The sequence below is a fragment of the Zea mays genome, chromosome 4 (assembly GCF_902167145.1).
Source record: "Zea mays cultivar B73 chromosome 4, Zm-B73-REFERENCE-NAM-5.0, whole genome shotgun sequence".
In the NCBI taxonomy this organism is placed as follows: domain Eukaryota; kingdom Viridiplantae; phylum Streptophyta; class Magnoliopsida; order Poales; family Poaceae; genus Zea; species Zea mays.
Genome location: NC_050099.1, coordinates 165236999 through 165307628, shown reverse-complemented (window position 1 = coordinate 165307628; position 70630 = coordinate 165236999). Strand labels below are relative to the sequence as shown.

General features: G+C 51.3%; 3 protein-coding genes across 4 annotated transcripts; 1 reads left to right on the top strand and 2 right to left on the bottom strand.

Moving 5' to 3' along the window:
- The first annotated feature begins 20023 nt into the window (after positions 1-20023).
- LOC100281453 (zinc finger homeodomain protein 1) lies at positions 20024-21942 on the top strand. Its single transcript, NM_001154371.2, has one exon. It carries the CDS (start codon positions 20426-20428, stop codon positions 21764-21766), a length of 1341 nt encoding a protein of 446 aa, NP_001147843.2. The 5' UTR covers positions 20024-20425; the 3' UTR covers positions 21767-21942.
- Positions 21943-25328: 3386 nt separating this feature from the next.
- On the bottom strand, positions 25329-30267 carry LOC103653966 (ATPase family AAA domain-containing protein 3C). The gene is made up of 8 exons (XM_008680794.4): positions 29962-30267; positions 29786-29881; positions 29148-29258; positions 28734-29043; positions 28119-28209; positions 27669-27978; positions 27213-27361; positions 25329-26197 (listed from the first exon to the last, which is right to left on the bottom strand). The coding sequence occupies exons 1-8, from the start codon at positions 30205-30207 to the stop codon at positions 25693-25695; spliced, it is 1818 nt and encodes a 605-aa protein (XP_008679016.1). The 5' UTR covers positions 30208-30267; the 3' UTR covers positions 25329-25692.
- A 3374-nt stretch (positions 30268-33641) lies between these two features.
- On the bottom strand, positions 33642-37163 carry LOC100274188 (chromatin modification MEAF6-like protein). Of its 2 annotated transcripts, none has more exons than XM_008680792.3 (6): positions 36857-37163; positions 35014-35114; positions 34444-34513; positions 34290-34317; positions 34138-34195; positions 33642-33996 (listed from the first exon to the last, which is right to left on the bottom strand). In XM_008680792.3, the coding sequence occupies exons 1-6, from the start codon at positions 37004-37006 to the stop codon at positions 33900-33902; spliced, it is 504 nt and encodes a 167-aa protein (XP_008679014.1). In that variant the 5' UTR covers positions 37007-37163; the 3' UTR covers positions 33642-33899. The 2 variants fall into 2 exon arrangements, with proteins under 2 accessions (XP_008679014.1, XP_008679015.1); XM_008680793.4 differs by having other exon boundaries at positions 34444-34488; positions 36857-37146.
- Positions 37164-70630: the final 33467 nt, after the last annotated feature.

The window sequence follows — 70630 nt, the reverse complement described above, 5'->3', positions numbered from 1 at the left end:
GGGGACACGTCGGGCATCGACCTCGCGTCTGAGACGAAGACGAGTGCCGTTTCCCCGCAACACGCCAACTCCAAGCGAACGGACGACACCAGCATGCTCGCGAGAGACTTGCTGGGCGTCACCCTCGTACCTGAGACGACGGTGCAGTCTACCCCTGACGTGACTTCGTCACCGCCCGTCGACCAAGAGGTACCGACCGACTCCCATCTCGTGCCTTTCGGATTCAGCCTCGACCCACCAAGCGACTTTGCTTCGGTGGTCGCTCTCATAGAGGCGAGTCCAAACCCTCCGGGGTATCGTATGCGGACACCCTGGGACCGGCTGACAGCCGTCTCGACCTACGAGCCCTCGGGCTCCAAGGAAGATGACGAGCCCGACTTCAGTTGGGATTTCTCCGGGCTTGGCAACCCCAGTGCCATGCGGGACTTCATGACCGCATGCGACTACTGCCTTTCCGACTGTTCCGACGGTAGCCCCAGCCTCGGCGACGAGGACTGCGGCCCAAGTCGTGAATGTTTCCATGTCGATCTAGGGGGTCCCGGTGAAGGCAACCATCTTGGTATACCGGAGAACGGTGATCCCCCTAGGCCTGCGCCTCGCGTTGACATCCTTCGGGAGCTAGCTGTGGTCCCCGTCCCGGCGGGGGGTCATGACCCACAGCTCGAGCAAATCCGCGAGATGCAGGCCAGGCTCGACGAGGGAGCAGGAACGCTTGAGCCGTTCCGCCGGGACATCGTGCAGGAATGGGCAGGCCAACCGCCGGCCGGAGAAGCACGTCATCTACCCCAGGGCCTCCAGCACCGCATCGCAGACGATGTCAGGGCAAGGCTGCCACCGACTTCCAGTGGGGTCGGCCAGAACCTGGCTGCAGCGGCAATACTTCTCCGCGTGATGCCGGAGCCATCAACCACCGAGGGGCGGCGTATCCAGGGAGAGCTCAAGAATCTCCTGGAGGATGCCGCAGTCCGACGGGCCGAAAGCTCTGCCTCCCGAAGGCAGGGCTACCCCTCGGAGCATCGCGCCGCGACTTCCCGATTCATGCGGGAAGCCTCGGTCCATACCGGGCGCACGCGCAACACAGCGCCTGCGGCCCCGGGTCGCCTCGGCAACGAACACCCCTACCGCAACCGTCGAACCCACCTCGACGAGAGGGTGCGCCGAGGCTACCACCCCAGGCGTGGGGGACGCTACAACAGCGGGGAGGATCGGAGTCCCTCGCCCGAACCACCCGGTCCGCAGGCTTTCAGCCGTGCCATACAACGGGCGCCGTTCCCGACCCGGTTCCGAACCCCGACTACTATCACAAAGTACTCGGGGGAGACGAGACCGGAACTGTGGCTCGCGGACTACCGGCTGGCCTGCCACCTGGGTGGAACGGACGATGACAACCTCATCATCCGCAACCTCCCCCTGTTCCTCTCCGACACCGCTCGAGCCTGGCTGGAGCACCTGCCTCCGGGGCAGATCTCCAACTGGGACGACCTGGTCCAAGCCTTCGCCGGCAACTTCTAGGGCACGTACGTGCGCCCTGGGAACTCCTGGGATCTCTGAAGCTGCCGCCAGCAGCCGGGAGAGTCTCTCCGGGACTACATCCAGCGATTCTCGAAGCAGCGCACGGAGCTGCCCAACGTCACCGACTCGGATGTCATCGGCGCGTTCCTCGCCGGCACCACCTGTCGCGACCTGGTGAGCAAGCTGGGTCGCAAGACCCCCACCAGAGCGAGCGAGCTGATGGACATCGCCCCCAAGTTCGCCTCTGGCCAGGAGGCGGTTGAGGCCATCTTCCGGAAGGACAAGCAGCCCAGGGCCGCCAGCCGGAGTATGTCCCCGAGGCGTCCACTCAGCGCGGCACCAAGAAGAAAGGCAAGAAGAAGTCGCAAGCGAAACGCGACGCCGCCGACGCGGACCTTGTCGCCGCTGCTGAGTACAAGAACCCTCGGAAACCTCCCAGGGGCGCCAATCTCTTCGACAAGATGCTCAAGGAGCCGTGCCCCTATCATCAGGGGTCCGTCAAGCACACCCTTAAGGAGTGCGCCATGCTTCGGCGCCACTTTCACAAGGTCGGGCCACCTGCGGAGGGTGGCAGGGACCGCGACGATGATAAGAAGGAGGATCACAAGGCAGGAGAATTCCCCGAGGTCCACGACTGCTTCATGATCTACGGTGGGCAAGTGGCAAACGCCTCGGCTCGGCACCGCAAGCAAGAGCGTCGGGAGGTCTGCTCAGTAAAGGTGGCGGCGCCAGTCTACCTAGACTGGTCCGACAAGCCCATCACCTTCGACAAGGGCGACCATCCCGACCGCGTGCCGAGCTCGGGGAAATACCCGCTCGTTGTCGACCCCGTCATCGGCAACGTCAGGCTCACCAAGGTCCTCATGGACGAAGGCAGCAGCCTCAACATCATCTACGCCGAGACCCTCGGGCTCCTGCGGATCGATCTGTCCTCGGTCCGGGCAGGCGCTGCGCCTTTTCACGGGATCATCCCCGGGAAACGCGTCCAGCCCCTCGGACAACTCGATCTACCCGTCTGTTTTGGGACGCCCTCCAACTTCCGAAGGGAGACCCTCACGTTCGAGGTGGTCGGGTTTCGAGGAACCTACCACGCAGTACTGGGGAGGCCATGCTACGCCAAGTTCATGGCCGTCCCCAACTACACCTACCTCAAGCTCAAGATGCCAGGCCCCAACGGGGTCATCACCGTCGGCCCCACGTACCGACACGCGTACGAATGCGACGTGGAGTGCGTGGAGTACGCCGAGGCCCTCGCCGAATCCGAGGCCCTCATCGCCGACCTGGAGAGCCTCTCCAAGGAGGCGCCAGACGTGAAGCGCCACGCCGGCAACTTCGAGCCAGCGGAGACGGTTAAATCCGTCCCTCTCGACCCCAGCAACGACGCCTCCAAGCAGATCCGGATCGGTTCTGAGCTCGATCCCAAATAGGAAGTAGTGCTCGTCGACTTCCTCGGCGCAAACGCCGACGTTTTCGCGTGGAGTCCCTCGGACATGCCCGGCATACCGAGGGATGTCGCCGAGCACTCGCTGGAAATCCGAGCTGGGGCCCGACCCATGAAGCAGCCTCTGCCCGATTCGACGAGGAAAAGCGCAGAGCCATAGGCGAGGAGATCCACAAGCTAATGGCGGCAGGGTTCATCAAAGAGGTATTCCATCCCGAATGGCTTGCCAACCCTATGCTTGTGAGAAAGAAAGGAGGGAAATGGCGGATGTGTGTAGACTACACTGGTCTAAACAAAGCATGTCCGAAAGTTCCCTACCCTCTGCCTCGCATCGATCAAATCGTGGATTCCACTGCTGGGTGCGAAACCCTGTCTTTCCTCGATGCCTACTCAGGGTATCACCAAATCAGGATGAAAGAGTCCGACTAGCTCGCGACTTCTTTCATCACACCTTTCGGCATGTACGGCTATGTTACCATGCCGTTCGGTTTGAGGAATGCGGGTGTGACATACCAAAGGTGCATGAACCACGTGTTCGGCGAACACATTGGCCGAACGGTCGAGGCCTACGTCGATGACATCGTAGTCAAGACGAGGAAAGCCTCCGACCTCCTTTCCGACCTTGGAGCGACATTCCGATGTCTCAAGGCGAAAGGTGTAAAACTCAATCCCGAGAAGTGTGTCTTCGGGGTCCCCCGAGGCATGCTCTTGGGGTTCATCGTCTCCGAGCGGGGCATCGAGGCCAACCCGGAGAAGATCGCGGCCATCACCAGCATGGGGCCCATCAAGGACTTGAAAGGCGTACAGAGGGTCACGGGATGCCTTGCGGCTCTGAGCCGTTTCATCTCGCGCCTCGACGAAAGAGGCCTGCCTCTGTATCGCCTCTTAAGGAAGGCCGAGTGCTTCACTTGGCCCCCTGAGGCCGAGGAAGCCCCCGGGAACCTGAAGGCGCTCCTCACGAACGCGCCCATCTTGGTGCCCCCGCTGCCGGAGAAGCCCTCTTGATCTACGTCGCCGCTACCACTCAGGTGGTTAGCGCCGCGATTGTGGTTGAGAGACGAAAAGAGGGGCATGCATTGCCCGTCCAGAGGCCAGTCTACTTCATCAGTGAGGTACTGTCCAAGACCAAGATCCGTTACCCATAAATTCAGAAGCTGCTGTACGCGGTGATCCTGACGCGGCGGAAGTTGCGACACTACTTCGAGTCTCATCCGGTAACTGTGGTGTCATCCTTCCCCCTGGGGGAGATCATCCAGTGCCGAGAGGCCTTGGGTAGAATTGCAAAGTGGGTGGTGGAAATCATGGGCGAAACGATCTCGTTCGCCCCTCGGAAGGCCATCAAGTCCCAGGTCTTGGCGGACTTTGTGGCTGAATGGGTCGACACCCAGCTCCCAACAGCTCTGATCCAACCGGAACTCTGGACCATGTTTTTCGACGGGTCGCTGATGAAGACAGGAGTAGGCGCAGGCCTGCTCTTCATCTCGCCCCTCGGGAAGCACCTACGCTACGTGCTACGCCTCCATTTCCCAGTGTCCAACAATGTGGCCGAGTACGAGGCTCTGGTCAACGGGTTGCGCATCGCCATCGAGCTAGGGGTCCGACGCCTCGACGCTCGCGGTGACTCGCAGCTCGTCATCGACCAAGTCATGAAGAACTCCCACTGCCGCGACCCGAAGATGGAAGCCTACTGCGATGAGGTTCGGCACCTGGAAGACAAGTTCTACGGGCTCGAGCTCAACCACATCGCCTGACGCTACAATGAGACTGCGGACGAGCTGGCTAAAATAGCCTCGGGGCGAACAACGGTTCCCCGGACGTCTTCTCCCGAGACCTGCATCAACCCTCCGTCAAGACCGACGACACACCCGAGCCCGAGAAGGCCTCGGCCCAGCCCGAGGCACCCTCGGCCCCCGAGGGTGAGGCACTGCGCGTCGAGGAGGAGCGGAGCGGGGCCACGCCTAATCGAAACTGGCAGACCCCGTACCTGCAATATCTCCACCGAGGAGAGCTACCCCTCGACCGAGCCGAAGCTCGGCGGTTGGCGCGGCGCGCCAAGTCGTTCGTCTTGCTGGGGGACGGGAAGGAGCTCTACCACCGCAGCCCCTCAGGCATCCTCCAACGGTGCATATCCATCGCAGAAGGCCAGGAGCTCTTGCAAGAAATACACTCGGGGGCTTGCGGTCATCACGCGGCGCCTCGAGCCCTTGTTGAAAACGCTTTCCAACAAGGTTTCTACTGGCCGACAGCGGTGGCCAGCGCCACTAGAATTGTCCGCACCTGTGAAGGGTGTCAGTTCTATGCGAAGCAGACACACCTGCCCGCTCAGGCTCTGCAGACGATACCCATCACCTGGGCGTTTGCTGTGTGGGGTCTGGACCTCGTCGGTCCCTTGCAGAAGGCGCCCGGGGGCTACACGCACCTGCTGGTCTCCATCGACAAATTCTCCAAGTGGATCGAGGTTCGACCTCTAAACAGCATCAGGTCCGAACAAGCGGTGGCGTTCTTCACCAACATCATCCATCGTTTTGGGGTCCCAAACTCTATCATCACCGACAACGACACCTAGTTCACCGGCAGAAAGTTCCTAGACTTCTGCGAGGATCACCACATCCGGGTGGACTAGGCCGCCGTGGCTCACCCCATGACGAATGGGCAAGTAGAGCGTGCCAACGGCATGATCCTGCAAGGACTCAAGCCACGGATCCACAACGACCTCAACAAGTTCGGCAAGCGATGGATGAAGGAGCTCCCCTCTGTGGTTTGGAGTCTGAGGACAACGCCGAGCCGAGCCACGGGCTTCACACCGTTCTTTCTAGTCTATGGGGCCGAGGCCATCTTGCCCACAGACTTAGAATACGGTTCCCCGAGGACGAGGGCCTACGCCGACCAAAGCAATCGAGCTAATCGAGAAGACTCACTGGACCAGCTGGAAGAGGCTTGGGACATGGCCTTACTACACTCGGCGCGGTACCAGCAGTCCCTGCGACGCTACCACGCCCGAGGGGTTCGGTCCCGAGACCTCCAGGTGGGCGACCTGGTGCTTCGGCTGCGACAAGACGCCTGAGGGTGGCACAAGCTCACGCCTCCCTGGGAAGGGCCGTTTGTCATCGCCAAAGTTCTGAAGCCCGGGACATACAAGCTGGCCAACAGTCAAGGCGAGGTCTACAGCAACGCTTGGAACATCCGACAGCTACGTCGCTTCTACCCTTAAGATGCTTTCAAGTCGTTCATACACCTCGCTCACGCACAAAGTTTAGTCATCAAGGAAGGGTCAGCCTTGCCTCGGCAAAGCCCGACCTTCCCTCGGGGGCTAAAAGGGGGAACCCCCTCTGCGTCAAAATTTTCCTCGGAAAAAGATCTTTTCTGCCAGAATGTCTTTCGTGCTTTTCGACTACTTCGAAAGTGGATCCTGAAAATGACGGAGTACGCGTAAGTAGCCAAGGCTGACCGAGCCGAGGGACTCCTACGCCTCCGGGATACGGATACCTCACTCATCACCTTCTGCGATAAGTAACTCACGCTCGGATAAGTGATTCCGCGGACCGAACAAGTCTTCACGCTCGAAACCTCTTCTGCCGAAACGATTTTTCGGGCCTTCTCGACTACATCGATAGCAGAATCCTACGGACGAGTAAGAGTACACGTAAGCGGCAAGGCCGACCGAGCCGAGGGATTCCTACACCTCCGGGATACGGATACCTCACTCATCACCTTCCGTGAAAAGTAACTCTCGCTCGGACAAACAATTCTGTTACCGACAAACAAGTCCAGACACTCGAAACAAGAGGAAAAGAAACACAACTTTACAACATGACGACAGTATGTCTGGGCCTCGGTGGCCGCAGAAAACATATGCACACTACAAGATAACCCGACCCTGCAGGCTCGGACCTTGACAGTTGAAGGGAGCAGCAGCACCCTCGGCGTCATCTACACCTTCGGCGAGGTCCGACCTAGCTTCGGACGGCGACGCGGTCGAAGGGTCCCCACTCCGAAGGACGACATTAGCACCACGCCCGGGCCATCGCCGCCAGGGCCTTCTCCAGGAATCCGGCTCGAGCAGACGGCTCGGCCGGCCACCCCGAAGCCTCAGCCAGTTGTCCCCCGAGGACATCAGCCCGGCTCATGGCCTCGGCAACTCGACTCCAGCGTCGGTCCCGCCAGCGGACGACCCGGCCAGGCTCCGGCCGACCAAATCTTCTTTTCGAGCCAACTCTGCCCCTGTCCATGCTGACACCGCTACCCTCGGCTTCGGCTCATCGAAGGGCGGCCGAGGGGTTCCTTTAACTAAGCAAGAGAAGCCTCGGGTGGCAAGGTCGACCGAGCCGAGGGATTCCTACGCCTCCGGGATACGGATACCTCACTCGTCACCTTCGCACGAGGCAACTCACACTTGGTGAAGCGGTTCAGATAGCCGACAGGCGAGTCTTAGTGCTCGAAATGAGGAAAAAACACGGCTCCGTGCCAAAAATACATACATGTTCAGGCCTCGACAGCCACAATGAACAGACACCGACACTCAAGGTGCCATTACAAACGGAACTCCGGCTCCACCTCCGCGGATACGAACAACCCCCCACATTGGGGGGGCCTACGGAGCAACAGAAGGCCGATGGATGGCTCGCCGCCGCCCACTCCAACAGCGACGACGACGACTTCTACTCCGAGGGGCCGAACAGCAGCAGCGATGACCTCAGGGCGAATGCTGCTGCCATAAAGCCCTCGCCCACGTCCTCACTCGAGAGGCGAGGACGAGCAGAAGGCCGTAGAGTTGGAGGTCAGTCCGCGGGCGGCACCGACTATCTCGTCGGCGGAGAAACCTCTTCCGGCTGCCGCGGCGGAAGGTGGCACCGGAAGCGGCGCCGAAGCCGCTCGGGCCGGAGAGTCGGACACGCGGCAGCTGCCAGCGCCACGGACGGCGAACGCCCTTCCCCCCCATCGCTGAGGGAAGGAGCGGGCCGCTGCTTGCGCGGAGACCGACCCCAACTCAGCGCACTCTCCTCCCCAGCACTGATGATGAACATCCTTGAAGCTAAGGGAGGGGCAGAGATCGCAGCCCGGCTTGCTTATCCCCACCCAGGGGCTGGTGGTCACCGTCTTGGGTGACCACCGGCGAGGGGATGCGGTCGGGCTGCCTGATGAAAATCCTTGAAGCCGAACGATGGTTGAAAGATACCAACTTCCGCGAAGTTGCGTTCCTCCAACAACAAGGTGGAAGGATCGCGAGTGTTCCCCATCTGGGGGCTCAGAAGGTGGAAAGACGTGATGCATAAGGGAGCGCGAAGACATGGTTGCCTTTCAAGGGGGTCACCCTCCTTTTAAAGACAACTCTCCCCACTTGCGTCCTCAGCCATCGCAGGCTGAGTCTTCTCCAACACGCTCCAAGGTCCTCCCCCTACGACCCGGGGGCTGGGTCCCACGCGTCATGCAAGCTGGCCCAGGGCAGAAGAAGCCAAACCGCCGCACGCGGTGCGCGCAACTGCCCAGCGGTTACAAGCATTCCTCCACTTTCGCCCAGACCAGCGGGTGAAAGGGCGGACAGCCATGCAGGCGGCATGCAACCGCGCCAAGTGGGCGCACCCCTTCGACTCCAACGCGCCCAGCATGGAGGCCCAGGCCCACACGTCATGCAACCGGCGCGCCGGTTGCTACGTGCGAGCAACTGCACCGCCACTCGCGCCACTACCGCGCCTCCTCGACTGCGGAACCAGTACCGCGACTCGAGGCAACCCTGCGTATGACCCAACAGTGCCAGTCAGGCATGTCGGTCACGGGTCAGTCAGCTGTGGGAGAAGGCGCGACGGTCAATACGGCCAAAAATGGGCCGGCAGTAATGGCGGTGGCAGGCAGGCGGAAGGAGCGGTCACGTCGTCAGCCAAGCTCACGTCCCATCCAGGGACAGCAAGGGAACCCTCTCTCGCGGCGTGAAGACGGCGCGCCCGTGTTCCGTTCCTCGAACGGCTCGCACGCGCGCAACAGCTGCCCCGTGAACCACTCGTCCCGTCGCATTAACTCTGCGGCAGGACAGGCGGCACCTTTGGCAGGAGAAGCGGGCGACGCTTCGCCTTCGCCATAATGACCGCGTCAAAAAAGGTGCGCCACGTCATTTCGATTTCGTATCCTTTTCCTCTTCCTCTTTCTCTCTCTTACAACAGGGACCGGGAAAGGGGATACCCCGAAAGGGACCCTTCTCCGCGAAGAAAACGGGCCCCGAGCCCCCTACTGATCAGAGGTTCGAAGGCTGGCCCCTCGGAAGGGTTCAACAGCCGCCTCAGAGCGCTCGGGCTCCGCGCCCACTACTGGTCAGAGGTTCGAAGGACGACCCGTCGGAAGGGTTCAACGGTCGCCTCAGGCCACTCGGGCTCTGCGCCCACTACTGATCAGGGGTTCGTAGGCTGACCTCGAAGGGTTCACAGCCGCCTCAGACGCAGAGCGAGGGATGACCCTGGGTACGTTCGATACATAACCAAGGCTCGGGCTAAGCTCCCGAGGTACCCTAGGACATTTCCGAGACCAGCGGGAACGATCTTGTAACGGAATCCCATCAGAGGGAGGCATCGAGCCCTCGGACCCCGTCAAAAGGGGACCGGGTCCGGCAGATCACCCGCAGGTACTTTTGGAGCGCGCCTCCGGGCCTCTAGCCGACCCCTAACAAATGGGGCACGGGCGTCCACTCGGATTACCCGTCAGCAGCTCACTGGAGACACCATGTTCGGTGCCCTCCAAGGGCAACATGGCGCTTCCCCCCCCCTCCTCCTCCTTGCGGAAAGGCGACGCAGGGGCGTATGTAAAAAAGTCGAGTCTGTCCTTGACCGTCCTCTCGCTCTGTGCGGAGGCTCGGGGGCTGCTCTCGCAAACCCGGCTCCGGCCAAACCGTTGACAGCGTCAACACACCAGCCCGAGAACTTGGGACCCGACCGTGCACCCGGGCTACGGCCAGCTCGCATGAGGGGACAACCAGACCGACCGAAGCATCGCGAAACGCATTAAGACCTCAAAGAAGTCAAACCACTCCTCCGAGGCCTCGGGGGCTACACCCGGCGGGTGCGCTCGCGCGCACCCGCCGGAACAAAATGCAACCGAGAAAGGCCGGTCCCCTTGCAAAAAAGTGCGACAAAAGCCTCCAAGCGAGTATTAACACTCCCTTCGAGGCTCGGGGGCTACTGTCGGGGACCATAATTAGGGGTACCCCCAAGACTCCTAATCTCAGCTGGTAACCCCCATCAGCACAAAGCTGCAAAGGCCTGATGGGCGCGATTAAGTCAAGGCTCGGTCCACTCAAGGGACACGATCTCGCCTCGCCCGAGACCAGCCTCGGGCAAGGGCAACCGACCCCGGAGGATTCACGTCTCGCCCGAGGGCCCCCTCAAGCAACGGACACACCTTCGGCTCGCCCGAGGCCCAGTCTTCGCCAAGAAGCAACCTTGGCCAAATCGCCACAACGACCGACCGTATCGCAGGAGCGTTTAATGCAAAGGTGACCTGACACCTTATCCTGACGCGCGCCTTTCAGTCGACTGAGCCGAAGTGACCATCGTCACTTCGCCGCTCCACTGACCAGCCTAACAAGAGGACAGCGCCGCCCGCGCCGCTCCGACTGCTGTGCCACTCGACAGAGTGAGGCTGACAACAGCCAAGTCCGGTCTCAGGCGCCATAGGAAGCTCCGCCTCGCCCGACCCAGGGCTCGGACTCGGGCTCAGCCCCGGAAGACGACGAACTCCGCCTTGCCCGACCCAGGGCTCGGACTCGGGCTCAGCCCCGAAAGACGACGAACTCCGCCTCGCCCGACCCAGGGCTCGGACTCGGGCTCAGCCCCGGAAGACGACGAACTCCGCCTCGCCCGACCCAGGGCTCGGACTCGGGCTCAGCCCCGGAAGACGACGAACTCCGCCTCGCCCGACCCCAGGGCTCGGACTCAGCCCTGGCCTCAGCCGACGGTCTCCGCCTCGCCCGACCCAGGGGCTCGGACTCGACCTCGGCCTCGGAAGACAGACTCGACCTCGACCTCGGAGGAGCCTCCGCCTCGCCTAACCCAGGGCTCGGACCGACCACGTCATAGGAGGGGCCATCATTACCCTACCCCTAGCTAGCTCTGGCTACGGGGAACAAGACCGGCGTCCCATCTGGCTCGCCCCGGTAAACAAGTAATGATGGCGCCCCGCATGCTCCATGACGACGGCGGCTCTCAGCCCCCTTACGGAAGCAAGGAGACGTCAGCAAGGACTCGACAGCCCCGACAGCTGTCCTTCCACCAGGCCCCAGCGCTCCTCCGACGGCCACGACATCACACGAACAGGGTGCCAAAACCTCTCCGGCTGCCACGATGGCATGTACTTAGGGCACTAGCTCTCCTCCGCTAGACACGTTAGCACACTGCTACACCCCCCATTGTACACCTGGATCCTTTCCTTACGCCTATAAAAGGAAGGTCCAGGGCCTTCTTACAAAAGGTTGGCCGCGCGGGGAAGGACGGGACGGCGCTCGCGTAAGCCTCTCGCTCCCCCCCCCCCCCCCCCCCGCGTGGACGCTTGTAACCCCATACTGCAAGCGCACCCGACCTGGGCGCGGGACAAACACGAAGGCCGCGGGTTTCCCCTTTTACGTTTGTCTCCCTCCGGCTTCTTTCCCCCCTTCGCGCTCCGTCTCGCGCCGACCCATCTAGGCTGGAGCACGCGGCGACAATTTACTCGTCGGTCCAGGGACCCCCCGGGTTCGAAACGCCGAAAATAATTATGCAGAAAAAACCCTAAAAGGGCCAAATTGCAAAAAAGTTGGGACGGGTGAGGCTTGAGCCCCATACCTTTCTCAAGTTAATAGAGTTCTCTTAAAGCCTCTCCTAAAATAAAAAATGTGAATAACATAATTTTACTATATACTTTATGTGTTTTATCATTTATCAATGTTTCTATATAATACTACTTTAAACTATTATATATGTCTATTTTAAGTGATTTAGTGAGATTATATATAGTCGTAACTGTTTAATTCAATCTCTCTTAATTTTTAGGGCTCTGTCCTTGCCGTTTACCGAAGGTAACTCAAGGACGGAAGCATGGGCATATATAGCAACTGGAACTGGTGAACTGCGACCTATTGCTTCCTCGATCGGGTCGATGGGAGGGAAAAAACCAAATAGGGTCAGTCATCAACGACGTAAGCTGATCACCAAAGTCATCTAGTCTTGTTTGTTTATGTTGGATTGGTGGGTCGGAACGATTCCTAATTAACTAGATTGTTTCTCTAATTTATATAAATTTTGATTAGATAGAACGATTTCGGATGTAATTCGACACAAACAAACAAGGCCTAAGCAAGTCGTCAATTCGACCCAAACACGTAAACTGAAGAAGAGACTGGCTGCGTTTGGTTTACATGGGTGTCTAGTATTCATTCCTATGATGTAACAGTTCGCATTAAACGTTGAAGATAGATGCATGGCACTACCGCCTATCCAAAGTGAGCTAAGCAATGGACTTGAAGAGCTGGATTGAATATCGCACCCTAACAAGACAAGAACCTCCACAACCACCTGCATGATAGCAAATTTGGCTTCTATATGTTCGTCCATGCATGCACTCTAGTGACGCCACCTTAACAAATGCTGGAGATAGATATGATGCACCCATGCGTTAGTTCTTGGGATTCAGACAAGCCCACACCACCAGCCCACCAAACTCAAGCCATTTTTAATTAGGCGGTTTCATGTACGTAGTTGATTGGGAGATATTTCAACAAATTCTGTATATATATTCTCTCTGTCTCAAAAACACATATACATCTTATATACTCAGAAGTCAAACAATCTCGAATCTGATAAAATATATGAGAAAACACCAATGTTTATGGTTATATTAAGTTTCATAAGATCAATCATAAAATATATTTTTACAATATATATATATGCAATCGGTACTGTATGTTTCTTGTGAGTCTAGAATTTTTTTTTATTTTTCTTGGAACAGATGTTATGTAGTATGTCTGTTTAATCTAGATATGGGGTTTGGTTTATATATATCTGTATACAAAGCTATATATATACACACAGACGGCGGCACTAAAATGCACTCATGTGTATTTTAGTTTATGGATGCACAGACCCCCAAGACTCTCTGTCCGACCAGAGCATCTAACACCCCGAGCACGCCTCCCTATAAGAGCACGCCCTCGGCTCTCCTGTACGCGCGCCTCCCTGCCACCCGCCGCCGAGCGCCTCCCTGTCCCCGCGCCGCCGCGCGCCTCCATGTCCCCCACAGTCCCTGATAAAAATCTAAAGGAGAAGTTGCAGTCCCTAATAAACTATCCTCTGGGGCCCACATAGTTTGAGGTGGAGTGAAATAAGCTGGCGGATGAATGTGGCATAAGAGAACATCCTGCAATTGTTGCATTGTGGTAGAAAAGGAAGAGATGGATAGCAACATATTTCAAAGGCATGTACTGTGGGCGAATGACTTCCACCCAGAGATCTGAGAGCCAAAACAGGGTTTTGAAAGATGGTTATGTTAACAATGTGACAAGCCTGCATATATTTGCAAAGAGGGTGCTTGACTTGATTCAGCACACAGACCACATGGATGCTGGAGAGTCACACTACTCACAGGTATTTGCCCACCCCCTGCATTTTTTGGTCTGATTGTAAAAAACCTGTTAAACAAAAATGATTCCAACTGCTGGTGTGGTGTGATTGCAACTACTGCATAATTCTACATAAATATCTATTAAAAAATGTAAACATAATGATTGCAATTGCTGATGTGTTGTAATTGCAACTGCTGAGTTGCTCTGATGTGATTGCACGTACTGAATAACTCTGGAAAATTTTGTTAAAAAATATGATTGCAACTACTGGTCTGGTGTAATTGCAACTGCTGGTCTGGTGTGATTGCAACTTCTATATAACTATGTCCAAAAATCTGTTAAACAAACAATGATTGCAACTGCTGTCTGGTGTAATTGCAACTGTTGGTTTGGTGTGATTGCAACTTCTATATAACTATGTCAAAAATTTGTTAAATAAAACAATGATCGCAACTGCTGGTCTTGGTGCAGACTGAAGTTGTCAGGGCATGCGCGGCGGTTCGGCCTGGGTGGGGCGATTGGCTTGGACCAGGTGCTCCTGGCGCGTAGGTTCGGCTTGTGTGCATTCTCTATATTGAATATAACAGGTGTAATATATAAATACAATATATATATATATATATATAATGTTTCCTAAATATTCAGGTTGTATCTTGGGTTGCATAAAGTGCGTGGGTACAGAAAATAAAGGTGATAGCTATTGGGATTGGTTTTCTAGGTCAGTGGCTAGACACATGTTTAGGCTATAGATCGAGCGGGGGTGCTAGCCTCAGCCTGAGCCCATTCGGTTTCGTACGAGGCCAGGGTTGTCTTGTCCTTACCTTGGCTAGCTAGAGATCAGGAATCGGATGAGATCAGCCGTTTGGTTGCTGGTTATTAAGACTTTTTTAGGGTTTGTTTAGATGCATATCTATGCATCTATCTAAACAAGCCGGCAAGGTGAGGTTCGCGTGTGGAAACTAGGCAGCGGCGAAAAAAAAATCGATTGCTCCATGGTCTGTGGCTTGGTCAGCTCGAGATGCAACGGCGGCTTGTGGTGCCCTGCAGGTTTTCATAAGGCTAGCTCTAGCAAGAGACCCTAAAGGGTTCTGTACCTTAAATATAGAAGATCAAAATGGTACTCTATGCTCTCCAGCAGCGTCCTCTAAATGGTCCTCTAAATTTAGAGGACGCTGCTGGATTCTCTATATATAGAGTTTCTCTAAACGGCCATCTATCCATTTAGATACTTTAAAGCAAAATTACAATATGTAAAATACATTTGAGAGTATGACAAATACGTATGTACAAAAAATAAAAATAAAAAATGTCTCTAATATAGATATTTAAGTATAGAGGGCGTTGTTGCAGAGAAATAAGATATAGATGATAGAATCTTTTAGAGGAAATTGTAAAAGACGAATATAGAGGATAGATATAGACAGTGGCGGATCTGCGACCGGGGCTGTAGCCCCGGTCGCGGCCCAGCAAATACAGTGACAGGGAAAAGGCTCAGCCCAGTCTCTCACCCTACTCGCCCAGCCGGCAGTCGCTCGCCCTCGCCCAGTCGCCCTACTTGCTGCCCCGCCGCTGCGTCCAAGTTGTCAAGCCACCGTCCAGCCGCTCGTCCAAGTGACCAAGTGTCATGCGCGCAGATCTGATCAGGCGAGTAGCCAAGTAGCGACCACACCGTTGTCTGAGTGAAGGTGAGATGTATGCTATTGTTTGCTTTATTTTGAAGTTTTGATTTGATTATTTATTTAGTAGAGTCCCATGTTTATAGGAATAAGATGGACAAATTTAGTCATACATTTTTTGGCTACATATTTCTTAAATGTTTAAATTATATCTTACTTCTTGTGTCATATTAAACATCAATTATATTTTTTTGTTTGGTTAAAAAAATTTAGCCTTAATTTAATAGCCTTCCTCTTAGATCAATCCTGAATCCGCCATTAGATATAGAGGACGTTGCTGGAGACAACCTAATGGCCTGGCTTCGTGCCAGTGAAACTAGGGCCAGGCAAATCTAGCCAACGAAACCACCAAACAATAAGTTGGGGCATGCAGGATTTGGCTGAATAGTAAGATATATCTCTACTACTTATTAAGTAAGCAATAGTAGTCTGTCGTTCTGCCGTTCTGCCCTCCCCCGTTCCGCGCGCAGAAAAAAAAATTAAACTGTGGCTGCTCAAGAATCGAACCATGGATCTATTGAGCAGAATACCTAGCCTTCCACCCTCTAGCCAACATGACTCATGTTGAATTGTGTATAACTTCAACTAAAACGTCTTTTGTGTTTAACCCGCCGTCCACTCTGTATGCTCACTGAGTCTAGAAAAACATTTATAGCTTAGCCCCTGATCTTTCTGGAGTTTGGGACGCAGTCCAGGAAATAAAGAAAATAGGGAAAAGGAGTTTAGAAATTGATTTATAGTTTAAAAATAATTGCAGAAACCCATTTAATTCATGGAAATTTCATATTAAATCCAAATGAGTTCATTTCAATTTCTATAATTCTATAATATTATTTTTATCACATAATACCTCTGTTTTGTCATGAAAACAACAATAAAATTGATTTCCTAATTAATCATATATCAAATACATAGAAACTTTGGAAATTCGTAACTTCCCCATTTTAATTCCAAATTGAACCGTTCCAGTTGTGTTAGTCTCGTATGAATATTTACTACGCAGTAACAACATTGATTATATCATGTTTCATACTTTTATAATTAGATATTTATTTATCTTATGTTAATTGGGTTAATCTATGTCTATTGGATTAATTTATTTAATATATTAATATAGTATTCTAACTTTATGGTTATACGATGTTTGACCATTAGTCTTGCAAACACACACTTACCTTTTTGTTTAAGCAAAAGCGTATGGTGGTACGTGTCCGATGACTAACGATGTACGAGGGAATTTCTTCCGGTATGTGTGAAACGTGCTCTCTAATAATGAGACCATGCAAATCGTGACATATATCGAAGTCTGTATGATACTGATGGTTGCAATGTAGTGGTGAAACAAATAGATTATAAATAACAAAATTTATGTATGGCTAGAATCACAAATTGATTATGAAACATTTTCTCATAACGGTATAACACATATTTTGTATATAAGTTATCGTAGTATACTGGTATTATATATTCTCGTTGCAACGCACGGGCATTCAGCTATCATGTATAGAAGTCTGCACGGTACTGTTGGTTGCAATGTAGTGATAAAATAGTTAGATTGAAATAACAAAATTTATGTATGGCTAGGATCACAAATTAATTACGAAACATTTTCACATAACAGTATAACACACATTTGTTCATAAGTTATCATGATATTAAATGTTTCTGTTGCAACGCACGGGCACCCACCTATATGTGTTTATGTCTACATCTATGACAGGAAACACATCTACTACATCTCTCTCCAAGCTCACTTGCTACCATTGCACAATGCGTAGTAGTAGATAAGTATCACCGAGATTTTTGAATTATATTTTTGGATGGAGGTAATATTATTTAAAGAAGAGCTTTGCATGCTATTTCTTTTGTTTGAATAATGCATTATACTTAAATTCCCTTTTTTGCATGTGTGACATTTTTTCTTCGTAATATTTTTTCCATGGATCAGACTTGTGAGTCATTTTCATAAACCAACGCCAAGCATGAATCCATGTTTCCTACTTCAAACTCCGAACAAACTCCATGAGCAGGAGGCACTCACGTTGTCGTCGCTTATCGATGATGAGAAGAAGCTTGGCGACTGTCAGTTCGACCTCTAAAAGCAGTCTTACGTGGTCGCATGCGCTGCTGTGTACGACAAGCTCCCGCGAAGCCGCCGCTTGGACGCGGTCCAGAGCAGCTGCACCGCGTTGTCCATCGTTAAGCAGGGGGGCCTCATGGTTGTCGCCAACGTCGACGACTCTCGGGTTGTTCTGGACACCGCATCCGACGACGACGCCATCACGCCGTCCAGCTCATCGTCCACCTGAAGCCCAACCTGCCACATAAGTCGCTACTGACCGGACATGAATTCTTGTGCGCTGGGATGATGGACGTTGCTGACGTTGTGTGAGTGTCCTCGAACATGATGTATGTAGTGGAATAGCGCATCCGGTGGTGCAACGGCCAAGGGTACTACCTCGTTGATGAGCACGGGGTGCACTTCGTTTGGCAGCCCAACCAAGAGTCATCGGTACTCGTCATGTCGCGTGCGTTCGATGACTACTATATCGAGGATTGTGGCATCATCTTGGCGCCGGAGGTGACACAGAGGAGGATCGACAACAGTGACCAGTTTGTCATCCTCGTCACCGTCAGGGTAGCTTTTGTGTCGGCCTGCCTTTAATTCTCTTCGCAAACACATACACACTTACCTTTTTGTTTAAGCAAGAGCATATGGTGGTGCGTGTCTGATGACTAATGATGTACGAGGAAATTTTTCCGGCATGTGTGGAACGTGCTCTCCAATGATGAGATCATACAAATCATGACATATATCGAAGTCTGCATGATACTGATTATTGCAATGTAGTGGTGAAATAATTAGATTAAAATAACAAAATTTATGTATGGTTAGGATCACAAATTGATTATGAAACATTTTCTCATAACAATATAACACACATTTTGTATATAAGTTATCGTAGTATACTGGTATTATATATTCCCGTTGCAACGCACGGGCATTCAGCTAATATATATATATATATATATATATATATATATATATATATATATATATATATATATATATATATATATATATATATATATATATATATATATATATATATATATACTATATTTGCATTCTTTTAGAAATAGTCTTAGACACCACGTATGTAAACCAAACACGTTTGGCCGTATCTGTACATGTAACAATCCTTGGCTGTGACTGTGAGTGACACAGCTGACAGCCCCCCTCTAGCAAAGGCCGGCGGCCGGGACGCAGAGGCAGAGTGTCATACTGTCATCATGCATGCATGCATGCATGTATGTGTGAGCACTTGTTGGCAGCGGGGAAGACAGCTGTGTGGTGCACTGCTTGCATGCATGCCAAATTGCAGTAGTAGTATGTGTGTGTGTGTGTGTGTGTGTGTGAAACACTGACTGACACCAGTACACACGCCGGCTCGATCGCCAACCGCGCGCCTTTCCCCCCTTGCTGGCGACGACTAGGCATCTGAAGCGAAACAAACGGACAGTAAATTAGAGGAAGAAAATAAAGACAAGCTAGTAGAAAGAGAGATGGAAACTGCAACGCCGCCCAGGCACTCAGGCAGTGAGGGCTGAGGAGACGAGGTGTGGAAGTGGAACTTGAAAGCGAAGCCGTGGAAGGAAGAAGAGGGCCGGGGATGGAAGCATGACAGAGGGCATCGATGGTATGTATGGTAGTGGCAGACCGTGGCACACCCAAATGACGACGGTGTTCGCCAAAGGGACCCCAGCGTCCTCAATTCCCAAAGCTGTGTCCGGCATCCGATGACCGTTCTGCCCCTAGCTAGCTAGGCGTTGTTGTTGGTGCGTGAAACCCCCCATGTACGACAGGTAGGCTATAGACCCCCCTAGCTAGCTACTGGTGGCTTCGTGCTTTGGGAATATGGTAGGAGATACTATAGCTTGGATTTTAGGGTGCCCTGGCGGCCTGCTCGTACGGCAGGTCGTCGTCGATGGTTCAAGAAAATTTAAATGGGGAGATCTTTACTGCTACACCCCTGAAAGAACGAACCCACATGTCAAGCAACTGCAGTAATGCGAGCTTACCTATCCTTTATCTCGTCACATTTCTTATTTCAGACTTCACTGCAGTAAGGTCTGCTAGCAATGCAAGTGTGGATTTTGAGGTCAGTTGCTTGATCAGGTGAAGGTTTTGAAAAAAAAAAACAGGGACACTGTCATATTTTTACCATACGTACAGTACAGGGCGCCGGTACTGGTACTAGCAGCTGATGAGTTCAGAGGGGAGCGCGTAAATGCAGCAGGAGGTGCGAGGCAGTACGTAGGAGACACGCATGGATGTACTTGGAGTAAATACCACACAGCTGCACTTATTGCGGGTGTGGTGAGTAGGTCACTGCCACCCGGCACAACTTGTAAACAGGAGCCCGGCCAGTTGAGTGCAATTAAGCAAAACTACTGTACTGTTCGCTGCTTCGGATCATAGTCAGTTTTTCGAACTATTACTACTACAGATACAATCTATATAGATACAATCTATAGAGAAAACGGTACGGTTCAAAGCCAAACCTAGAACAGAGAGTGACAATGAGGAGGAGAGGTGGTGGTAGCAGGCCGGCCGGTAGGCCATAGTGCAGGTGTGGGAGGGGGTGAAACATGGCCCTGTCGGTCGGTGGGCATGGCCTTCTCCTCCGTCACTCTCACCATTGGCCTTGGCCTTGTGGGGGAGTGGTAGACTACCTATAGACTCATTCAAACACACACCCAATAACCCAAGCCAAGACAAGGCTGCCTAGGCAGTAGGCACTCGCTCGGTTTCTCTCCAGCCCGTGTCACCACCACCTCCTCTTCCCCTTCCTCTCTCTCTCTCTCTCCCGCTGCTGCTGCTGTTCCCTTCTTCCTCCCTGGCCTCGGTCCCTTCAGGGTGCATCTGCATGCATAGATGGATGATGGACGGAAAAGATGGATTTGTTTGCCCTCTAGCTAGCTCTCCATGCCAAAACATTCCCCACTTTGTGCCAAAACTGTTGTTGCGGTTGGTATGGTTTAGTGCATTTTTACCACTCTCTTGTAATGATCTAGCTTAATTAGCTCTACCAAGCAATACAATCGCCACCACACCACCGTCTCCTCCTCCCATCCCCCAAGAAACCCTTTTCCTAGCTCTAAAAAAAGAGCCCACCAAACCCTGCGAGCCCCCAACCAAGCTCGGTAGCCGAAGCCATGGAGTACAAGAGATCATCGCATGTGGAGGATGAAGACGAGGATGAGCTGGAGGAGGAGGAGGAAGAAGACGAGGAAGAGGAGGAGGACGAGGATGAGGAGGCCAGAAGCCATCGCTACACCACGGCGGCGGCGGCACCCTTAGGCACTCCACAGCAGCAGGAGGTGCAAGCCCAAGCTCTTGGGCTCGGCTCGCACGCCTCCCTGATGGACTCCGCCGCCTTCTCGAGGCCGCTCTTGCCTCCCAACTCATCTCTGGTGACGCAGCCACCGCTGCCTCCACCAGGCTTCCTGCCGGCTCACCGCCAGCCGCCGCAGCTCCATCCGAGGAAAGCGGAGAGGGAGAGGGAGAGGGACAGAGCCGCGGGAGCGCAGCAGCCCCAGCTCCGGCGCCACCAAGAACCAGTGAGGAATAATAATGGCGTTCTCGGCGGCGGCGGTGGCGCCGCGCCCCCATCGGCGGCCTCTTCTACGTTCGGCCTCGCGTCCGTGCGGCCCGTGGTGGAGGCACCCCAGTGGCGGTACCGTGAGTGCCTGCGCAACCACGCGGCGCGGCTTGGCGCGCACGTGCTCGACGGCTGCTGCGAGTTCATGCCGTCCGGGAGCGACGGGGCCGCCGCGCTGGCCTGCGCCGCCTGCGGCTGCCACCGCAGCTTCCACCGACGCGAGGCGATCCCCGGCGGCGTTGCCGCCGCGGCGGCGGTGGTATCGCCCTCGGCGGTGCCGGTGGTGACCCCCACAGCCCGCGCCAGCGCCAACTCGTCCCGTGTCATGCCGCTGCTCATGGCCCCGCCGCACATGCATACGCGCCCGCCGCACGTCCCGGCGTCCCCGGCGTCCGCGCCCGCCGCGCTGACCGAGTCGTCGAGCGAGGAGCTGCGAGGCCACGCGCCCGCGCACCCGGCCGCGCCGCCGCCGCCGCCGCCACACGCGCAGGTGGTGGCCCTAGCGGGGTCGGCTTCCGCTCCCCCGGCGCCGAGCAAGAAGCGTTTCCGGACCAAGTTCACGGCGGAGCAGAAGGACCGCATGCGCGAGTTCGCGCACCGCGTCGGCTGGCGCATCCACAAGCCCGACGCCGACGCCGTGGACGTCTTCTGCGCCCAGGTCGGCGTCTCCCGGCGCGTCCTCAAGGTGTGGATGCACAACAACAAGCACCTCGCCAAGGTCCCGCCCTCGCCCCCATCCTCCCAGGCCCAGGCCCAGGCCCAGCCCCCGCCGCCGCCGCAGCAGCATCGCCACCACAACCACCACCCACCTCCACCTCCGCCGCACCACATCCACCATCACCACCACCCGCCGCCGCCGCCGCAGCAGGAGCAGCAGCATGATATGCATGAGTGAGTACCGAGTAGTCGCAGAGTAATGCGGGAGGATCAGACGATGTCATTAGCTTATTAGCTCCTTTCTTTATCCTTCTTCCTCCCTTGTAATTTCAGTGACATCCCGGTTGTTAAGAAGTTGACTCATCATGCAGCAGAAGTTAGGAGGGATTAATATGATTATGTGACCTAATCTCATCTAGTCATCTCATCCATCCATACTTCTACTTCCAGTCTTCCGTCGTCCTCTCGTTGCTTTCTTGGATAAACCTTTACCTCCATTATTAGGTTACTGCTAGCGTCAATGGCGCTTGCTTTGACATCCATTACACCTCTTTCTTGTGGTAATAATGTTCAATGTGTTAGTTTTAGGGCTCTCTCTCTCCCTCCTGCTGTCCTCTATCTCATTCGGAGATGGTGCACGCGCAGCTTGGGTATGTGGAGTGTCGTACCAGTGCTGCTGCAACCCTGCTCCCTGCATTGCCATTGCATTGCTTGATGCAACGCTCTCTTGGGCGCCCTCCTTTTGACTTCGCTTTTTGGGCTTGTTGGATTCCTTTTGGCAGGGCAGCCGCTCCGGAGCCCGGAGCATCGTGCCCTGCTCTGTGTGCAGCTGCATTGTCATTGCATGCGTTGGGGTTTGGTTGGGTTTGATGCGAGGGGCCCTTTTGCTTGGAGGGGGATGGATGTACTTAGACTAGCTCCAGCAAGGAGCTCTAAAGGGTTCTGTACCCTAAATTTAGAGGACGAGGATGTCCTCTACTCCCTCCAGCAACGTCCTCTAAACGGTCCTCTAAATTTAGAGAACGCTGCCGGATCCTCTATATGTAGAGTTTCTCTAAACGGTTCTCTATCTATTTGAATACTTTAAACAACCGATTTAATAAAACTAAAATATGTACAATACATTTGAAAGTATGACAAATACGTATATACAAAAATTAAAAAATTAAAAATGTCTTTAATATAGGTATTTACATATAGAGGACGTGATTTAGAGGACGTTGTTAGAGAGAAAGTAGATATAGGAGATGGAATCTTTTAGAGAAGACTGTAAAGGACTGATATAGAGGATGTATATAGAGGACGTTGCTAGAGACAGTCTTAGGCAGGGTCTTTGTCATTTGGCGTGCAAAAGTACCATTAGGAGGGGTCATTAAAGAAGGGTTCCAGGCTTCTAAGCCCAGCAGTTGCTTTCTGTCCTCTCCCGAGGGGTGGGGTGTGTGTCCTCTTCTGGTGGCTCGCAGCCGAGACCCTTTCTTAAGTGCTTTTGCAGCCTTTTTGAGGGGCAATTTTGCTTGAACTGCTTCTGCTCAGCGTCTACTGGCCTCCTGCCAAAGCTCTAATGCAGGTACAGTAGTGACTAGTGAATGGCACTGGGAGTAGAGGTTCTTTTTTTTGCCCCTGTTATAAATGAATGCGACACAAATAGGATCAATCACAGAGAAGACACGGATTTAACGTGGAAAACCCCTCCAAAGTGAAGGGGAAAAAACCACGGGCGCCGACCGGCAACTTCTCACTATTTTCGAGTGGTTACAGATCGCAGGAGATTTACAATTGAGATAGCTATCTCCTGCGGCTTACAAAGATATTTATAGAGGTGAAACCCTAAAACGATCCGTACCGGGGGGGGCTCCGCCCCCCCCACCCCCCCAGGCGCCCCTGGGCCCACCTTAACCAAATGCACCTAGGGTTGAAAACGGACGGAAAAAATCCCGTCCCGACCCGTACCGTTTTCTACATTTGACCCGTCCGTTTCCGTATTTACGGAAAAATATGGAAACAGGACGGAAACAGGAGAGGGCTTATTCCGTCCGTTTTTACGGGATCCCGTTTTTTCCCGGATTGAACCCGTATTTATTCTATATTTGACAAATATGGGACGAGCCTAATATGCATTAGTATATAAACTAAATTCTCGTGTATTTATTTGACAAATTATAGCACAATTGGCTATTCTAACCACCGGCTCTTTTCAAATGACAAGTGATCTAAAGTCTTAAACAACATCGGATGTAGCTAAATGTACACATTTAGCAACCAAACAACAATATAATGTTGCCTCTCTATATCTATTTGTTTTATGTTATTATTCTGTCAATTAATCACTAGTCAAACATCAATAACATTTCTATTTGTATTAAATTATGAGTTTCCGTTAGTATTTCCGTTTCCGTTCGTTTTCGCAATTCCGTTTATCCCGTTTCCGTTTCCGTTCCTGACTATTCTGGACCCGATCCCATTTCCGATGATAAAATGCGGATACGGAAACGGGAGAGAGGTTTTTCCGTCCGTCTCCGTCCGTTTTCATCCCTAAATGCACCCCGCGGCCCAGGGACGCCTGGGGGGTGCGGGGGGCGGAGCCCCCGCGGTACGGATCGTTTTAGGGTTTCACTTCAATAAATATCTTTGTAAGCCGCAGGAGATAGCTATCTCAATTGTAAATCTCCTGCGATCTGTAACCACCCGAAAATAGTGAGAAGTTGCCGGTCGGTGCCCGTGGTTTTTTCCCCTTCACTTTGGAGGGGTTTTCCACGTTAAATCCGTGTCTTCTCTGTGATTGATCCTATTTGTGTCGCATTCATTTATAACAGCCCCATCACTTTCCTTTGGGCTTTGGCCAGAACCACAAGTGCAGGATTACTGTTAGTCTGTCACTGTAGCTGAGTTGGTGCCTGGGGGTGGGCTTCGGCCAGAAGGCAGGTGTGTGTGCCATGTGAGTGTGTGAACCGCAGTGTCAGGAACTCAAAAGAGAGAGAGAGAGAGAGAGAGAAGCCTTGTGTTGTGTTCGAGTGCATGCTGGATTCATGGATTATAGGGGTGCAGGAGGGTGAATGATGATATCTGAATTGTCGGCAGCTGGAGGCTTGGATCTTAGGCATTCAAACATTGTTGTGTCTGATGTGGTAAGGAGAAAAAAGGTGTGCTGTTGCCATGCTGGTAACGACGTCTCATCTAGTTTAGTCGTTTTATGTCACCAGAACAAGCATAACAACTGCTACAAATTGATAGGGCATTTTGTATGAAGAGTAGGGTTGGTAGACCAGACTGTTCACTTCCTATTAAAGCCAGCTATTCGAACTACAAATTGATAGGGCATTTTGTAAGAAGAGTAGGGTTGGTAGACCAGACTGTTCATTTCGTATTAAAGCCAGTTGTTCGAACGGCTACATCCGCAATCCATAAAGACAAAACACTAGTAAAAGCCATTTTAGATTAAAGCCAAGCGAACATGTAGCGAACAACATGTTGGATATTTGCATTGATCCCAAGGCCGGTGTGTATACGTAGAGTTTACATGATTCGGGGATCAAGATCATAATCCTAGCTAACTCTATTCCGGTAGTGATATATTATTCTAAGCTCCCCCCTGCATTCGTAGCAGGACTGCAGTAACATTGTAGACAATTAGATTCTTGTGGCTGACATGAACTGATAAGTAGTTCATTGAAGATAGTAGCTATTTGTACCGATGTCGAGGTAGACGAGCATGAGATTGTAGCCATGGTAGAAAAATGTCATGTTGATTGTTGAAGATAGCCCTTGAAAACTAACGGTTGTGGAGAGAGAAAATATTTTTGTTTGAAACAAACTGTAAAAGAGCATGATAGCCCATGGATAACAGGAATCCTAAAAATAAGGTGATTTTGAATAGAACTAGAGGAATCTATAAATTTTCATAAATCTATTCTATTGTCGTTCCCGTTTGATTGAGATTCCTGTTTTTGGCGGCGAATCTAATTTAGAAAGCTGAACCAAATACACCCTAAATTCAATTGACCACAACCGGCCTATTTGGATGTCCATCCGGGACCAACCCTTGCTGCAGGCAAAGCACATGGAACAAAACTGGTGGGAATAGACGGGGGCTACAAAATGTCCCACTCCCACGGGATCCAAAACATGCACTACTAGAGTCAGTGGGAGGTAAATATTTCTTACTGATCAAACCATACCCTCTGAAGCAAGCTTGATGCGTTGGTGATGCTCAGTCACTTTGTAGTCAACTACCTCTGAAAATAACTGGGGGTCCAATATACAGTCAGGCCGCCCATAAACAGCAGCTTGCACACTAGCCACCAGCTTCGCAATCTCCCTGCCAGAGAAACCGTCGATCTTCCTTGCAGCTTCCCTGAGCAAATCATCGCTTATGCCATTGACCTGAATCTTCCGCTGCTGCTTCTTGAATAATGCACTCCAAGAAGATCCTTTGCCCTCTTCCTTGAGTATATATTGGTTCAAGTATAGCTTGAGCAGTTGAAACCTCTCCTCCTCCCCAGGCAGGGGGAACTCTATGACTTCATCAATGCGGTCAGTGATAGCAGCATCAAGGTCACCCGGTCTGTTTGTTGCCAGGACAAGGACAATATCCCTGGACTGGTCGCCAGTTCGAAACAATAATGCATTGAGAGCACTCCGCTGAGCTTCGCTCATATGGGTACTGTTACGCCTGGTATATTGGTAAATAAAAACAAGTGATTAGAAATAGAGATGGAACCTGTGGAATGTCCAGTACTAGTGGAACCAAACATTCAATGCAAACACATTTACAGCTTTATTATGATTTTTATACCAATGGGCTCAGCTCTACTAGCTGAAGGGGGAGTTTTTTTTCAATACTGAGTCATTATCTTAATTCATATATGAGAGGGATGAGCCCATATAGGATGTTAAGAGTATGGGTGAGAACAGAAAACTGTATTGCTGCTGCAAGACCACACAGTACAAACTAAGGTGCTGCTGGGAGCCAGGGTCCAATTATTAAGCTTTAATTGAACAAAAAAATCTGCAAAAGGTTTGTTAAACCAGGTTGAATTTATTTATCATTCAGAATTAGTTTAATTCAAGATCGGTAACTAAGGTCACACTTAAGTGCTTGAGTTCTGTTTTGTTCATATTAATCATAACATTACCTAGTAGTAGGGATGGCAGTGGGGTGGCTCTGCGGATTTCAGGCTCGATCCCCCCTCTCCCCCGGTTTTCAGGTTCAGGGGCCCGAAACTTACTGGGTTAAGTTTTGGGTTTCGGTTTCCACCCGTGGATACCCAATGGAGATCCAAAATAGATCATTTTGGATAAAACTCATGAGTTTTATTAATAAATTGTTTATGTAAGCTATTATGTTTGTCCTAAGTTGAATCATGAAATTGTGTATTGTTTACTGTTTCATGTTTATACATGTGAATATACAGATATACCATGCATGTGTTGCTAGAAATTCTTTATTTTTTTAGTGTTGCCTTGTAGTGGTGAGTGGTGACTGGTGAGCTTCAGGTTTCGGAAAACGACCTGGTTTGGTTTCGGGTTTGGATTATCACTCGAACTTGTGTTTGGGGCAGTTTCAGGTTTTGAGTTCGGGTTTCAGGTTCAGATCCGCGAAGACTCCACGGCTCCACCCAACCCGATTCTGCCTGGTTGCCATCCCTAACTAGTAGTCATCAGGCATCTAATTTTAGAAAACTTACTCGCACAAGAATGCATCAGCTTCATCAATGAAAACAAGCATGCCTTTTTTGGACTTCTTAGCCCAGTCAAATATTTGATGGATCTTGGTAACAGCCTCTGATCCTAAGGGTGCAACATCTCCTCCCGTCATCATGGCATAGTCCAGGCCCTGTCATGTCAGGAATGTAAGGGTGTGAGTATTATTGGATACAATGTGCCCTATCAAACGTTTGAACTGATTATACTAATTATCAAACTTGTGTCCCCAACTAGGCTCATTTCAAAAGAGAAAAAAGAAGATAATCCAATTAGTTAGCCTAACAAAAATAGAAAACCCAACAGCTTCCACAGACCACCAGCATCTCTATTATCATTTTAAGTCTCAATGTGACAAGAAAAAATAAATCATTTCAGGGCACTAACATGTTCCTATGGATGGAGGATGGTGCAAGAAAAAATAGACCTGCAGAACTTACAGATTTGCGAGCCATCTCCCTGGCTACTAAAGTTTTGCCAGTTCCAGGAGGTCCATAGAACAGCATGTTGCGGAATGGTGCACCATGAGACTTCGTATTTGCAGTTGCTCGTGCAAGATGTTCAATCCTCCGCTTTAGTGAAGGGTGCAGGATAACTTTCTCAAAGCCTGCTCCCTCCGACAAAGATGCTGAACTAGGTTTGAGTAGCCTAGACATTGGTAGTGGGAACTTTGACATTGATGACTCACGGATCAGCGAAGGCTGACCCAAGATTCTATTTATGTAACTCCATGTAACCCTCGCACCTTCCCTGAAAAATGAAAATAGAGAACAATAGAAATTAGAAGTCTATATTATTGTGTGTGAAAATGTAAATATGTAATAGATAAAGGTATGATTTATGAATGTTTTGTGTCTATGTACTCTAAAAATAAAATTGGGGAGAAAAACCTAGTAGTATAAACTCCAGCAGCCAGTGCAGTAACTCCTCCAATACCCATCATTAGTTTGCTCCTATCAGTTAACAGTGCTTTGAATCCACCTACAAGTCCACATGAGAAGCAAGAATCATAACCAGTGCAAATAAGAAAGTGTTATATTTTAGCATTATTTTGTTATTAGAATTGTTTGTAAGAAGAATGACGTTGACCCTTGTCTATAATTCAGCATAAAATTACCAAATATGGTTTCACCAAACATGATACATTAGTTTTGACAAGACCGAAGTGCATATGCACTTGCAAACTACTACAAGGATTAAATCTTAGTGTTCTGTTCAACTAAATGTGAAGAAACAACCAAAAAACTTTTTATTTAATATCAACTACTACTACCGTTCCAAATTGTAAGCCAGTCTGAATTTTTTAGATACATAGCTATGTATCTAGAAAAGACAGAAGAATTTACAGTTTGGAACGTATGCAGTATTAAAAAAATACACCATCAGCAGACATGTATTTGTACAGATAGACCAAAATATAGATTTATTGTTTTATTACTAGAACATTTCTAGTGAGAGTGGTAGATTAACTTCATAAAAACTGCTAATGACAAAGGCATTGAAACCTTCAATGTGCGAAAATGTTGTATTTATTGCAGTGAGCCACTTTTCCTTTTCACCCTTCATGCGTTCCAATAACATTCTTTTAACAACTTCTTCTGATTGCTTGTCTTCATGAACACGAGCTTCTGCTTCAGCTATAGCTTTAACTCTGTTTGTTTCCTGATCTATTTCAGCCTTTTCCTTCTCAGTACGTATCATTTCTTCCAAAATCTTCTGTTCTGTTGCACGCCTAGCTTCTTCTCTCCTGAGGGCAGATGCCTCTTGCATCTTCACGAGTTCAGCATCCTGTCGCCTCTGTGCAGCATGATCTGTCTGCCAAAATAGATATGCTTAATTTAATTGTGTGCTAGCTTCATAGCAGCGCAGCAGCATTATAGGAGGTAGCTAAAGAAATATAAAGTGTGACTTTTCAATACCTGCATTCTTTTTCTAGCTAATTCATCCTCAAAGCGTAATGCTTGAGCTTTTGCTTGTGCTTCTTGTTGCAAACTATTTCTGTAATCTTCAGCTTTTTTCTGCATCCTTTCCTGCAGATCAGATATTGAGGATCACCAGAGGAACGTAAGTTCACTGCTGGAAATCCATAACAAAGAACCACAATAGTTGGATGCATGCGCACATGCACACAGAAAGAAGAAGTTGAAGAGCTCTTAACACATCACCAAAGTTCTACAGTTCTAACTTTTCATGTTAATCAGTTGTCCATTTTATATGCTGTGGAGTTGTGTTCTAAATTTGTAGTTACTTGCTGTCCAAAAAAGTCAGCCTGAGTTGTTTTGCACGGGCACTGTTTTGATGAAGCCCACAATATTTCAAGTTTTGACATCTCATTGTAAAGTTAATATGCTTTACTAATCCAGATTATAATGGTAACCTCAATCTTATGCAGTTGATTTCCACAAAGTAAAGAGGATGTTAGGCAAATAAGATAAGATTCAGTAATTGGGAGGTCCGGGCCACGGGAGCAACCACAATCTCCAGACGAGCAACCGTCCTGGCTGCAACATTAACATCATTTTGCATCAACTAAGAGGACAAGGCGTCAGGAACTCACGATGTCCCTCAGCTTCTCATAGATGGCGTATTGGACCTTCTCGACCTCCAGCTCAGTGAGGCGCGTCTCCTCCTGCTTCCGCATCAGTTCAAACACCTGCACACGAGCAACAACAACACAACAACGTCAGGAGGGGGCAGACTCCGTTTGGTGGAGCAAAAGGGCGGGCACCTTGCCTGCTTGGCGAGCGGTGAGTTGTTGATCTCCCGCAGCGCTCGGGCCATGCGCTCCAGGGTCTCCGGATCGCGGCCGAACGCGGAGGCTCCCAAATTGTCCTCGTCGCCTGGATTCGACGGCGCGGACTGGCGGCGGAAGAGGCCGTCGGCGTAGGCGACGTTGGTGAGCGACGCCATTGCAGCGGCCGCGCCGGCGGCAGCCGACGCCGCCCTCCCCGGCAAGCGCAGGCGGAGGCGGCGCAGCATGACGAGCGAAGCGTAGGGGAGACCCAGGGTTTTTGGCGGCACGGTCGACTGGGTAATACAGAGTTACAGACGCAAGAAGCAGAACGTTTTTTTTTTCTTCTTCTTTTCGGGCATGTTCGGTTAGGCATCTCCAGCAGTCCAAACACTGTTTTCTACTTAGACAGCACTATTAAAAGTTAAGTTTAAAATAAAAGTGTGTTTGGAAATAAAGTTTTTTATAATTTAAAAAAAAATACTACAATATACATAATAGTGTTTGGTAAGTTAGCTAAAATATCTATTTTCAAAACTAGACTATTGTAAATAGTGTAATTATTTTAAGATATTCTAAACTTAGAACTCGATCTCAGTTTCTAAAACTGCAGTATTTTAAACTGTGTTATTGTCATAACTAAGGTATACTGTAGTATTTCAAAAACTGTGGTTTCAAAAATTATTTTTGTTCCTAAACATGTCCTAAAGATTGAAATATGATCAAAATGAGGCCAAAAATTATTCTAGATAATCAATTATTGTACAAATTTGATAACCATTCTAGGTGAAAATCGCTCCGGGGTTTGAATCCGGGATAATCGAATGAGCCCTTCCCAATTCCCAGAGTCTAGCTTGACCTGGGCCTGCCGACAACAGGAGTCGGGACCATTTTAGGCCTTGCTTGGCAAGACCCATTTCTATATATTAAACGCGGGCGCAAAGGAGTGCAACCGCGATGTCCACGTCATTGCTTGCGATTGCAGCCGCACAATCTTCATCCGACGGTGAAATATCGCCCCACTGGGCGTCGCAAACACCACCGACATCGCCGCCCTGGACGTCCAGGACTCCCAGCGTCGGTTTCCATCCTGTTCGCTCCCTCCCCGGGCGTCGCAAACGCCGCCACCCTGGACGGTCAGGATTCCCAACGCCGCTTTCTATCCCCTTCGCCCCCGGCCCACACGCGGGCGTCGATCCCCGGCTAAACGCCGCCGCCCATCCCTTGCTCGCCCTCCACACGCAAGCAACAACGGTGGCGCTCAGGCTCCATAGCGCTAGTGGCTTCCCCTCTCGCACAAGTGTAGGCACATAGCCCCTCACGCAGTCTTTCTCAGCGCATGTGCCGCAGCCACGCTCGGTGGCTTCGTCGCTCCAGCGGAATGCCCCTCCTCCGCCGGCCGGCCCCTCGCTTGCTCTCCCTCCTCTGTCCGCTCCCCATGACTTGGTTGATGCTCAGATATGCGTGCTTCAAATTCTGTAACATGTACTTTTAAAAAAGAATGCCTACATTGTGTTGGTTAAGCAAATAGTACCTTTGTAATTGTCTGAATAAAATATAAGTGCTGTAAGAATTTCAGAGAACAAATGTTAAGCACCTGCTACTGCATAAGTGAACTATTATATTTAGTTGTGAGAAATATCTACTCAAGATAACAGGTTAACTTGCTACTAGGTGATGATGGGTCCACACTCCCAAGTCTTAGTAACCCAACAAAAAAGAGAGAATACCTTCATTAGTAAGAACTGGAACATTTCACAACTATTGGAAAATGACAAACATCCTGGAATCAACAAATGCTTCCTATAGTGGGTCCTTCTGTTTTGTCCTTCTCAATTTAAATAATACATTACTTCAATATTTATATTAGATGCATATGGTGTTCCTCAATATTACATGTATGTATACCTCCTTACTGCACAACGTAAAGGCAGGTGTATCATCTGCATTTTCTTTAAAAAAACTCATAATATAAATGTCACCATAGATTGTGCAGCCTTGACAATAAGTAGCTGCCTGTCATATCAGTCAATTATTTGAATTATAAACTCATAATATTCTCATCTGTGCAATTCAATGATAGTAAAAGTGCATTTAGTTAGTTCAGCTGAACTTTTATTTTTAGCTTAACATGAGCACCCCTGTAATTTGCATATTTCAAAACCTATTCATCTCATAATATTTACACAGATGAGAATAATGTTCATATTACCTCACTGTGACATGGTTAAATAAATTTTATCACAGAAAATGAAATGTCGGCTATGAAAACCCAAAGCCAACTGCTGGAATATATCGCTTTGTCTTTGTACTCTTCCGTCAGTCTGTACAGCAAACCTTTTATGCACCAGGGTCTTCTTTTGGTTAATTAGGGTGCTTATGATGTGAATCATTCATGCATTTAGCATTCTTCCGTTTGCTTCTTTTTAACACCCCATATTTTTGAACTGGACTAAAATAGGATGGATGTACGTGGTTTACCATGAAGGATTGGCCATTAACTGTAAGCTATGAAAAAATGTTACCCTATGTGCTCATATTTTATTTTCGAAATCTGTCCACCTATGAATATCCATGCTACCATTTTACAAGGATTTGATCAATTAAGGGTGGATTTAGGTGCTCAAATGGACATGTTGATTCTTTCAACATAGTCATAGTTCCAACTTATGTACCACAGCATCAAGCCAACAACAACAATGCTTACCACATGCCTAAGCACAAGGGAACCTTGCAAACTCAACTGTCAGTGCAGAATCAAGGAGGTTGTCTCAATTTGCGATGCTACATTTATAAATTGAATTATGCTACTACTGCAAATAACTATCTATTTAGATAATTCTAACACTTCTAGGCACAAATATCCACATAAATTGCTACTTCTATATGTCTAAACCAACACCCTTTTAAATATATAAATTTATCGATTAAAGACTCGCGCGAGGCGTGAGCAAGTTACTAGTGACCCATCCAGATGAGGCAATGCCGAAATATCTCTTTGATGGTATCCTTTATCTGTTTTATAGATTTTTCTAAAAAACCGCTTTACTGTACACCGTCAAAACATATAAAAATCTTCTCTAAGGGTGTGTTTGCAATGTCTCCAGCTCTGACTCCTCTGCAAGAGCTATTCATCTACAAGAGCCACTTTTTTTTTTTGCAGATTTGGTTACCCCAAACTAAAATTTAGCCCATGTCCCATCGAATGTTTGAACCTCCGTTCCGGGTATTAAATGTAGTCGGATTATAAAACTAATTTGTCAGCCGAAGATTAAAAGACGAGACGAATCTAGTCCAGTTAGTTAGGTCTATATTTCATACTCCTATTTAAAAGTCAAACGCTTGATGTGACCCAGACTAAACTTTAGCAGGAATAACCAAACACCCTCTAAAACGAGTTCATCCCTGACGTGAAGTGCACTGCTGCTTTCTCCGTCACACTCTACAAGGCAGATCTGGGACAGAAAAGCATATTGTTAGCACAGAAACAGGAGAATGGTACATCTCTGTTGCCCGTCTGGGCTCGCGCTCCCACCCTCAAAATGCCTGAGCGTTTAGGAGCAGGAGCCGCTCGAGAGAGCCCTCCCAAACGGCACTAAATATAGGAAACCAGATCCTTTACCTACTCTTGCTGAAGAATGTCTAACACACTACAAATCCAAATACGCCTCGGTCACTAGGATTCAAGGATGTAACGAAGATATATTAACTCGGAAATCCAGAAAAAGCTACCGTCTGAGAACAAAGTTTGCACAAAATTTTAACAATCTGGCTAATTTTCATTGACCTATGTTATATTACAAATCGGAAGAGTTGGGGAAGGAAGCGAAGATGCAACCAAGCAAAACAAACGAGAAGGGAAGCAATTCGTAAAGAATCATGTGCTGCTAGACGCTAAATTGAAGTTAACCCGCTACAGTAGGCCTACATGATGGAGGAGTTAGTAGTCATCTTCGTCGTCCAGGTCTGGGTCATTCGACGGCCGTAGTCTCTTGCCGTCTCGCCCGCCAGGGCGCCCTCCCTTCTTCGGTTTGCCTCTGCGGGAAGTACACAGGGAACATCAACACCATGAACCAAAGTTCATTTTGCAACAACTAAGACAAACTTCTTCGCTCTAATGGCTCATGTGTCTAGTGAACTTCATGAAACCGTCGCAGAAAGTGTATCTGAAAACTTACTGCCCGTTCGCAGGGGTGCTTCCACCCTTAGAACGACCTGCTCCATACTCTCTTCCATCTGCCAGGATTATACAAGTACCAAAAAATGAAGTGTGCTTTCTTTAGCACCATGGATTAAATTTCAAACAAGAAGGAAATCAAAGAAAGCTTACCATCTCGTCCAGCCAAATGTTCATCAACCTGTATATGCACAGGAAAGGAAAAGGGAGAAGAAAAATTAACAAACTTCAAACTTTAGAAAGCCATAGGGAAAGAATAATTCGAAGCTGTGTGCTATTCAGCAACATTTAGCAGTAATGCCCGTACCGCTGGAGAAGTAACGGATGACAGGGAGAATAACCTCTCGTCAGCCTGAAATTTCCGAGAGCGCTTAAGGCTGAAATCAATCAGAAGCCATCACGAATGTTCTATGTGAACAGCATTACATATTTACATGAACTGACTCAAAAATGCAAAATCGAAAAATAAAAGACCATTTGCTTCTACAGAATAACCACATCACACCATAATCTCAAATGGCCAATGATCACTATAGTCTAAACTATATTTGCAGACATATAAAGCTCTCATGCTGAGTTGCTGATACTACACGCAGTAGGTAAAGGAACTGGCATGACAAAACTTAACATGAGCATAAAAACATTCCTTGCACCCAAATTTTCCTGCAATATATAGATTATTATACATGACCCATGCTGATATATACATTTCTAAGGTCAGGTCTCAATCATATAGTAAGAACAGATACATTGAAATGTCAAAAAAAATTGGTACAACATGCAAAGAGTACTATATGACAAAAAAATGAAGATCTCGAAATATTGAAGATTGCATCAGTTACTGAATAACAAGATGATGAAAACTTAGATGTCTTACTTAGAGGTGTTTTTTGAGGATGACAAAAAAGATTCGAAACCCTTCAGCACACTTCCAAATTGATTAGTCTCCTGTAGGTAGGTGGTCTCCATATCATAAACCTGGGGTGTCATTGTCATTAGTTCAACAAAATTACATTAAATTTCTCTGGCTGCTTAATTTTTGTTCATGTCTAAAGAACAAGTGATTTTTTTCCAGTTTTGCTAAAAACAATTGCCCATCTAGATATTACTGGCCTAACAAATAAGAGCACACTTTAAAGCGGAAGTTTACAAATACGTGAACATAGTTGGATGCTCCTCAGGTACATAAGTTTAACTTTAAGTCAACTTTACTACATGCAGGTGACAATGACATCTACAGATATTCTGCTGTCTCTAGAACATAGGATCAACAACTGCTAGTTTGGTTTAAAAAAAGGATCAACCACCAGCACTGTGCTTCTTCAGTTGAATTGAAAGGCTTCAAACAAGGGCAATATGTATCCTTCCCTTTTATGAAAAAACATAACCCTCCGATAAACAGGCTACTCGCATATGGGGTACTACCCAAGTTGTGAAGGCGGCAGGGTCCCTTTCACCAGGTCATGGGTTCGATCCCTAGCCCTGCACAAAAAAAAACCCTGGTTGTTCCTCATCCACTTTCGGTTTACAACTCGGTTGTGTGCCTGTGTGCCACCCTCAGGTCTGGGTGAGCCTTTGTGGAGTGGGCAGTTTGACCCGGCCCATTAGTGATGAGAGGATAGGGTTCGGGGGTTTCTCGGTCGAAACCGTTGTCACGGCCTTCTATTAATAAAATACCGAGAGGGTGGTCTTACCCTCCCTGGCGGAGTTTTTATAAATCGGCTATTCAATTGATTCAATCATTTTGGCCAAAAACATAAGATTCAAAACTAAAGTATATTTTCTGTATTCTGAAACCTTTAATAGAGCCTTGTGAGGAAGCATACTGGAATACAGCTTAACTATAACTAATTCTTCTGGTCATCATATAGGTGAATACACCGTTTATCATTTTGTAGTTTGATAATAAGAAAATGCAATCTTTTAGCATCAAGTGTTTCATATCACTTGAACTTAAGTCATTAGCAAAGCATATTAAGAAAGAGGGTATGTTAAGCGAATCAACAAAAAATCTGTTCACCAATCTAGATTCTTGATTTAATCCAATAGCAAACTTTGCTCACTGCATTGGTATCTCCACCGAAATGAAGTCGCAGTTTACTTCCATCCTCACCAACACCAATGGATACTATATTCTTTAGGACTGAAGGCCTTGCAGCGGCTGCCGCTGCAGCAGCTGGGTTTTTTTTCTCAGTGAAACACTGCAGGCGCAGATAAAGTTTGCAGCAGCAGCAACCTTTTCTTGCTGCCGAACATCATGTCAATGTAGTTGATCTGAGACCTTTTTTTTCACTAGGATTTGTATTGTACTTGAGCCAATCCCTGATGTAGCCTTGAATAGGAGTGCATGAAAAACCGCTATGCATGTTCCTGAACCTTTACTTGTCGTTTATGTTGGCTTTCAATTCTAGCCTACCCAACTTGCTTGGGACTAAAAGGCTTCGTTGTTGTTGTTAGGCCAATACACGCGCATTTAGGACAAATTTTGGTTGCCACATACATCTGTGAGTCGAATTCTACGATCTCTCAGCACCTCAAATCAAAATGTCGACCAACAACTCTCTTGAAGAGGGAGCGGAGTTTCATATCTTTGGCAACCGCAAATCCCGTCAAGGAGCCGAAGAAAGCTCGCAGCTTTTGAACAACAGACGCACCCACCGACACGAACCCTAACTGAAAAGGGATCCTGGAGGGACTGTGGGAGGTGGAGAAGACCTAACCTGGCGCTCGATGGAGCGGAGCTCCTCCTGGAGCTTGGCGCGCTTGCTCATGAGCGCCGAAAGCATCGCCGTGGGGTTAGGCGCCGGCGAGGGCGCGGAGCCCGAGGCCGCCTTGTGCGCGCCGCTCCCTCCTCCGCCTCCCGAATCCATGGCTACCGTTTCTAGGGTTTGAGTTCGCGCCCGTCTGTCCGGGGGTGTTGCTAGGTTTCGGATCGGATGTTGTACAGTACAGACGGGCGATGCCAATGGGTAAAAACTAAAAACCCGTTATCTTGCCCAAACGCATGCTCATAAAAATAATTCGTCCGCCAAGAAATTTATACTCATGATGGATATTAAATTTGTCCAAATCTATGCGGGTTTTAGATATCAACGTGTTTCCTATACCCAATAACCTTAACATAAAAATAATTCATCATATAAATAATAATCAACTAGTTGAATGCCCATGCGTTACAACAGGAATATATAATATCAGTATACTACGATAACTTATATACAAAATGTGTGTTATACCGTTATGAGAAAATATTTTATAATCAATTTGTGATTCTGGCCATACATAAATTTTGTTATTTATAATCTATCTGTTTCACCATTACATTGCAACCATCAATATCATACAGACTTCGATATATGTCACGATTTGCATGTTCTCATCATTGGAGAGCATGTTCCACACATACCGGAAGAAATTCTCTCGTACATCGTTAGTCATCAGACACGTGCCACCATACGTTTTTGCTTAAACAAAAAGGCAAGTGTATGTTTGCGAAGAGAATTAAAGGCAAGCCGGCACAAAAGCTACCCCCAACGGTGGCGAAGATGACGAACTGGTCATTGTTGTCGGTCATCCTCTGCGTCACATTTGGCGCCAAGATGACACCACAGTCCTCGATATAGTAGTCGTCGAACGCGCGCGACATACCGAGTACTGATGACTCTTGGCTGGGATGTAAAACGAAGTGCACCCCAAACTCATTAGCAAGGTAGTACCCATGGTCGTTCACCACCGGATGCGCTACTCCTCTACATACATCGTGTTCGAGGACACTCATACAACGTCAGCAACGGCCATCATCTCAGCGCACAAGAATTCATGGCCAGTCAGTAGCGACTTACGTGGTAGGTTGGGCTTCAGGTGGACGATGAGCTGGACGACGTGATGGCGTCGTCGTCGAATGCGGTGCCCAGAACAACCCGAGAGTCGCCGACGTTGGCAACGACCATGAGGTCCCCTGCTTGACGATAGACAGCGCGGAGCAGCCGCTCTGCACCGCGTCCAAGCGGCGGCTGCGCCGGAGCTTATCGTACATAGCGGCACATACGAGCACGTAGGACTGTTTCTAGAGGTCGAGCTGGCAGTCGCCAAGTTTCTTCTTGTCGTCAATGAGCGACCCCAACGCGAGTGCCTCCTGCTAATGGTGTTTGTTCGGGGTTTTCAAGTAAGAAACATGGATTCATGTTTGGCGTTGGTTTATAAAAATGACTCACAAGTCAGATCCATGAAAAAATATTACGAAGAATAAATGGCATGCATGCAAAAAAGGAATTTAAGTTGAAAACATTATTCAAACAAAAGAAATTGCATGCAAGGCTCTTCTTTAAATACTACTCCCTTCCTCTAAAAATATAATTCAAGAATCTCGGTGATACTTATCTACTACTACGCATTGTGCAAGGGTAGCAGGTGGGCTTGGGGAGAGATATAGTAGATGTGTTTTCTGTTATAGATGTGGACATAAACACATATGTGATGTATTGATAACTACTGCTAGCATTTATTTGAGAGGTCATGGGTTCAAATCCCCTTGGGGCCATGTGTATTTTTTAATTTTAGCTAGACGTCGGCTGTACCGGGGAATGTGAATGAGCTTTGCGGGGAGGGGGATGAGAATGATAGATATAGAATGGTGGCAGAACATGGGAATGGACTGTATGCGGGGACAGGGAATGACAGACTACCATTGCGGCCTTAATAAAGAATGATAGATATAGAATGGTGGCAGAACATGAGAATGGACTGTATGCGGGGACAGGGAATGACAGACTACTATTGCGGCCTTAATAAGTAGTAGAGATATATTAATATGTCAGGATAAAAAAATAAGTGATAACTAATTTTAACCTAAATTTTATTACATGGAGTTTATTTCAACTAGAAAAGTGTATTTCAACTAGAACATATTCAATTAATAATATTATATTTTCTCTGCCCCAAAATATAGTTCTTTCCGACCCTTTTCTGTCTATATTCATTAGAACGATAATGAATGTAGACATACCTACAAACTACATTCGAAGGTTAATTAATGGGTGTATTTTTAACCTAAAATGAATTATATTTTAGGATACAGGGGGTAAGACATATGTGTAAGGTATATTGATTTTTAGGCGGGTTTAAAAAACTATAGGTTTACGAATATGGGTAGTGGAAGAACAAATCCATACCCACATATCCGTTGGGTTTCCATTAATTTGAATTCATTAACAAACTCATGGGTAGAGAAATTAGCCTAAACTCATGTCCTACTAGAGCAAAAACCCACTTGATTTTGGATAGCGAGTACCCATTGCCATCTTTACTCGAGCAAGACCATTTTTTCTTGGAAACATATGTGCATATTTTAAATCTAGGACATCTATCTCACATCCAATGACAACAACAGTTAGTTTAACAAAAAAACTTCATCCACCACAGGAGAAAGGTGGAAGGGGGTTTTATAAAATTGGTGTTGTTGTTAGACGCGAGATGGACGTCCTAGATTTAAAATGTGTACGTGGCCACCGTACTTCTTTGAGCACTGGATACATTGCCTTTTTTTCATCAGAAGTACAATTGTGTTGGAAATGTTCCGAGTAGACTTGTTTAAATGCCAGATTGGGTCGGGATCGAGTCGGATCAAGGTCGAGTCGTGGCTTGGTGGGTTGTTTCTTGTTTGGAAGAACACGTGCCCGACCCGTGCCTATTGTCGAATCGGGTCGGGTTGGTCGTGCCACCCTGTTGGACATGTCGGGTTGGGTTTTTTTGGGTAGCAGGGTTGGTTTTGGGTCCGGTTTTGAGTCAAAAATCATGGTCCATATCCGACCTATGGATTATTCCGTGTCAAAAACTAACATAGTTACATATAGGGCTAAAGTTCAATTTACGAACGAAGAATCATTTCATCTGATCACATCCTTCCTAGACTCCGAGTTGAAATGACGCTGCTTGAGTTGATTAAGCACTGAGTTGTCCAAAATCTCATGTGATGGCCACTCCTGTTACTCCTCAAATGTTCAAAATACCGGCGTCTGAAGCTACTGGTGGTGTGTTACTGTTTAGAAGGAAAGTGTTTTAAAACCATGGTTTTAGATTTCTACGATTTTAAGATGTCATGACACAAACGCAGTATTTTGTACATCACTTTTAACAATACGTGTTTGAAGACAAAGTATATCAAACTATGATATTTAGTATACATGTATAAGCATAGTAATAGATAAAAACTTTGGATCGGAGTGAAGTTTCAAATACTCGAAAAATACCATGGTATCTATGAAACTATGGTATTCAAAACATAGTTTCTTTTATAAGATAGCTAAACATATCCTGGCAAAAAACACGATGATATTCTTCAATAGCATGGTTTTACCTCAAAACTCTAAAAACACTTTGCTTCTAAACACTCTGTGATTGTACCTTTAAAGCCTGACTGGAAGCTTGTTTTTTCCCCATGATCCTGTTCATATTTTCCCACTAGTTGGCATGCATAGAATACTGCCCTCTGCGACCTAATCTGATGCTGTTATGTACTCTATCTACATGCTGTGGAGGTGTGGGCGTTCTAAAAGTTTCACCTAGTCCAGACGAGAACAGGACAAACCTCCCATGACCCTATCCCATCGGCTGCCCATTCCATCCGAGTCGGCAGCCTCGAGGCACTTCCCGGGCTGATGGTGAGCGATGACTGAGCGATCCCATCACTGCGCTGCACCCGTCGGTCTCCGTCCAGGTGCAGCGCACGGGAGTCCGGCCGGCCTCTGGTTTCTTCGGTGCCAAGGCACTATCACGAAGCTCACGACCGTCATCATCTGGCGACCTCCTGCCGAATTTGTCGCCGGAGAAGTTGGTAGAAGCGGCACACCTCCATGCTCGCTGCCTCGCTCCATACATGTTCCCAAACACCGCCGTCTTTCGTCGCCTGTGCCGATGGACTGCATGCTGCTCGTCTAACTGGTCTCGTCAATCTCAGCTGCTGACGAGCATCCTTCATCCAATCATCGTGAAAGGTGAAACAGCACGGCATCTCTCCAGTCAGCACTGGTCACATCAGGTCGTTGCGGATGCATCGTCGCGCGCCATGCGCCTTGGCGATCCCCGGCCCGCGGCAGCTGGAGCGCACGCAGGACGCCGCCGGTCTCTCTCGACGCCCAAGGCTGCTGCTCCTTTCCTTTCCCCGGTCCCCACTGGCCTAGCCTCTCTCTCTCCTCCGCGCCCAGGTTCGCTGCATCGTCACCGTGTGTCCAAGGCCAAGGGGCAAGGGCTGGGTCCCTTCAATTCTCCCTGCCGAGAGTGCGCGGCGACCACGCCTGCCTGCCTGCCCGCCCGCCCGACCGCACTGGCGCCCTCTCTGCACTGCCCCTCCGAGGCAGCGAGCCATCAAAAGTCTCAAGGATGCTGCTGCGACGGGCACCGGCGGCAGCTGCCGCTAGCTGAGGACGACGCGACGGCTCCTGCCGATCAGGAGATGCTTCGCTTCCGATCGCGTGGGCGGGGCCGTGAGTGGCGACACGTACTGACTTGGCGACGGCGACCCCGGTTACGCAGGTTCAGCTCAGGTGTCGCGACGCGAGGGGATGCACGGCACGGTGCAGGGGCAGGATGGGATTTTTGGTGGTGGCCATGAATGCATGCTCGTGTTGCGGCTGCAGAGTGAGTCGTGACTAGAGATGTTCAAATGGGCCGCCCGGCCCGGCCCGGTCCGGCCGGGGCCCGTGAAGCCCGGCCTGTTTTGGGTCCGGCCCGTCAGACACGTTTAAAAAACCGGGTCGGGCCGTTTAGACACGCGGGTTCAATTTTTTGTCCGAGTCCGGCCCGCAGCGGGTTTAAACGGGCCGGCCTAGCCCGTTTAGCACGAAAAAGCGGGCTATGCGGGCCGGCAAGCACGTTTTAGTATAAAAAGTGGGCTTAACGGGCTTAGAGCTAAACGGGCATTCGCGCCGGGCTGGCCCGGGCCCACATAAAACCGGGCCGTGCCGGGCTCGGATCGGACCCAAACAACGGGCTTCGTGCCGGACTCGCGGACCTCGTGCTTATTGGACATCTATAGTCGTGACACGGCTCAAGTTGATGGCAGCCAATAGTTTTGCCGACACCATGAGTAAATAAATCAACGGAACCAGCACAGTCTCGTAAATTAAGCATTGGATATTTGTTTGGGTACTTGGGTCGGATGGAACAGTTATCAAGAGATAGTTTAGCACGACCCCCTCCCCCCAATGCACGGAGCATCTCCCTCCAACAAGGTGCCAACAAAAATTAAAATACCATATAATTTAAAGTGTTTATGACACTAAAAATAAATTAATCTCCAACGTTTAAGCTCTAAATTAAATCATGTATTTAATAAATTAAATTTTGTTGAAAGCATCTCCAACAAGATGTCTCAAATTTTAGGCGTTAAGGGGATTATTAATCCAAGCAAACTAAATCTTGCTAATCGTATAAAAAACACAGTTCTAGTTGCATTTCGGTTTAAAGTGCAAAAAACATATTCTAAAAGCATCTCCAACACTCTCAATATTTATTCTTCCAATATTGCTATACCGAGCTCTTCCTAAAAGTCTAAAGACCCCCAAAAAAAACATATCCATCTCCAATAGCTCTTTATTTTATCTCAAAAATAATCCACCTATGTCTTCTTCCCGGCCTCAACTCCCAGCCCAGCACTCGCTCGTAGCTTTTCTTCGCCGACGCGGCCATCACGTGCGTGCTTCAAGCTATAGATGTCCAAACAGTGCGGGCCGCCCGTTTGGCCCGTAGCACGGCATGAATTTAGTCCGGTCCAAACACGGCCCGACACGATCGGTTACGGGCTCGGGCCGGCACGGCCCGTTTAGCGGGCCGGGTATGGGGCAGATACGGCGGCCCGCGTGCTTTGGCTCAGCCCGACACGATAAATGGGTTGGCCCGATGGCGGCCCGCATATTTGAGCATTGTCCATCTGCTGTTTATTATTAGCATGTGTTACTAGCGGTTCATCTGCAGTTTATTTTAGTTAACAACATGTGTTAGCTGTTTAACAACATGTGTTTATTTTAGCATGTGTTAGATGTTTATTTTAGTTAACAGCATGTGTCAACAGCATGTGTTAGCTGTTTATTTTAGTTGTTGTCTGTTATGTTTTTTTAGATTTAGTTTATAAATTATCTTCTTAATTGATAAATGAATTTTGTTGTTTTAATATATGTAAATAATATGTTATTATATATGATTAATTCTGTTAAATGTATGTATTTATATACTGCTCTACTGTTGGTTCGGGCCAGTGGTCGGCCCGGTACGTTGAGGCCCACCGGGCCAACGGGCCGGCCCAGCATGATTTTTCTCTGTGCGTACCGGGTTTGGGCATGTCCCTAGGCACGTGGGCCAGCACGACCCGGCCCGAAGCATCAACGGGCCGTGTCTGGCCCGGCCCTATTCGTACCGGGCCGAAACGGGTTCGGGCCGGGTCCGTGCCGGGTGGCCCGTTTGGACATCTATACTTCAAGCCTCCCTCTCCGATCACACCCATAGAGCCATGGTTTGGCGCGACCTGCAGATGTAGGGCATGTTTGAATCGGTGCCTAATTTACCACACTTTGCCTAATTTTTCTGTCTAAGACTAGTTTTTCAATTCGAGCGACTAACTTTAGGCAAAGTATGTCACAATTAGCAACGAACCAAACATGCCTGTAGTGCTGCACCACACATGACGTCTTCTACCACGGCAGCGGTCGATGTTTCGTCAGCCCAGAAAAAACACAGATTGGGACGTTGGTAGCTTGGCCTATATTAAAGCATCTCCGATAAATACCAAAAAATTAGCTCCCAACACACAGACATTGGGATCTCCTTAAAAATATTTAGGCCAATAAAAAAGTAGTACTACAACAACTCCATATAGTTTACGTCAAACCTATTTGGCTGGTTCACAAATCTCGACCAGTTTGTTACCCGTCGTCCACTCCCACAAATGTGCTAGGTTTATTATTCTGTCGGCGTTTCGGACCCACAAGGACCGTCAACCGACCAATGAATTTGTTGTTGCGTGTCCCTGCCCAGATGGGTTGATGCAAGATGGAACACAAGAGGGAAATGAGGCTTATGTTATTTCGCACCGGGGTGCTCGTAGTAGGGGTTACAAGCGTCGCGAGAGATCGAGGGCGAGAGAGAGAGAGAGAGAGTCCCTGCGTGCGTCCGTCTCTGCCCGTCTCGTCTGCCCCGCGTCCCTCTATGTCAACGTGTCTCCATGTGAACGTCTGCCCACCTGAACGTGCCTTAGGAAGGCCCCGGACATCCCTTTTTATAGATACAAGGAGATGCCCAGCTGTACAATGGGGTGTAGCTATGTGCTAACGTGGCTGGTGGAGAAGCGCCTTGAGCCCTGTACGCGTGTTAACGTGGCTGTCGGAGAAGTGCCTTGAGCCCTGTAGAAGCATAGCTGGCGGTGCGGCATGGATCCTGCTGACGTTTGCTTGCTTCCGTAGGGGGTTTGAGAGCAACCGACGTCATGGGCGCACGCGGGGAACCATCATTACCTGTTGCCGGAGTAACCTTATATGGGACACCGGTCTTGTTCCTTCATAGCCTGAGGCAGCTAGCTAGGAGTAGGGTAATGATGTATCCCCTGTAGCGTAGTCGGTCCGAGGCCAAGGTCGAGCGAGGACGTGACTCCTCCCGAGGCCGAGGCTGAGGCCGAGGCTTGGGGTCGGGCGAGGCGGAGACCTTCTCCCGAGGCCGAGGCTGAGACTGAGGCCTGAGGTCGGGCGAGGCAGAGCTCCCTGTTGCGTCCGAGGCCGAACTCGTGGAAGATCGTGACTCAGTTTTATCCTGGTGGTTGGCACAGTAGCCAGAGTGGGGCGAACAGTGCTGTTTTCCTGTCAGATCGGTCAGTGAAGGGGCGAAGTGACTGCGGTCACTTCGACCTTGCCGACTGAGGCACGCGTGTCAGGATAAGGTGTCAGGCGATCCCCGCATTGAATGCGCATGCGATACGGTCGGCTGGTAAGGCGATTTGGCCAAGGTCGCTGTACGACAAAGTTTGCCCGAGCTTAGCCTCGGGTGAGACGGGGGTGCGTCTGCCGACTGAGAGGACCCTCGGGCGAGGTGTGAATCCGTCCGAGACTACTGTTCCCGCCCGAGGCTGGGCTTGGATGAGGTCGCGTCCTTTGGTAGACGTGGCCTTGACTTGAACCGCGCTTTATCAGCCGTGCATGGTTTGTTCCGAAGGTGTTTTCCAGCCGGATTAAGGAGCATTAGGGGTACCCCTAATTATGGTACCCGACAGTAGCCCCCGAGCCTCGAAGGGAGTGTGGGCACTCGCTTGGAGGTTCTGCCAGACTTTTGTGAGGGGACCAGCCCTTCTCAGTCATGTTTTGTTCTGATGGGTGCGCGCGAGCGCACCCGTCGGGTGTAGCCCCCGAGGCCTTGGAGGAGTGGTTTGACTCCTCTGAGGTCTTAATTCTTTTTTGCGATGCCTCGGTCGGCCTTGTTGTTCCCTCATGCGGCCTGGCCATAGCCCGGGTGCACGGTCAGGCTCCGAGTTTTCACGCTGGTTTGTTGACGTTGTCAACAGTTCGGCCATAGCCTGGTGCGAGAGCAGCCCCCGAGCCTCTGCACGGAGCGAGAGGACGATCAAGGACCGTCTCGACTTTTATTGTACGCCCCTTTGTCACCTTTCCACAAGGAGGAAGGGGGGAAAGCGCCATGTTACCCTCGGAGGGCACCGAACATGGTGTCTCCAGTGAGTTGCTAGCGGGTGACTCGAGTCCCGTTCGATAAGGGTCGGCTAGTGGCCCAGAGGCGCGCTCCAAAAGTACCTGCAGGTGATTTGCCAGACCTGGACCCATTCGATAGGGTCCGAGGGCTCGATGCCTCCCTCCGGTGGGATTCCGTTACAAATCATTCATGCTGGTCTCGGAAATGTCCTAGGGTACCTCGGGAGCGTAGCCCGAGCCTCGGCCATGTAACGGACGTACCCAGGGTCATCCCTGACTCTGCGTGCTCTGGGGCGGCTGTCGAACCCTTCCGAGGGGCCAGCCTTCGAACCCCTGATCAGTAAAGGGCACGGAGCCCGAGTGCTCTAGGGCGGTTACCGAACCCCGGAGGGTGCAACCTTCGAACTCCTGATCAGTAGGAGGGCTCGGGCCCATTTCCTTCGCTGGGAAGGATCCTTTTTCGAAATATCCCCTTTCCCGGTCCCTGTGGCAAGAGAGAGAGAGAGGGAAAGAAAAATGACATGAATTTAAATAAAGCGGCGCACCTTTTTTGACGCGGTCATCATGACAGAGGCGAAACAGTGCCCGCTTCTCCTGCCGGAGGTGTCGCTTGCCCTGCCAAGGAGTTAATGCGATGGGACGGGCGATTCACGGGGCGTCTGTTGCGCGTGCGCGAGCCGTTCGAGGAACAGAGCACAGGTGCGTCGTCTTTACTCCGTGGGAGAGGGCTCCCCTGCGGTTTCAGGAGAGGGTGCGAGCCTGTAGGTGATTGGACCGCTGCTTCCGCCCGTCTGTTGCTGCAATTACTGTCGGCCCGCTTCTGGTCATATTAGTCGTCGTGCCTATCCCCGCGGCTGACTGACCCGTGATCGTTGCACTCAATTGACATTGTTGGGTCACGCGCAGGGCTGCCTCGAGTCGCGGCACTGGTTCTGCAGTTGAGTAGACGCGACATTGGCGCGAGTGGCGGTGCGGTTTCCTTGCACGTAGTAACCGTTGCGCCGGTTACATGACATGTGGGCCTGGGCCTCCATGCTGGACCACCGGATGCGACGAAGCCGAAAGGGTGCACAACCGTGGTGCGGTTGCATGCTTCCTGCGTTGCGGTCCGCCCTTTCGACCACTGGTTTCGGCGAGGATGGGGGAATGCTTATAACCGCGGGGCGGTTACATGCTTCGTGTGCGGCGATTTGGCTTCTTCCGTTTCGGGTTAGCTCGCATGACGTGTGGGGCCCAGCCCCCACGTCGGGGGGTGAGAACCCTGGAGCGCGTCGGTGGAGACTTTGCGCGTGGGCAACGGCCCGCTCCTTCCCTCAGTGATCGGGGAAGAAGGGTGTTCGCCGTCCGTGGCGCTGGCAACTGCCGCGTGTTCGGCTCCCCGGCCTAAGCGGCTTTGGCGCTGCTTCCGGTGCCACTTCCTACCGATGGGGCGGAGCACGACTGCCCGTCCGTCGCTCGGGTGTCGGTCGCGTCGTGCGCGGGCCGGCCACGTCTAGGTCCTCCTTGCGCCGTCGGCCGCACCGGGGGGTCGCACAACACGTCGTACGCCGCGAGGGCGGTACTCGTGTTCTGGGACAGTCCCGTTCTCGTTCCTGTGGCGAGGACGGGGGTGAGGACCTGCCAGTGCGCTTTGGGGCGGCCGCCGTTCGCCGGTGCGGTGTTGGTGGGCAGGTGGCCGCTGTCGTCGGTGCTGAGGTGGTGGTCACCATAGGTGAGGCTTCCCCTTGCCGAAGCGGTTGCCTCTGCCGACGAGTCTGTCAGTGCCACCTGCGCTCCGGACCTCCGGCTCTTTGGCTTTAATGGCTGGTTCTCGTCCCCCATGAGGGGATGTGAACAAGGGCCTTTCGGCAGTAGTGTTTGCCCTGAGGCCATCGCTGCTGCTGTCTAGCCGCCCGAGGCGGAGGTCATTGTCGCGCTGCTGGTGGAGTGGTTGCCGGCGAGCCACCCAGAGTTTGTTATCCCGCATGCCTTCTGGTGTGGAGGTTGTTCATTCCTGCGGGAATGGACCTAGAGTCCTGTTTGTAATGGTACCCTCTTGAGAGCGAGATGTAATAGCTTTAAGTACTAAGACATCTGCCGTAGGTCGGGACAACCGCCGAGGGCGCTGCCGACATCTAAGTCTAGGTACCATTGTTACCCCAAGTACGTGTGTTTGTTCTTTGTGGCTGCTGAGGCCTGAACATTTTGGGTATAAAGCCGTGTTTCTTTCCTCTTGTTTCGAGCATTAGGACTTGTCCGTCGGTAGCAGAATCACTTATCCAAGCGTGAGCTACCTTTCGCGAAAGGTGACGAGTGAGGTATCCGTATCCCGGAGGCGTAGGATTCCCTTGGCTCGGTCGGCCTTGCCGCTCAAGGTCTCTCTCGCTCGTCATTAGGATTCCGCTATCAACGCAGTCGAAAGGCACGAAAGTTGTTTTGGCGGAAAACTTTTCCGAGGAAAATTTTGACGCAGAGGGGGCTTCTCCCTCTCTAGACCCGAGGCGACCGTTCGGGCCGGGGCCCTTGCGGAGGGCTTGGCTGTGGTCGTCGGGTCTGCCCGAGCCATGGCCTCACAGCAGCGTGCCCGGGCCGAGGGTATGTTTTGCCCGCTCTGTGACTTTGTTTTTGTCTCCATTCTTCTCCTTTCGTCTGAAGAAAGTTGTCCTGCTGTCTGCAGGGTTCGAGACGGCTCTTAACGAGTCCGTCAAGAACTGCAAAGCGCTTGTCGAGGCGGCTGAGCAGAAGGAGGCCGACCGTGTGGCCATGTCCAAGGCCATCTCGGCTTTTTGCCGGGCCTTCGGCCTCGACGGCGTCCCCTCGGGTAGCTCCCCCTAGAGTCATCTACGGGCCTTGGGCGGCCATGTGCGCAACAGACTCCGCGGGGCGCTGCACCACGGCGTTAGGCGGGCCTTCGCCGTGCTCGCTTCCCACTACGACGTGGATCTGGAGCGGGTCAGCGAGGGGTACTGCTTACCCGACGAAGAGGAGGCTGCCTTAGCCGAGGTCCAGAGGCTTGACGCGGCTGTCGAGGGCCCAAGTGCGGCGCTGGCTTCCTCCTTTGAGGTGGAGGTCCTTCCGCCCGTGTCACCGTCTAGGGCCGGGCCAGATTCTACCGAGGGTGGAAATGACGTTGAGCATGCCGCTCCTCCCCCTGCCGATGTCTGAGCCTGCAAGAACAGTTTGTTCTAAGTATGCGTATGTTTTTCGCGGCCGCCGAGGCCTAAACATTTTAATTGTCGGGTTAAAAAGCTGTGTTTTCTTTCCTCTCGTTTCGTGTGTTAGGACTTGTTTGGTAGCAGAATTGCTTATCCGAGTGTGAGTTACTTTTCGCGGAAGGTGATGATTGAGGTATCCATATCCCGGAGGCGTAGGAGTCCCTCGGCTCGGTCGGCCTCGCCGCTTACGTGTTCTCCCGTCGTTTTTAGGATTCTGTTATCGACACAGTCGAAAAGGCATGAAAGTCGTTCTGGCAGAAAAGTTTTCGAGCGTTAGGACTTGTTCGGTAGCAGAATCGCTTATCCGAGCGTGAGTTACTTTTCGCGGAAGGTGATGAGTGAGGTATCCGTATCCCGGAGGCGTAGGAGTTCCTCGGCTCGGTCGGCCTTGCCGTTCAAGGCTCTCTCGCTCGTCTTTAGGATTCTGTTATCGACGCAGTCGAAAAGCACGAAAGACATTCTGGTAAAAGAGTTTTCCGAGGAAAAAATTTGACGCAGAGGGGGTTCCCCCCTTCTAGCCCCCGAGGGAGGGTCGGGCTTTGCCGAGGCAAGGCTGATCCTTCCTTGATGGTTAGACTTTATTTATGCATGTAAAGAGAGCGAGATACATGAACGACTTGAAACATTTTAAGGGTAAAAGCGACGCAGTTGTTGGATGTTCCAAGCGTTGCTGAAGACCTCGGCCAGCTTGTATGTCCCGGGCTTCAAAATCTTGGCGATGATGAAGGGCCCTTCCCAGGGAGGAGTAAGCTTGTGGCGCCCTCAGGCGTCTTGTCGCAGCCAAAGTACCAAGTCTCCCACTTGGAAGCCTCAGGGCCGAACCCTTCGGGCGTGGTAGCATCGCAGAGACTGCTGATACCGCGCCGAGTGTAGTAAGGCCACGTCCCGAGCCTCTTCCAGCTGGTCCAACGAATCTTCTCGGTTGTTCTGGTTGCTTTGGTCGTCGTAAGCCTTTGTCCTCGGGGAACCGTATTCTAAGTCCGTGGGTAGGATGGCCTCGGCCCCATAGACTAGAAAGAACGGCGAGAAACCCGTGGTCCGGCTCGGCGTCGTCCTCAGACTCCAAACCACCGAGGGTAGCTCTTTTATCCACCGCCTGCCGAACTTATTGAGGTCGTTGTAGATCCTCGGCTTTAGTCCCTGCAAAATCATACCGTTGGCACGCTCCACCTGCCCATTTGTCATTGGGTGAGCTACGGCGGCCCAGTCCACATGGATGTGGTGGTCTTCGCAGAAGTCCAGGAACTTCTTCCCAGTGAACTGCGTGCCATTGTCGGTGATGATGGAGTTTGGGACCCCAAAGCGATGGATGATATTTGTAAAGAACGTCACCGCCTGCTCGGACCCGATGCTGGTTAAGGGTCGGACCTCGATCCACTTGGAGAATTTGTCGATGGCGACCAGCAGGTGCTTGAAGCCCCCGGGTGCCTTCTGCAAGGGACCAACGAGGTCCAGACCCCATACGGCAAACGACCAAGTGATGGGTATTATTTGCAGGGTCTGAGCGGGCAGGTGTGACTGTCTCGCGTAGAATTGACACCCTCGGCAGGAGCGTACAATCCTAGTGGCATCGGCCACCGCGGTCGGCCAGCAGAAACCTTGTCGGAAAGCATTTCCGACGAGGGTCCGAGGTGCTGCATGGTGACCACAAGCCCTCGAGTGTATTTCTTGTAACAGCTATTGTCCTTGGGCGACGGATATTGTCGGCGTTTTGAGACCGGGGGGTCTCTGGGCCGACGAGTGAGATGTCACCGCGTGCCCCAGCCCAGATGGGTCGGCGCGAGGCCGAGCGCGAAGGGGGGAAGTGAGGCGGCCGGAGACGGGCGTGAGAGAGGTGGAAATCCCACGGCCTTCGTGTCCGTCCCGCACCCAGGTCGGGTGCGCTTGCAGTAGGGGGTTACAAGCGTCCACGCGGGAGAGGGAGCGAGCGGCCTCGCGCAAGCGCCTGTCCCGTCCTCGTCCCCGCGCGGCCAACCCTCTGTGGAGCTCGCAACCGCCCCGCCCCCGGCCACTTGAGCCCAGAACCCCACTCGCCCTCTTCCCCCCTCCCTCATTTGCGCACCAGCAGGCCTCTCTCTCACCTCCCCCACGCTGCGCGCACGCCAGAGCGCCGCCGCCATTAAACCGTCGCCGCCCGAGCTCGTTTCCCCGTCGCCGTTGGAGCTCCGCCGTGCTCTTTGCCACGGTAAGCTCCGCCCCGACATCCGCAATCCGGGACACCCTCCAATTTCCCCTCCCCCTCTCTATTTCCCTCTGCCCGCGCTCACCCGCCGCCCTCCGTGCCGCCGCAGGGGTCCGCCACCGTCGACCCGGGCCGTCGTCGCGCCATTGCCGCCACCGAGGAGTCCCCGGAGTTCACCTTGAGGTAAGGAACCTCCCCTGCCCTCTCCCTTCCTTTCTATGGCTCTCTGCTGCACTTAATTCCTCGCCGGAGTCGATTAACGCCGCCGCCAAGCCGCTTCGCCGTGAACCGCCCCCCTCCGGTGCCCCGGTCCCGACCTAGCCCCGCCTGAGGATTCCCCGCGCTTTCCCCAACCTCCCAGGCCACTCCGGTCGCCCTAAGGACCCGCAGAGCCCCCGCGCCCTCGTCTCCGGCGAGCTTCTCCGCCGCGGGTGCGGCCGCCGCCGTCTCTGCTGGCTGGAGAAGGGGACAGAAGCCAGCTGCCCCATCCCCGCCGTCCATCTCAGATCGGATGGCTCTATTTTAAATAGCCCGAGCCCAATCCTGGCCGCCCACCGGAGATCCAACGGCCCAGGCCCACTTCCCCCACACCCCGCGCCCGCTCTGCCCGCTGGCCCCGCCTGTCAGCCCGCCCGCGCCCGCGCTGCCCGCTGGCCCCGCCTGTCAGCCGCTCAGGCCGCCGCGCGCTCGCGCGCCCGCCCGCGGATCTAATCCTGCGCGTTGATCTGAGATCCGACGGCCGTAGGAGCCCGATACCCCTTCGCCCGCGCGTTTTCTTAAAGAGACCCCCGGTTTTCTGAAATTTAACCCGCCGTCCCTGGATTCTCACGGTTAGGTCCTCGGACCTTTTATTTAATTCAAAATAAGTATTTAGGGCATATTTTTAATCCCTAAACTTGTAAAATTCATAACTTTGTCATATGAACTCCAAATTAGGTGCTTCAAGTTGCAAAATGCTCATAGTATTTTTGTCTACCTATTTAACCAATGTTTCCTTGCTGTTTTTATGACCCAATTAATAGTTGATCATTAGAGTAAAAGTGATGTTATTGGAACCCTATTTGAGATAAAATAAAGATAATAGACTTTAATAAAAGTTGGAGCACCTAAGTTTATGGACTTAAACACCCAAGTTCAGGGACTTAAAACCATGTAATGATTTAACCCCACCACTGACTTAAACCTGATTAGTGGATAATGAATCACTTTGTATAGTCCTCTACCCTAGACCTAGGGAATACCAGAGTACCAATCCTTTTCTATTGTGAACTTTTGATCTCTCTGCTGCATATGCTTGGTATATTGGTTTTGTTTGTTATTTCCCAAGTGCATAGTGTGAATGATTACTTTACATAGACAACGAGCAGTCTGTGTTTCCTGAGGAAGTTGCAGAGGAAGTCCATGATCAGCAGTTTGGTGAAGGCAAGTGTCCTCTGACCCATTATGTCCTATTCACTTATAACTTACTATCCCGCATTACTTACTTGAAACCTAAGGATTGACTAGCTTTACACTTTACTTTATCCTTGATGACCTTATGGGCTGTTATGGTTAGCATTCTGCTATTGCCTTAACTTAATCAATGAACATGATGTGACTATTTATGATACTGTTATCCGGATGATGTTGATGATCTTGTGATACTCTAGGGGGCTCAGGCTGTTTCCTGAGTACCTCTCCGTAAGGACCTGTTCGTTGAGAGACCACCCGGGATAACAGTGCAACCATGAGGGTGAAATGGGATGCCCTTAGCTAATTAAATAGAGGAACTAGAGGTGTAGTTGCTTAGCCGTCGTGCCATCAATGGGGGTCCAGGCACAGTGCTTGCTCTGCCGAGGCTGAGTGCCGAGGTTCTTTCGTTTTGCTCTTTGTTAGTCACTCTCCTGTGGGGAGGGGTACTGTGTTTATCAAACTGGAGAAACCTAACGGGCAGCTATGATCTCTAGGAAATCTTTGTAAAAGCTACGTAGTGATGCCCTGCCGGACCACCTAGGTAGTGGTCAATGGGGATTAGCTCTCCCCGGGTAGAAAGGGAATCATGACTCATGGGTAAAGTGTGCAACCTCTGCAGAGGGTAGTGAAACTGATATATCAGCCGTGCTCACGGTTATGAGCAGCCTTGGGATCCTCTTTGATTAGAGATACAGATGGTTCGAGATACAAGGATTTTGTTATGGTTTTGGTTCGACTATGATGAATTGTTCCTCGATGAGGAAATGGTTTACGGGTTGGTTATTACTAAAACTTGGCTTCCACTAATAATAAATACTTGACCAAATAAAAGCAACTGCTTTGACCTTAACCCCATATAAAGCTAGTCCACCTCAGCCAAACGGGACATTTGCTGAGTACGTTGATGTGTACTCATCCTTGCTTTACCACAAAACACCAGGTTGTCCGCATTGTAACCACTGCTCAGGAGAAGGTGAAGCCGTGGAAGGAGACTTCCAGGAGTTCCAGGACTACGACGAATTCTAGGTGTGGGTTGGCGGCAACCCCCAGTCGGCTGCCTGTGAAGGCCTTATCTTTACTGCGTTTCGCTAGTACTTTGATTTACCTGTTAAGACGATGACTATGTGGATGTCTATGACTCTGTGATGTAATAAGTTAATACTCTTTTATGTTATTATTCGAGCATTGTGCGATGATGTTCATTTATGTAATCGCTGTGTACGTGAGTTCTGATCCTGGCACGTACATAGTTCGCATTCGGTTTGCCTTCCAAAACCGGGTGTGACATAAGTGGTATCAAAGCCGTGCTGACTGTAGGACCGCTGACCTAGAGTAGCACTGGTCGTACTAAGGACTATTGACCTTCCCTCTCACCTTGACCTCTGATGTTACTTCAAAAGTCGGTCACCTCGACCAACCCTATGTTTTACTACATATATATATACTATATTATACCTTGTTAAAATCTTTTTATCTTATTCTGTCTATGGTTTATTCACTTGTCATATTAGTTCTGCTCTTACTCTTATGCTTACGGTGTCTTTTGTAGATGGCTCGCCTTAGACACACTGCACGTAAGTCGGTGATTCCTTTCCTGCCGTCTCGACTTGCGGAGCGCCCTCTGCGCCGCACCGTGTCCGGTCAGTCGAGTCACCTGGAGAGACTGCACCACCGCCTGCGTGAGGAGCAGGAACGCCGGCGCCAGCACAGAGAGCAGCAGGGCTCTTCCTCCCCACACCAGCAGGAGGTGGAGTCCGTGAGGCCCCGTTCCTCTGTTGCCCAGCTGGAGGCGCCCCCTGCACCACTGCGGGACGTCCCGACTATTGGAGGAGCTACTGGAGGAGGTCCTGGAGGAGACCCCAACGACGACGACTCAGACCACAACACGGAGTCCTCTGAGCCGCAGGAGGCGGAAGGATGGGTCACCCGACCCATCACACGTGACGCCGCTCGCGGTTGTCACTTCCACGACGCACTCGACACCTTGCTGCGCCAGGCTTTCGACCGGCACACCTGGTCGATCGAGTATCGTTGTGTAGTCTACCAGCACAGTCGCGGGAGGTACCCGGACCGCTGGGAGGCTACCTGCCTAGTTCGCCGTCCGGAGGATGATCTCCGGGGAGCAGAGGCCGTTTCGGAGCACTACTCCATCTCCGAGAGGGACACTGCAGAGGCGGCTATGCAGGATGCAGCACGACGTGCACTCTCCCAGTACTGTTCTTTGTTCGGTGGGGTGGCCGACGGTCTTAACCTTCGGTACTACCCCCGCCGCCCTACTGGCAGCACAGAGAGTGTGGTTGTCTCACCTGTTGGTGAGGCTAACCCTAGGTTGAGCATCACAGTCAACCTAGTCGCAGTGCTTAACACTGAGCTGGATCACTCTCTGGACGAGCTAAGCAGGGCTCGAACGGAGATTGCGGAGTTGCGTGCTGAGCTGGCAGAGCGCCATCACCAGGAGGGTGGTTCCCCCGCTCCTACTGGGACTCAGCACCCATACCGCTCGCCGCCACGTGGTCACCACACTTATGGTTCCCCTGCCTGTAAGACCAGGATAGATCTGGATCCTTAGATCGTTAGCGTCGGAGTTTGTAATAATTCTTAAGTCAGATGTCTCAGTCTTAGGTAGTCAGTTTAGTTCGCTTATCAGTTGCTTCCATTTAGTCTAGTTTGCTTATCAGTTGCTTTCATGCTTGTTATGATGAACTTGTGCTGGATTCGAATCTTTGTAATGACTATTGCCAACCTGTGGGTTTCCCCTGCAGTTTGGCCTAGCTAGTAATGTTAGTGAAGTCAGTTGCTTAGTTGGGAAACCATTTACTTCTACTTTCCTTCTTATCTGAGAAGCTGTGTTGAATCATAATGAGGATCAGTGAAGCTCTTTATTCACTCAGTGTCATGAAGAATTCTGTTTTCCCTTTTCTTATGCTGAAGGATTGTAAGATCAATGCTGATGTATGAATGTCTTCCACAGATGTCTGACAACAGGCGCCGATGCAACAGGCGTGCTCAGCAGGAGCAGCACGACCAGCAGGAGGAACATCAGAGGCAGCCTCCCCCACCACCCCCGATGTCAGTGGAGCAGATGTTCTTGATGCAGACTCAGGCAGTGCAGGCCATTGGGCAGACTCTGGCAGCCATGCAGCAGGCTCAACAGCAACCCCAACCCCAATTGCAAGTGCAGATGCCCCAGATGCCACGGGATAAGCGTGGTGAGTTCATGAGAGGGCACCCTCCTACCTTCGCCCATTCTGCTGACCCCATGGATGCAGAAGACTGGCTGCGCGCGGTGGAAAGGGAACTGCGCACCGCCCAATGTGACGACAGGGAGAAGGTTCTGTATGGTCCCCGGCAGCTAAGGGGAGCAGCCTAGTCCTGGTGGGAGTCCTACCTCGCCACACATGCTGACCCCGAAGCCATCACCTGGGAAGAATTCAGCGAGAGTTTCCGCAGGTACCATGTGCCAGAGGGACTGATGATCGTGAAGAAGGAGGAGTTTCTGGCTCTGAAGCAGGGACCCCTGTCTGTTAGTGAATACAGAGACAAGTTTCTGCAGCTGTCTCGTTATGCACCTGAGGATGTCAACACTGATGCTAAAAGGCAGTACAGGTTCATGAGGGGTTTGGTGGATCCCCTGCATTACCAGCTGATGAATCACACCTTCCCCACCTTCCAGCACCTGATCGATAGGGCAGTTATGACTGAGAAGAAGCGTAAGGATATGGAAGATCGGAAGCGCAAGATGAGTGGACCCCAGTCCGGAAGCATCAGCCGTCCCCGTTTCTCAGGCAGTTCATCTCAGCAAGGCAGGCCTAGCCACCCACAGGGATACCAGAATCAGAATCAGCGTCCGCATCAGCAGCAGTTTTAGAGGCAGTACCCACAGCAGCAGCAGTATCGTCAGAACAACCAGCAAGGAGGTAATCAGTATCAGAAGCAGAACAACCAGGCACCTTGCCTTCCTGCCCCCGCAACAAATCAGAGCAACCAAGCAGCCCCAGCACAAGGAGGAGGCAGAGGATGTTTCCACTGTGGAGAACAAGGCCACTGGGCGATGCAGTGCCCAAAGAAGATGGCGCAGCAGCAGACCAACCCCAATGCTCCAACAAGGCAGGGTGTACTGCAGCCGGTAACAGGCAATCGTGGCCAAGCGTACAACCGTGGAAAGGTGAACCACTTGGAGGCCGAAGCAATCCAGGATGCACCAGATGTGGTAGTAGGTATGTTCTCAGTCGAATCTCATCCCGCAAAAGTGCTATTTGATACTGGTGCAACTCATTCATTTGTCACTGCAACTTGGGTAGAATTGCATAACATTTCAGTAGAGGCAATGATGCCGCCCATGAGGATTAATTCGGTTGGTGGCAAGGTGCAAACAGATAAAATATACTCAAATATAATGGTGGAAATAAGGGGGATAGGATTCCCCAGTGACTTAATAGTAATAGACACCCCTGGGATAGATGTTATTCTAGGGATGAATTGGTTAATGAAGTATGAAGCAAATGTTAGTTGTGACAAGAGGACCGTAACATTGAAGTCCCAGTCAGGAGAAGAGGTAGTGGCCGAGCTAAGGATGCCTAAATCAGCGGAGGGAGTCTGTCACCAGATTTCAGTTGATAGTAAGGAGCCCAACCCGCTCGAGGCTATCAAGGTTGTGTCGGACTTTCCGGATGTGTTTCCCGAGGAGCTAACGGGCATGCCACCTGAGAGAAAAGTCGAATTTGCCATAGATCTTATCCCTGGTACCGCCCCCATTTCCAAAAGGGCCTATCGAGTGTCTGGACCAGAATTGGTGGAACTCAAGAAGCAGATAGATGAGATGTTAGAGAAGGGTTACATCAGGCCAAGTACCTCGCCTTGGGCCGCTCCAGTGTTGTTTGTAGAGAAGAAAGATGGTACCAAAAGGATGTGCATAGACTACAGAGCCTTGAATGAAGTCACTGTCAAGAACAAGTACCCCCTGCCAAGGATAGAAGATTTGTTCGACTAGCTCAGAGGTGCCAGCGTATTCTCGAAGATAGATCTGAGGTCAGGCTACCATCAACTCAGAATCCGACCCTCGGACATACCGAAGACGGCATTCATCACCAAGTATGGGTTATATGAGTTTACAGTTATGTCCTTTGGTTTGACAAACGCGCCAGCCTTCTTTATGTATCTGATGAACAACGTGTTCATGGACTACCTAGACAAGTTTGTGGTAGTATTCATCGATGATATCCTCATATACTCTCAAAGTGAGGAAGATCATGTAGAGCATTTGAACATGGTATTGCAAAGACTTCGAGAGCATCAGTTGTATGCCAAGCTGGGCAAATGCGAGTTCTGGATTCATGAAGTCTTATTTCTGGGTCACATCATAAATCAAGATGGGTTAGCAGTGGATCCAAAGAAAGTAGCAGATATCCTAAACTGGAAAGCACCGAAGGATGTTCGTGGGATCAAGAGCTTCATTGGAATGGCTGGATATTATAGGCGTTTCATTGAAGGCTTCTCAAAGATTGCTAGGCCAATGACAGCGTTACTAGCAAAGAAAGTTGAGTTTAAGTGGACCCAAAAGTGTCAAGAAGCATTTGAAGAACTGAAGAATAGATTGACTACAGCTCCTGTGTTAGTCCTGCCTGATGTTCACAAGCCATTCTCAGTGTATTGCGATGCTTCTTACACCGGATTGGGATGTGTGCTAATGCAAGAAGGAAGAGTTGTAGCATACTCATCTCGACAGCTGAAGATCCATGAGAAAAATTATCCCACACATGACCTGGAGTTGGCAGCAGTGGTTCATGCTTTAAAGACCTGGAGACATTACCTGTATGGGCAGAAGTGTGACATCTACACAGATCATAAAAGTCTGAAGTACATATTCACCCAGTCAGAGTTAAACATGAGGCAGCGAAGATGGTTGGAATTGATCAAGGACTATGAGTTGGAGATACATTACCATCCAGGCAAAGCCAATGTTGTTGCAGATGCTCTGAGCAGGAAGAGTCAGGTCAATATGTTGGCCACGTACCCGATGCCGTATGAGTTAGCCAAAGAGTTCGACAGACTGAGCCTCGGTTTCCTGAACAGTACGCAAGGAGTAACAGTGGAATTAGAGCCCACCCTAGAGCGGGAGATCAAAGAAGGGCAGAAGGATGATGAAAGCATCAACAAGATCCGGCAGCTGATCTTAGAAGGAAGAGGCAAAGACTTTCGAGAGGATGAAGAGGGGGTAATATGGTTCAAGGACCGATTGTGTGTTCCCGACCTCAAACCTATTCGGGACCTGATCCTCAAGGAAGCTCATGAGACAACCTACTCCATACACCCTGGAAGTGAAAAGATGTACCAGGATTTAAAAAGGAGGTTTTGGTGGTATGGCATGAAAAGAGAAATCGCAGACTATGTTGCCATCTGTGATAGCTGTCAAAGAACCAAAGCAGAGCATCAAAGGCCCGCCGGATTGTTGCAGCCATTGCGGATTCCTCAGTGGAAGTGGGATGAGATCGGGATGGATTTTATAGTTGGCCTACCTCGTACCCGGGCCGATTATGATTCCATCTGGGTGGTTGTGGACCGCTTAACAAAGGTGGCCCATTTCATACCCGTGAAGACAACATACACCGGAGCAACGTTAGCTGAGTTATACATGTCACGGATAGTCTGCCTTCATGGTGTGCCGAAGAAGATAGTGTCAGATCGAGGAACGCAGTTCACCTCTCATTTTTGGCAGCAGCTACAAGAAGCTTTGGGCACGCATTTGAACTTCAGCTCGGCTTATCACCCGCAGACAGACGGTCAGACTGAAAGAACTAATCAGATCCTAGAAGATATGCTGAGAGCCTGTGCGTTGCAAGACAAGTCAGGATGGGACAAAAGGTTACCTTATGCAGAATTCTCCTACAACAATAGTTACCAGGCTAGCCTGAAGATGTCACCGTTTCAGGCACTCTATGGGCGGAGTTGTAGGACTCCGCTGCATTGGGACCAGCCTGGAGAGACTGAGAGAGACAGGTGTTTGGCCCCGACATCTTGCTTGAAGCCGAAGAGAATATCAAAATGGTTCGGGAGAACCTGAAGATAGCACAGTCAAGACAGCGAAGCTATGCGGACCGAAGGAGAAGAGAACTGAGTTTCGAAGTGGGGGATTACGTCTATCTGAAGGTGTCACCTATCAGGGGAGTCAGAAGGTTCGGAGTTAAAGGCAAGTTAGCACCCCGGTACGTCGGACCATATCAGATTCAAGCAAAGCGTGGAGAAGTGGCCTACCAGCTCAACCTACCAGAGAGCTTGTCAGCAGTGCACAATGTGTTCCACGTGTCGCAATTGAAGAAGTGTCTGTGAGTACCAGAAGAACAGTTGCCAGTGGAGGGTTTGGAGGTCCAGGAGGATCTGACATACATAGAGAAGCCAACGCAGATTCTTGAGTTTGCAGACAGAGTCACCCGGAGGAACACCATCAGAATGTGCAAAGTTAGATGGGGTCACCACTCGGAGGAAGAAGCAACCTGGGAACGAGAAGATGATCTGAAGGCCAAATACCCTGAACTCTTTGCTGACCAACCTTGAATCTCGGGGCGAGATTCTTTTAAGGGGGATAGGTTTGTAACACCCTGAATTTGGGGGTATAAAATTTCTTTGCTCATATTCACAAATTCAGGTGTTACTTCCCTTTTCTCATCCTTCCCCAATCTTTTCTTTCTCATTTCTATAGGAGAAGAGTGGTTATTTTATTTGTAATTATAGTCTATTAGCTCAAACTCCAAGGGGGTATGAATTGTTGCATCATGTTGAACCCTAGATTTCACTTTTGTTTGGTGCATAATTATTAGAAAGTCTAATTTGAATTTGTGGCTTATTTGGATTTGAATCAAATAGAGAAAATAAAAAGAAAAGGGAAAACAAATTCCAGAATAAAAGGAAAAGGGAAAGAAGCCCAACCCTGCCCCCCCTCGGCCTTTCGGCCCACTAGGCCCATCCCGCGCGCGCGCTCTCCCCCCCTTTTTCTCTCTCTGCCCTGGCGGGCCCGCCCGTCAGCGCGGCCGCCTTCTCCGCGCCCGCGCCCGCTTTCCTCTCTCTCTCTGCTCGCGGGCCCGGGCTGTCAGCCCCGTCTTCCCCGCGTAACCGCCGCCCGAGCTGCGCGCTGCCGTGGACTCCGCGCCCACGTCGCGCGTGGAGCTCGCAACCGCCCCGCCCCCGGCCACTTGAGCCCAGAACCCCACTCGCCCTCTTCCCCCCTCCCTCATTTGCGCACCAGCAGGCCTCTCTCTCACCTCCCCCACGCTGCGCGCACGCCAGAGCGCCGCCGCCATTAAACCGCCGCCGCCCGAGCTTGTTTCCCCGTCGCCGTTGGAGCTCCGCCGTGCTCTTTGCCACGGTAAGCTCCGCCCCGACATCCGCAATCCGGGACACCCTCCAATTTCCCCTCCCCCTCTCTATTTCCCTCTGCCCGCGCTCACCCGCCGCCCTCCGTGCCGCCGCAGGGGTCCGCCACCGTCGACCCGGGCCGTCGTCGCGCCATTGCCGCCACCGAGGAGTCCCCGGAGTTTGCCTTGAGGTAAGGAACCTCCCCTGCCCTCTCCCTTCCTTTCTATGGCTCTCTGCTGCACTTAATTCCTCGCCGGAGTCGATTAACGCCGCCGCCGAGCCGCTTCGCCGTGAACCGCCCCCCTCCGGTGCCCCGGTCCCGACCTAGCCCCGCCTGAGGATTCCCCGCGCTTTCCCCAACCTCCCAGGTAGGGATGGCAACGGGGAATTCCCCGTCGGGTTTTAGCTCGCCAAACCCATCCCCGCGACGAAAAAATTTCCCCGCGGGGATCCCCACGAATGCTTGCGGGGGACATTTCTTCCCCATCCCTGTTCCCCGCGGGGATAAATCCCCGTGGGGTATCCCCATCCCCGCTTAAATTATAATTAAATCATACTTTATTTGTTATTATTGTAAACATTGTCACTTATACACATTGTTAGATGTAAAAATCATTATGTGCGCATTAAAATCAATGTATTTGTACAACGGGTGATCTCTTGACAAGGTAATTCTTTATTTTTATCATTAACTATTACATGAAAACACTGTCACATGTAAGTTTAACGGGTCCCCGCGGGGAACGGGGATGGGGAATGCTTTCCCATCCCCGTCCCCATTTACCCATCGGGGGAGAGTTTTCCCCCGTTTACATCCCCGTGGGGGAAGAAACTCCCCCATCCCCATCCCCTAATAGAGGAATTCCCCGCGGGGAATCGAGGATCGGGTCCCCATTGCCATCTCTACTCCCAGGCCACTCCGGTCGCCCTAAGGACCCGCAGAGCCCCCGCGCCCTCGTCTCCGGCGAGCTTCTCCGCCGCGGGTGCGGCCGCCGCCGTCTCTGCTGGCTGGAGAAGGGGACAGAAGCCAGCCGCCCCATCCCCGCCGTCCATCTCAGATCGGATGGCTCTATTTTAAATAGCCCGAGCCCAATCCTGGCCGCCCACCGGAGATCCAACGGCCCAGGCCCACTTCCCCCACACCCCGCGCCCGCTCTGCCCGCTGGCCCCGCCTGTCAGCCCGCCCGCGCCCGCGCTGCCCGCTGGCCCCGCCTGTCAGCCGCTCAGGCCGCCGCGCGCTCGCGCGCCCGCCCGCGGATCTAATCCTGCGCGTTGATCTGAGATCCGACGGCCGTAGGAGCCCGATACCCCTTCGCCCGCGCGTTTTCTTAAAGAGACCCCCGATTTTTTGAAATTTAACCCGCCGTCCCTGGATTCTCACAGTTAGGTCCTCGGACCTTTTATTTAATTCAAAATAAGTATTTAGGGCATATTTTTAATCCCTAAACTTGTAAAATTCATAACTTTGTCATATGAACTCCAAATTAGGTGCTTCAAGTTGCAAAATGCTCATAGTATTTTTGTCTACCTATTTAACCAATGTTTCCCTGCTGTTTTTATGACCCAATTAATAGTTGATCATTAGAGTAAAAGTGATGTTATTGGAACCCTATTTGAGATAAAATAAAGATAATAGACTTTAATAAAAGTTGGAGCACCTAAGTTTATGGACTTAAACACCCAAGTTCAGGGACTTAAAACCATGTAATGATTTAACCCCACCACTGACTTAAACCTGATTAGTGGATAATGAATCACTTTGTATAGTCCTCTACCCTAGACCTAGGGAATACCAGAGTACCAATCCTTTTCTATTGTGAACTTGTGATCTCTCTGCTGCATATGCTTGGTATATTGCTTTTGTTTGTTATTTCCCAAGTGCATAGTGTGAATGATTACTTTACGTAGACAACGAGCAGTCTGTGTTTCCTGAGGAAGTTGCAGAGGAAGTCCCTGATCAGCAGTTTGGTGAAGGCAAGTGTCCTCTGACCCATTATGTCCTATTCACTTATAACTTACTATCCCGCATTACTTACTTGAAACCTAAGGATTGACTAGCTTTACACTTTACTTTATCCTTGATGACCTTATGGGCTGTTATGGTTAGCATTCTGCTATTGCCTTAACTTAATCAATGAACATGATGTGACTATTTATGATACTGTTATCCGGATGATGTTGATGATCTTGTGATACTCTAGGGGGCTCAGGCTGTTTCCTGAGTACCTCTTCGTAAGGACCTGTTCATTGAGAGACCACCCGGGATAACAGTGCAACCATGAGGGTGAAATGGGATGCCCTTAGCTAATTAATTAGAGGAACTAGAGGTGTAGTTGCTTAGCCGTCGTGCCGTCAATGGGGTCCAGGCACAGTGCTTGCTCTGCCGAGGCTGAGTGCCGAGGTTCTTTCGTTTTGCTCTTTGTTAGTCACTCTCCTGTGGGGAGGGGTACTGTGTTTATCAAACTGGAGAAACCTAACGGGCAGCTATGATCTCTAGGAAATCTTTGTAAAAGCTACGTAGTGATGCCCTGCCGGACCACCTAGGTAGTGGTCAATGGGGATTAGCTCTCCCCGGGTAGAAAGGGAATCATGACTCATGGGTAAAGTGTGCAACCTCTGCAGAGGGTAGTGAAACTGATATATCAGCCGTGCTCACGGTTATGAGCAGCCTTGGGATCCTCTTTGATTAGAGATACAAATGGTTCGAGATACAAGGATTTTGTTATGGTTTTGGTTCGACTATGATGATGTTGTTCCTCGATGAGGAAATGGTTTACGGGTTGGTTATTACTAAAACTTGGCTTCCACTAATAATAAATACTTGACCAAATAAAAGCAACTGCTTTGACCTTAACCCCATATAAAGCTAGTCCACCTCAGCCAAACGGGACATTTGCTGAGTACGTTGATGTGTACTCATCCTTGCTTTACCACAAAACACCAGGTTGTCCGCATTGTAACCACTGCTCAGGAGAAGGTGAAGCCGTGGAAGGAGACTTCCAGGAGTTCCAGGACTACGACGAATTCTAGGTGTGGGTTGGCGGCAACCCCCAGTCGGCTGCCTGTGAAGGCCTTATCTTTACTGCGTTTCGCTAGTACTTTGATTTACCTGTTAAGACGATGACTATGTGGATGTCTATGACTCTGTGATGTAATAAGTTAATACTCTTTTATGTTATTATTCGAGCATTGTGCGATGATGTTCATTTATGTAATCGCTGTGTACGTGAGTTCTGATCCTGGCACGTACATAGTTCGCATTCGGTTTGCCTTCCAAAACCGGGTGTGACAGCCACCGCCATCACTGCCGGCCCGTTTTTGGCCGCATTGACCGTCGCGCCTGGCTGACACTGCTGGGTCGTACGCAGGGTTGCCTCGAGTCGCGGTACTGGTTCCGCAGTCGAGGCGGCGTGGCAGTGGTGCGAGTGGCGGTGCAGTTGCTTGCACGTAGCAACCGGCGCGCCGGTTGCATGACGCGTGGGCGTGGGCTTCCATGCTGGGCGTGTTGGAAGTCGGAGAGGTGCGCCCACTTGGCGCGGTTGCATGCCGCCTGCATGGCTGCCCGCCTTTCGCCCGCTGGTCTGGGCAAAAGTGTAGAACTGCTTGTAACCGCTGGGCGGTTGCAAGCACCGCGCGCGGTGGTTTGGCTTCTTCTGCCCTGGGCCGGCTTGCATGACGTGTGGGACCCAGCCCCCGCGCCGTAGGGGGAGGACCTTGGAGCGTGTTGGAGAAGACTCAACCCACGACGGCTGGGGACGCAAGTAGGGAGAGTCGCCTTTAAAAGGAGGGTGACCCCCTTGAAAGGCGACCATGCCTTCGCGCTCCCTTATGCGTCGTGTCTTTCCACCTTCCGTGCCCCCAGATGGGGGATACCCGCAGTCCTTCCGCCTTGTCGTTGGAGGAACGCAACTCCGTGGGAGTTGGTACCTTTCAGCCATCGTTCGGCTTCAAGGATTTTCATCAGTCAGCCCGACCGCATCCCCTCGCCGGTGGTCACCCAAGACGGTGACAACCAGCCCCTGGGTGGGGAGAAGCAAGCCGGGCTGCGATCTTGGTCCCACCCTCAGCTTCAAGGATGTTCATCATCCTCGCTGGGGTGGAGGCTGGGCTGAGCCGGAGCTCTACCTCCCGCGCGGTTTCGTGGGTCAGCCTCTCCCTCATCGTTCGAGGGAGAGGGCGCTCACTGGCCCTGCGAGAGGGGCGGACTTCGACAACGCGGGGCTGGTCGACGGCGGGCGTCGTCAGCCCCAGCGCGTTGGACTCGCCGGCTTGGCTCCCGGTGCCCCCTCCTGCCGCGAAGGCGGTTGTCGCGCCGTGCGCACGGGAGGACCGCCCAAGATGTCGCGCGCTGCCAGGGCGGCGTTCGTGTTCTGGGGCGGTCCTGCCTTTGCACCGGTACGGCGCCTCCGCGCGGAGGTCGGTGCCCCACTCGTCCGGGAGGATCTGAGTGGGGATCTGCCGGAGGGCTGACGGCCCCTGTCGTTGGTGCCGAGGCGGAGGCGGCTCGAGAAGTCCCCGTTGCCGACGGGATCACCGCCACCATCCGCGCTTCGGGCCTCCAGCTCTTTGTACTTGTCCTCGCCCCTCGAGCGTCGACGTAGGTGAGGGCAAGGTTGCAGCAGCGTCCGCCCTGAGGCCATCGCTGCTGCAGTTCGGCCACCCGGAGCGGGGGTCGTTGTTGTTGCTGCCGGAGCGGGCGACGGTGAGCCGCCCGTCGGTCTTCTGTTGCTCCGCAGGCCCCCCCCCAGCGAGTGGGGTTGTTCGTACCTGCGGAGGTGGAACCGGAGTTCCGTTTGTAATGGCACCTTGAATGCCAGTGTTTTTGTTCATTGTGGCTGTCGAGGCCTGAACATGTATGTATTTTTGGGCACGGAGCCGTGTTTTTTTCCTTATTTTCGAGCACTAAGAATCGCCTATTGGTTGTCTGAACCGCTTCACCAAGCGTGAGTCGCCCCGTGCAAAGGTGACGAGTGAGGTATCCATATCCCGGAGGCGTAGGAGTCCCTCGGCTCGGTCGGCCTTGCCGTCCGAGGCTTCTCTTGCTTAGTTAAAGGAACCCCTCGGTCGCTCTTCGATGAGCCGAAGCCAGGGGTAGCGGTGTCAGCACGGACAGAGGCAGAGTTGGCTCGAAAAGAAAACTTGGTCGGCCAGAGCCTGACCGGATCGTCCGTTAGCGGGACCGACGCCGGAGTTGATCTGCCGAGGCCTCGGGTCGGGCTGATGTCTTCGGGAGACAGCTGGCCGAGGCCTCGGGGTGACCAGCCGAGCCGCCTGCTCGAGCCGGATTCTTGGAGGAAACCCGGGCGGTGATGGCCCGGGCGTGATGATGAAGTCGTCCTTCAGAGTGGAGACCCTCGGACTGTGTCGCCGTCGGAGGCTAGGTCGGACCTCGCCGAAGGTGTAGTTGACGCCGAGGGTGTTGCTGCTCCCTTCAACCGTCAAGATCCGAGCCTGCAGGATCGGATTATCTTGTAGCGTGTGTTTTCTGTGGCCGTCGAGGCCCAAACACACCCTCGCCGTGTTGTAAAGCTGCGTTTCTTTTCCTCTTGTTTTGAGTATCTGGACTTCTTCGTCGGTAACAGAATTGTCTGTGCGAGCAAGAGTTGCTTCTTACGGAAGGTGATGAGTGAGGTATCCGTATCCCGAAGGCGTAGGAATCCCTCGGCTCGGTCGGCCTTGCCGCTTACGCGCACTCTTACCCGTCCATAGGGTTCTGTCACCGACGCAGTCGAGAAGGCTCGAAGAATCGCTTCGGTAGAGGAGCTTTCGAACGTGAAGACTTGTTCGGTCCGCGGAATCACTTATCCAAACGTGAGTTACTTATCGCAGAAGGTGATGAGTGAGGTATCCGTATCCCGGAGGCGTAGGAGTCCCTCGGCTCGGTCAGCCTTGGCTGCTTACGTGTACTCCGTCGTTTTCAGGATCCACTTTCGAAGTAGTCGAAAAGCACGAAAGACATTCTGGCAGAAAGGATCTTTTTTCGAGGAAAATTTCGACGCAGAGGGGGTTCCCCCCTTTTAGCCCCCGAGGGAGGGTCGGGCTTTGCCGAGGCAAGGCTGACCCTTCCTTGATGACTAAACTTTGCGTGGGAGCGAGGTATATGAACAACTTGAAAACATCTTAAGGGTAGAAGCGACGTAGCTGTTGGATGTTCCAAGCGTTGCTGTAGACCTCGCCTTGACTGTTGGCCAGCTTGTACGTTTCGGGCTTCAGAACTTTGGCGATGACGAACAGCCCTTCTTAGGGAGGCGTGAGCTTGTGCCGCCCTCGGGCGTCCTGTCGTGGCCGAAGCACCAGGTCGCCCACCTGGAGGTCTCGGGACCGGACCCCTCGGGCGTGGTAGCGTCACATGGACTGCTGGTACCGCGCCGAGTGTAGTAAGGCCTTGTCCCGAGCCTCTTCCAGCTGGTCCAGCGAGTCTTCTCGATTAGCTTGGTTGCTTTGGTTAGCATAGGCCCTCGTCCTCGGGGAACCGTATTCCAAGTCTGTGGGCAAGATGGCCTCGGCCCCATAGACTAGAAAGAACGGCGTGAAGCCCGTGGCTTGGCTCGGCGTTGTCCTCAGGCTCCAGACCACCGAGGGGAGTTCCTTCATCCATCGCTTGCCGAACTTGTTGAGGTCATTGTAGATCCGAGGCTTGAGTCCTTGTAGAATCATGCCGTTGGCACGCTCTACTTGCCCATTCGTCATGGGGTGAGCCACGGCGGCCCAATCCACCCGGATGTGGTGATCCTCGCAGAAGTCCAGGAACTTTCTGCCGGTGAACTGGGTGCCGTTGTCGGTGATAATGGAGTTCGGGACCCCAAAACGATGGATGATGTTGGTGAAGAACGCCACCGCCTGTTCGGACCTGATGCTGTTTAGGGGTCGGACCTCGATCCACTTGGAGAATTTGTCGATGGCGACCAACAGGTGCGTGTAGCCCCGGGTGCCTTCTGCAAGGGGCCGACAAGGTCTAGACCCCACACAGCAAAAGGCCAGGTGATGGGTATCGTCTGTAGGGCCTGAGCAGGCAGGTGGGTCTGCCTTGCGTAGAACTGACACCCTTCGCAGGTGCGGACAATTCTAGTGGTGTCGGCCACCGCCATCGGCCAGTAGAAACCTTGTCGGAAGGCATTTCCGACAAGGGCTCGAGGTGCTGCGTGGTGGCCGCAAGCTCCCGAGTGTATCTCTCGTAGGAGTTCCTGTCCTTCGGCGATGGAAATGCATTGCTGGAGGATGCCCGAGGGGCTGCGGTGGTAGAGCTCCTTCCCATCTCCCAGCAAGACGAACGACTTGGCGTGCCGCGCCAACCGCCGAGCTTCGGCTCGGTCGAGGGGTAGCTCTCCTTGGTGGAGATATTGCAGGTACGGGGTCTGCCAGTTTTGATCAGGCGTGACCCCGCTTCGCTCCTCCTCGACGTGCAGTGTCTCGCCCTCGGGGGCCGAGGGTACCTCGGGCTGAACCGAGGATGCCTCGGGCCAAGCCGAGGGTGCCTCGGACTGAGCCGAGGGTGCCTCGGGCTGGGCCGAGGGTACCTCGGGCTGGGCCAAGGGCGCCTCGGGCTCGGGCGTGTCGTCGATCTTGACGGAGGGTTGATGCAGGTCTCGGGAGAAGACGTCCGGGGGAACCGTTGCTCGCCCCGAGGCTATTTTAGCCAGCTCGTCCGCAGTCTCGTTGTAGCGTCGGGCGATGTGGTTGAGCTCGAGCCCGTAGAACTTGTCTTCCAGGCGCCGAACCTCATCACAGTAGGCCTCCATCTTCGGGTCACGGCAGTGGGAGTTCTTCATGACTTGGTCGATGATGAGCTGCGAGTCGCCGCGAGCATCGAGGCGTCGGACCCCTAGCTCGATGGCGATCCGCAACCCGTTGACCAGAGCCTTGTACTCAGCCACATTGTTAGACACCGGGAAATGGAGGCGTAGCACGTAGCGTAGGTGCTTCCCGAGGGGCGAGATGAAGAGTAGGCCTGCGCCGGCTCCCGTCTTCATCAGCGACCCGTCGAAGAACATGGTCCAGAGCTCCGGCTGGATCGGAGCTGTTGGGAGCTGGGTGTCGACCCATTCAGCCACGAAGTCCGCCAAGACCTAGGACTTGATGGCCTTCCGAGGGGCGAACAAGATTGTTTCGCCCATGATTTCCACCGCCCACTTTGCGATTCTACCCGAGGCCTCTCGGCACTGGATGATCTCCCCCAGGGGGAAAGATGACACCACAGTTACTGGATGAGACTCGAAGTAGTGTCGCAGCTTCCGCCACGTCAGGATCACCGCGTACAGCAGCTTCTGAACTTGCGGGTAGCGGATCTTGGTCTCGGACAGTACCTCGCTGATGAAGTAGACTGGCATCTGGACGGGCAATGCATGCCCCTCTTCTCGTCTCTCAACCACAATCGCGGCGCTAACCACCTGGGTGGTCGCGGCAACGTAGATCAAGAGGGCTTCTCCGGCAGCGGGGGGCACCAAGATGGGCGCATTCGTGAGGAGCGCCTTCAGGTTTCCGAGGGCTTCCTCGGCCTCAGGGGTCCAAGCGAAGCACTCGGCCTTCCTTAAGAGGCGGTACAGAGGCAGGCCTCTTTCGCCGAGGCATGAGATGAAGCGGCTCAGAGCCGCAAGACATCCCATGACTCTCTATACGCCTTTTAAGTCCTTGATGGGCCCCATGCTGGTGATAGCTGCGATCTTCTCTGGGTTGGCTTCGATGCCCCGCTCGGAGACGATGAACCCCAAGAGCATGCCTCGGGGTACCCCGAAGACACACTTTTCGGGATTGAGCTTCATGCCTTTCGCCTTGAGACATCAGAACGTCACTTCAAGGTCGGAAAGGAGGTCAGAGGCTTTCCTCATCTTGACTACGATGTCATCGATGTAGGCCTCGACCGTCCGGCCAATGTGTTGGCCGAACACATGGTTCATGCACCGCTGGTACGTCGCGCCCGCATTCCTCAAGCCGAACGGCATGGTGACATAGCAGTACATGCCGAAGGGCGTGATGAAAGAGGTCGCGAGCTGGTCGGACACCTTCATCCTGATTTGGTGATACCCTGAGTAGGCATCGAGGAAAGAAAGGGTTTCGCACCCAGCAGTGGAATCCACGATTTGATCGATGCGAGGCAAAGGGTAGGGAACCTTCAGACATGCTTTGTTTAGACCAGTGTAGTCTACACACATCCGCCATTTCCCTCCTTTCTTTCTCACAAGCACAGGGTTGGCAAGCCATTCGAGATGGAATACCTCTTTGATGAACCCTGACGCCATTAGCTTGTGGATCTCATCGCCTATGGCTCTGCGCTTTTCTTCGTCGAATCAGCGCAGAGGCTGCTTGACGGGTCGGGCTCTGGCTCGGATGTCCAGCGAGTGCTCGGCGACATCCCTCGGCATGGCGGGCATGTCCGAGGGACTCCACGCGAAGACGTCGGCATTCGCGCAGAGAAAGTCGACGAGCACTGCTTCCTATTTGGGATCGAGCTCGGAGCCGATCCGGATCTGCTTGGAGGCGTCGCTGCTGGGGTCAAGGGGGACAGACTTAACCGTCTCCGCTGGCTCGAAGTTGCCGGCGTGACGCTTCACGTCCGGCACCTCCTTAGAGAGGCTCTCCAGGTCGACGATGAGGGCCTCGGATTCGGCGAGGGCCTCGGCGTACTCCACGCACTCCACG

Coding starts and splice junctions, on each gene's coding strand:
- LOC100281453 (NM_001154371.2), top strand. CDS start 20,426: ATGGAGTACAAGAGATCATCGCATGTGGAGGATGAAGACGAGGATGAG.
- LOC103653966 (XM_008680794.4), bottom strand. CDS start 30,207: ATGCTGCGCCGCCTCCGCCTGCGCTTGCCGGGGAGGGCGGCGTCGGCT. Junction 29,044..29,147: donor TAGCTAGAAAAAGAATGCAG/GTATTGAAAAGT, acceptor CTATTTTGGCAG/ACAGATCATGCTGCACAGAG. Junction 27,362..27,668: donor GGGAGATGGCTCGCAAATCT/GTAAGTTCTGCA, acceptor CTGACATGACAG/GGCCTGGACTATGCCATGAT.
- LOC100274188 (XM_008680792.3), bottom strand. CDS start 37,006: ATGGATTCGGGAGGCGGAGGAGGGAGCGGCGCGCACAAGGCGGCCTCG. Junction 34,196..34,289: donor ACATTTGGCTGGACGAGATG/GTAAGCTTTCTT, acceptor TAATCCTGGCAG/ATGGAAGAGAGTATGGAGCA. Junction 33,997..34,137: donor AGCACCCCTGCGAACGGGCA/GTAAGTTTTCAG, acceptor TACTTCCCGCAG/AGGCAAACCGAAGAAGGGAG.